Source organism: Hydra vulgaris, chromosome 14 (assembly GCF_038396675.1).
Source record: "Hydra vulgaris chromosome 14, alternate assembly HydraT2T_AEP".
NCBI classification, from domain to species: Eukaryota; Metazoa; Cnidaria; class Hydrozoa; order Anthoathecata; family Hydridae; genus Hydra; species Hydra vulgaris.
The window spans coordinates 41,419,925-41,489,978 of record NC_088933.1 but is presented as its reverse complement, the minus strand read 5'-3'; the positions used below and the strand labels follow the sequence as shown (position 1 = coordinate 41,489,978).

Below are 70,054 nucleotides of genomic sequence, written 5' to 3'. Positions count from 1 at the left end.
AATTTTCTATATATATACACATATCTATACATACATAAATACAAACTTACTCATACAATTTTATGTAAATGCACACAAAAACACATATACATACACATAAACTTAAAAATAGGAACAAATGCATACATTTGTTCATATGTATACTCCTCTGTGTGCATTTATTCATACATATACGAATAAACGCACACACGTAATTTATTTCTTTTCATTTTCATATATTTTTACTTATTTATATGTTTATTATTTCTATATTGTATTCCATTTTGTAACTTTATTATAAACTTATTAATAATAGGTAATATCGACTCAGCTCACAAGTCACAAGTGGTTTGAATTATTTTTAGTTGACATTACCTAAAACTTAAAATTGGTAAATAATATTCCACAAACCAAAGTGTAAAATATGGAGCACCACGAGGATTAAAGTCCTGGGTTTAATACTCTTTAACATTTGTATCAGACCACTATACAAATATTTGAACATATTTAATGTTAAAACTTTTGGATAGTCAGATGATCATCAAAATCTAAGAGCATTCCTTCCTTCATCTCAATACAATGCACTAATCCTGGATATACCAAAATTTCTTCAGTAGATATCTAAATAGATGAATTAACCATTCTTATGTATTAACCAAACGAAAACAAAAATATTAATTGAGACCCTAACTAGTATTCAAAAAGGTATCATTATTAAAGATACTAGTGTTAACAAGGAATAAATTAGATTTGTTGACTCAATAAAAAGTTTAGGCGTAATACTTGACAATGAGTTATCTTTAAAAAGACAAATAAATAAGATTGTTAAAAACTGCCACAATATATTGAGCAAAATATCCAAAATAAAATAATTGATACCGCATAAATATTTGTGCAACATAGTATGTTCAATAATATTTGCACAGCCACATTATTGCAACTCCCTCTACTTTGGAATTGAAAAGACGCAATTACAAAAACTGCAGTCGTTTCAAAATTGAGCAGCAAGAATAGTATTCAAAACTAGAATAAAGAATCATATAAGTGACCAGGAATTTAACAATTTCCATAGGCTGAGAGTTAGAAAAGGAATTTGTTTCAAGGTCCTTTTAATAGCGCACAAATCTATTATTCTGGAAGCACCAACGTCATTATGCAATTTAATTCACTACTCAGTTTCAGAAAAAAACACTAAATATAAAGGGAAAAAAAAATACAGTAATCGTTTTGTTAATCGAGCATTAACACACTATGGTCCTAAACTTCGAAATATACTTCAAAGTATCATCCGTGACGAAAAAACACAACTATTTATAAGGAAAAATTAAAATCTTATTTAATAGTGTATGGTAAACTATTTTACAAGAAAACTCTTGAATGGTAAATTAAAAACTCTTGATTAATAAAATTAAACATTTTACTAATATATCAATTTATTGCACAGCTGAGCAAGATCTTTATCATGTCATTAAATGTAAAAACACTATAACCGTATGGTTTAGTGAGCACTATAACCGTATGGTTTAGTGATGTAATGTCTAGGAACTTATATGTAAAAACACTATAGTCATTGTGAACGCACTAGACTTGGTGATGTCCGTCTAGAAAGTTATATGTTAACACTATAGTTCTGGTGAATACACGAGACTTGGTGATGTCTGTCTAGAAAGTTAAAAGTAAGCAGGCAAAAAATAAGCATGCAAAAAAAATAAATAAGTAAGAAATAAATTAAGTTAGTAAGCAGGAAAATAAGTAAGCAAGTTAACCGCGGTTAAATAAAAAAAAGTAGGCCTATTCATAAGTAAGACAATAAGTAAGTAAGATGAATAAGTAAGGCTATGTAAGACAGTGTCGGGGACACAAAATTTTTTACAAAACAAAAAACAAGTAACTAAGCAAGAAAAATAAGTCAGTTAAAATGTCTGTCTTGGAAGTTATAAGTAAACAGGCAAAAATTAAGCATGCAAAAAAAAATTAAGTAAGAAATAAAAATAAGTTAGTAAGCAGGAAAATAAGTAAGCAAGTTAATACTCATAAGTAAGACAATACTACTCATAAGTAAGACAATAAGTATGTAAGATGATTAAGGAAGGCTAAGGAAGGCAGTGTCGGGGACACAAAATTTTTTTATAAAAAAAAAAAACAAGTCAGTAAGCAGGAAAAATAAGCAAGTTAAAATGAAGAAAAAATACTCAAAAAGTAAAGTAGGTCTACTAAGTAAGATATGCAAGTAAGACAAATAAGGTGTGAAAGTAAGGTAGTGTTGGGAGGCACAAAATATTATTTTAAATAATTATTACAATTGTGTAAAAAAGTAAAGTTAATGAAACGTGTATATAGAAGAAAAAATACAGCGTAAAATTAAATATTTATAATTTTTGTATAAATATATTTTAACAAAATGTACACAATTTATGAAAAAAATGTTAAGAACAAGGTCAATAGCATCTAGGCGAGAAATTAATTTTAGAGTATTTCCTGCCAGTCCTCCACCAGTGAATTTATCAAATTTAGGAATGGGAATGAAAGATCTACAAGTAGTTGTAGATCAATTCTTTATTGCAAGCTTCAAAAAATTCTTTATTGCAAGCGAAAAACAAAGGCAACGTATAAAAGAAATAGACAAAACATCAAAAATGGACGTGCAGGACAGCCGATATATAAATGGGTCTTGACAAAACAACATTAGATAAATGTTTACATAAATTTTATGTTAACAAAATATTTTATCAACAAACCCAAATAATCCTCCATGCAGAACTTGAAGTAAGATAAAAAAAAATAAAGTATTGAATATGTAAAAAAGACTTTATTTGAAATAGAAAAATAAAAAAGCAAGTATATAAATACAAAAGAAAATTAAAGAATAAATTTAGTCGGAAAACGTGTTTTTAAAAAAAAAAAATGAAAAAATGGCGACAATATCATGGAAGGAGGAGATTTAAAAAACGAGGAAGAGTAAACACTCAAAAACACTATAAAAAACGCGGACAAGGCATTTTAGGAAGCGTACTTGGTAGTATACCATTGCTTGGACCACTGTTTAACACTATATTTGAAAAAAATATGTATAAACGCTGTCATCGAATTGGCACTATTCATCATCAGAAACAAAAATGTTCCACTTGTTTTTTAAACGCATTTTTTACTATTGTGCAAAATGACGTAAAAACATTTTCTTTATTGGTAAAGACATGAAACGCGATGTTAAAGGATAATTCAGAAATATCAGAATGAATGTTTCGAATCGCGGAGAATATATTGTTTTATTTTCATATTTAAACGGTCATTTAGTCGAGATGATATGTGGTAATGTAAATGAACGTGATTCGAGTTTAACTTCTTTTTTAGGCGGATTCGAACTTGAATATGTTGTAGCATTAAATATGTACATTGTAAAATATAATGATAAAGTTTTATATGAAGGAAAGAATTTGCCTTTATTATAAGAAAACAAAATTGTATTTTTTTAAAATTAAACAGTGTTTGAATTTTAATTTTTTTTTTTTAAAAATAACGCGACTTTTAAAATTTTTTAATAAATAACGCAACTTTTAAAAAAATAACAAGTTTTAATCATGGATTTCAAAACATGTTTGGCTGAGTTTTACAATAATTTTTCCTCGCCTTCGCCTGTTTCGGATTTTCAACCGTTAGATTCTTCATATAGCACGTTAAAATCTTTAAATAAAAATTTTAAATTGTTTTTCCGAACAGACGCAAGCAATCAAATGAAAATAATACGTTCATCTGATATGGCTATTATTACATTTATAATTCGGCAAAAAGAAAATAAATTTGAAATGGTATATAATGACTTTATTGAAGTGATAAAAGATACATTTCAAATATGGCTACTCGAAAGCGAATGTGAAAAAAAAGCGCTAAAAATAAAAGACATTTTTTGAGACGAAAAATAAAGAAAACTCGGGGACACGGATTAGCCGATTACATAACTCCAAAAAACGTGTCAAATGCTTTGCAAGTCGGTTCTCTTTTGTATACTTTGAAAAAAGCGTGAAAAGGAAAAAAACCAAACACGGTAAATTTAACAAAAGCTGTCAAACCTTATATGCAAGATTACTCTTTTGAAGTAAGATAAAGAAAAAAATTATAATTTGTATTTTATTTTTTATTTAAATAAAATGTATACACAAAAATAAATGTTTTTTTATTTTTTGAAAACTTTGGTTTCTGTTGCGTATAATAAAGACTTTTTTATACAATAATCACAAGTTATGTTAATCTTTGGTAACTTAAATATCTTTTTCTCGTATGTGACATTTAATATATTGTCCTTGATAACGCCAAGACATTTGTTAAATTCTTCCAAAACTGTTTTTCGATTTTCTTTTGCCAAAATACAATATAATTGACCGTAACCACCACACGTATTGAACAATTGTTCTTCGATAGTGTCGCGTAAAGGACATATAGCTTGTCTTTGCATTTTTTTTATAACAAGTTAAGATCTAAAAGCCTTTTTAAATGTTCTTTTGTGATGACGTCATCCCTAGGTCTGTCTAAAAATCTGTCTATTGTTTGTAATCGAGAAAAATTATTCAAGTATATTTGTTTTTTTTCTTCGTTTTGCATTAAATAAATATTTTCTTCATTCATTATAGAAGGTATAGCTAATAAATCCTGCATTGAGATTTTGTTCGATTGTGTTTCATTATTCGTTCTAAGCAAATCGTGACTTTTATAAAATATTGCGTACAGTATTATCAGACAATATTTGTGCTTCATATATATTACGATTAATTGTTTTGTCTTTGGATTTGGCCGACAGCGAGTCTCGCTCCAGTTTTTCTTGTTTTTTGAAATATGAAGGTAACAAGACGTCTTTTTCAAACAGTCATTTCGCTGTTGTATCAAGATAAGGAAAGAATTCTTTTTTTACAAATTTAAAGAATGGAGCCATCTTTAGCAGAATTTGTTCAGAATTATGAAGCTCAGAAATTTCAAAAAAATGACGGTTTAACGAAGTGTCAAGTAAAGGTATGTAAATAGATGAACCATATCTGTAATCAGGTATGTTAAATAAAATTGTTAAAAAATATGCCGCGAAAGCACCACACAAACTACTGTTATTCCATTGATAGCAATTTTTGTTGAAAGATAACATGACATTTTGTTGTCCAGTTTCTGCGCTAAATTTCAAGATGAAATGTGTAAACCAATAAAATTCTTTATTATGAAGTGTCCACTCGTACGGAAAATGTTTTGTGTTTTTTATATAATAATTAATTTCAATTTCGTTATAATTTATATTCAAGGTATTAATTTTTAAATTTGTTTGAACTTCGTCTACAGATTCAATCAAATGTCTGTTATATCATAGATGAAAAGGAATTTGACGAAGAACGCTTTCTGGACCTAAACTGTCAAAGCAAAAAAAATGACCGTCATCCAATTTTATTAGCGCTTGCCAGTGTTGACCATCTTCTTTACTTGTTTTATTGTTATAAATAATAAAAGAACCGTTTTTGTTCATGCGTTTTTGTTAATTCGTCAATGCCATACACACCTTTAAAATAATTCTTATACACGGGTTGAGAAAAATACGAGATTAAAGACTCATTTGAGCACATTATTCTTCAATACTAAAAAACTTGAAATAAATATTGTTACAACAGCATGTAAAATATTAACAAACAAAGTTTTTTTATCCGACGGTTCTTCTTTTATTATTCCGTCAATGCTTCTTTTAACAGTTTGTTTACGCAAAATTACCTCGAGTTTTTTAATTAGTGTTGAAGCAGCTAGCAGCACTTTTGTACTAAACGATCTATAAAACCGTCTGTTTGATCACCTTCTGCTTCAAACTGGCTTTTATTAGGTTGTGATTCCATGACCAAAACTACAAGTTTTGAATGATAATATTTTGCTATACGGTCTTTTGATCCATATAGTCTTTTTTTAATTTTTCAAAATGATTCTGATGGTCAATGCAAAGCTGAGGCTCGTTTAAAAGGTGTTTAAAATTGCTATTATTGAAACATTTTTCAATTGAGCTAGAATCAAGATTTGCTCGTTTGGAGTTTAATATTTTTTGAAGCAGTTCGTTAGAGTATTCATCTTTTGTATGTTCATCATCTGATATAGGAGAATGTGGTGAGGAGTTGCCAGATTTATTAAACTGGCTGTATCTTTTACTCACTTCGTCTAAAGCGCATTCAACGCAGTTGTTGTGAATTCTTTTAACTATACTGTCTACTCTTTCCATTTTTTTAAATTAAAATTTAAACACATTTTACATTTTTATACTTGTAAAAATAATCTTCTAAGAAACAGAGGTTATTTACGATTTACAACTCTTTTTTTTTTTAGATATGGTTTATGGATGTCGAATATATTGAAAATACAGAACGACATATATGGGGGGAAAGATGTCTAAGAGAGTTGTGTTTACGAATGTTTAATGGAAACAAAATTTATCACGTTCAAATTTGGCCATGTGTACCTTTTAATAAATTGAGTTTCAAGGACAAAGTACTTTTAACTTTTGCAATCGTAATATTCACGGATTAACTTATCAACCAAATAATTCCTTTTCTGGCGAATATATCTTTTGTTGTAATACTGACGAATATTTGACTCTTATTTTAAAAAATTATGCAAACAATTTAATATTGTTTAAAGGAGGAGACATTGAAAAAAGTATTCTAAAATCTTTAAATCTCAATTTATATTTCTTTGACTTGAATTATTTAAAATTTCCAAAAGTGCAAAATATGCGTTATTGGTATGGAGAACAAAAATGTGAATATCATTATACTCATTTGACATTTCAAATTTGTCGTTTACATCACTGTCCAAAATATGAAACCAAAATGTTGTTATTATACATGCAAAATTTACTTTATTTTTATATAGATGAAAATTCATCAAACAGTTTTCGAGATTTTTTAAACTTTTTAAAGAATAACAACTGTAAAAATAAGAATACGTGTACATGTTTTGAAAATGTATTTTTTTTAAATGAAATTTTTCCAAATATAATATTTTTAAAAAATAACAAATGTTTCTTTTTATGAGTGAAAGACAATTTTCAACTCTTCCTTGTTTGCAATATTTCTTTCTTTATGCTTCAAGTAATCGCAAAGTTTGTCGTCTTTCTTGTAAAGAATAGCACATATTGTAAAATTTCTTTTGAAAAAATAAAACCAGTTTGCTTGCGGAAACAATTCAATTGGCGAATTGTGGTAAAAATTACATTGATTAATAGCTTTGTAAATTAAAACTTTATCTTGCACTATTTTATATTTTTCAGTTTTTGAAAAATAATCATAAAAGCGAATAGGTGTGTGTATAGTATAATAACCATTGTGAAAGAGTTTGTCATTAAAACTAAAACGGGCATAGTTGGCTTGAAGAGTAAATTTTGAAGGTATGTACTTTTTTCGCAATTCTTCATAATCACGGTAATGGTTATTCAAATAATTGCCATGATTATTAATCAAATAAGGAAACAAAAAGAAATATTTGAGAGAAAGTTTTAATTTGTTTTTCCACGTGTTAAACGAAGCTCGATTAAAGTATTTAAAGTTTGCAATAAATTCATTCAGCTTATCTTTGTACAATTTATATATCGGGTGTGTTAATTCCTTTTTGATAATTTCTAAAAAAGTTTTATTTATTAGAGCGCAAACTTGATACATTTCCCGAGTCCAATTAAGCGTTTGTTCTTCAAATGACATGCATTCTCTAATCGATTTTGCAAACAAGTCCATATTGTTATTATAATCTTTCATTATAAAAACATGATAAAGAACCGAATATTGTTCCTCGGGTAAATTTAATCTAAGATTCCATTTTGTTAAATATTCTCTTATAATATTAAGCCAATCTTTATACGTGTGATCCAAATGATGAAATTCTTGAAGTATAGGATTATTTGGATAAAACAATTGTAACGCTTTCTCTACAGATTGATCAACTTACTTGCTCGTCATTCTTTTAAAACTGACTGTATTTTAACATTTTCAAAGTATTTATACCCATTGAAATTACCTTTTAAGGGAATAAAAAAAACAATGTTTCTGGTAATAAACTGTTGTTTTTCAAGTTTTTATTAACAATACATTTAAATATCTAAAAAAAAAATTAAATAATATTTAAAATTAGGCTTCTTCTTCTTCAGTTTCTTTTTTCAATTTTTTATTGCCAGTTTCTTGAATGGCATTTTCTTTTGCAGCTCTTTTTAAATTTTGATTAAAATTTCGATAACCTTTTTCTTTCAAAATGACGTTTATCATGGGAGGTTTAATTGCGGCCGATCTTTCGTATTCTGAATAATGAAACATTTCATCATCTTTTGCAAGTCGAATTGCAAAATTGGCAAATTTAACTTCTTTATAAATTTTCGTAACGTTGAACGCGTACACATAAGCTTTATTTTGAATAATTTCCAAATCGCTCATTAAATTTTCCAAAAATTTCTTTGTCGCTTTACTTTGCGTATGATGTATAAACGCTTGATAATTGTTTTCGCCGCCTTTTTTATTTAAAAAACTTTTGTCGTCTTTACTCGTTTTTATTTCTCCTTTATACAGAAAATGAATTTTTTCTCTGTTTTTGCATTGTTGCCTGTATTTTTCAGGAAGCAATATCCATTCTTCGTCGTTATGATTAGAATAAACCACTTCGTTTTTTGTAAAATCGAATTAAGCGACAGGTTTTGTCGGGCATTTTGAATATTGCCGAGCAATGACATCTTTCTCTCGTTGAATGTCACAAAGCCACAATGTATTTGCAGCCAAATTGCCAAACTTCAAATAACTTTATTTATATGTATTTTCAAAATCAACGCTAGCCATTTTTTTTGTTGAATGAAAAAAATTTTTAAACGACTTCCTTTTGTATGTTATTTTTTCATTGTTTTTTTTTTTTTTTTTTTTAAACAAATAAAATTCAAGAATAAAAAACAAGAATAAAACAAGTTTTTTTTGAACAATAAGCAACGTACGATTGTTGAACTTTATACTCGATGACGTTTTTTTGTGTACTTTTCGCTTTAAAAAAGAGTATAAGAGGAACTGTTTAGTTTAAAAAAAAAAACAGAGTGAAGTGAGCTTGAAATGTATGTATGCGCTGAAAGTTCAAATGTTTTTTTTAAATGTAATTCTTTAGATACATCATTTTTTTAATGTTTTTTTAGATGTTAGTTTTGATTGAAGATTTGGAAAACCATTCTTTTTATGCTACTTCGGGTAGCGCCGGTCTTGATTTGAGAAGTACGCAAGAAGTTATTCTTGAACCGTTTGAAAAAAAACTTGTTTCGACTGGAGTTTCTTTATTTAAAATGGATAACCATATTCAAGGTTTTATAACTGCAAAATCAGGTCTTGCTTTAAAATATGGATTGGTGGTATTCAACTCGCTTGCCATCATTGATTCTGATTATACTCGAGAGATAAAAGTCATGCTTTTAATAACAGTAAAGAACCTTATAAAGTCGAAAAAAAGTTTTTATTGCTCAAATCACAATTGTACCATTTGTTGGAGCTCAAAAGGTTGAAGTCGAATTTGAAGGTTGTCAATCTTTGTTTCATGTAGCATCAGCCGTTATTGAAAATAAAAGAGTTGGAGGATTTGGATCGACTGGACAATAAATATCATATAAAATTTTTTTTGATTTTTAGAACAAAAAATTTTCAAGCATTCCTTTTTTTTTATTCATTAACTTTTTTGTTTTGAAATTGACAGTTGTTTTTCATTTTTAAATAAAATTTTTTTTTAAAAAAAAGTTGGCAGGTATAAAAAAAAGTAACTGAATGTCAAACACGATATTATTTTGGTATTTTTGTTGGGACGATAATGAAGGAATTTTGGATATTTTAAATACTTCTCAAAATATTAACGTCATGCATAAAGATTATGTTTTTTTTTGAATTTGCGTTATCGAAGAATAAAGTTAAAGTTTTAAAGGCGTTATTTGATTACTTTACCCGTCAGTTTTCAATATTTAACAAGAGTCGAGAAGAAAATAAAACAAAACTTTGTGACAATTTAAAGGAATTGACTTGTAATATGCAAATTTCTGACGAAATAAACGAATGTTTGTTACAATTTTATAAAGAATAAATTTTTTTTAGGATATAAAAAAAATGAAATGCAACAGAAGAAACAACTCTGGCAATGAATGCAGTTTTAATAAAAACGTGGAATGGGCAAAACATAAATGTGAATGTTTGTATATATGGAACCGCGTTTTCGATGAAAATTCAAAACATTATGAACATTTCAAAACAATTAAAAAAATTTTAAAATATGACAAAGACGATTGGGAATCAAAATGGAGCTCTGGTACAATAACAAAAATTTTAATGGAGTTAAAATACGATATTGAGAGCATTGATAAAAAAAATTTATTAAGTTAATTGTACATGGATTGCATTTTCAAAATAATTAAAAAATGTCACAAAGCCATTTTGGAACTGGAAATTTTAATAAATGAAGAAAACAAATTTATTAAAGAGAGGGATGTTGCCATTTCAAAATATTTAGATCTATGTTTTCAATACGACTTTAAAGGAAAAATCTTGCAAGATTTTAATTATGTAACACGCAAAAAAAAACTTTTAGTTCATAAAAAAATAATAAAATCTGTATTTGGATCAATTATGAAACCTTTTTTCTAATTTTTTTTAGAATGTCACAATATAACTTAGTATACAAATCTAAATCTTGGAGAAATCTTGCTTGGTTAAACTTTGAACTGTATGAATCGTTTATCAGTTTGTTCGAGTGTAAAGGCAATGGTGAAGAAGAAAGCGATAGTTGAGAATTATATGTCCGTGTAAAAGGCCATATTCAATCTGAAGTGCAAAAGTACTTTGACCACGACGGAATATCTTTAATAAATATTATTTTAACAAGTCTAAATGATGTTATTGTGGAATATAATCAAAGTATTAAATTAAATGAAGATTTACTCCAAAACTATTCTTTGTATGCTTACGAAAAAATGTTTGCTTTTTTAAAAGAAAATAATATTCCAGAAGAGAAAATTGACGAATTTAAAAACTCGTGTCAAGAATATAGCAAAATGATTGAAAAAAATAGTAAACTCGAGTTTGAAAAATTTGTTAGAAATGATTTGTATTTAATGTATTTTAAAATTATGAACGATATTAATAATATACGATATTATTAATCTTTAATATATGTATCTATAAAAAAAATTTTTTTAGTCAAGTAAAAATAAAAGTTATCAATTGTTCTCTAAACACAAAACAAAGAATATGTTTTGAAAACGAAAAAGGATTTCAAGATTGTGAAAAATTATTAGAAAACGGCTATACTAATAATAATTTTCCATCAAAGTGCAATTTTAATAATACACCTGTCGGTCGCCAATTCATAAAAGATATTAATATGACATGATTGGTTTGTTTGTTTATGTCTTTGACAGTGTCGAAAAATGATCGCTTTAAAACAGTTGGACAGTTTTGTTGAAATGATTTAGAAATTTAATAAAGTTTGTTCTTTAAAATTTATTCAACAGGTGGCTTTGAAATGTTTACAAGAAAATTATAGCACCGACATTTATCAAGTTTCTTTTTCAAATTTTGACGACTGGGTTAAATTATTTACGCTCGAAATGAAATGTTTAAATTTGACAAATGTTGAGATATTAATATTATTACAATACTTTAAAAACTGTTGTCTGTTTTATTATTGTCAAAGTTTTGATGCTTTTTTTTTTATTATAACAATAATAAAAATAAAGAAAAATGGTTGACTGAAATAGATGAAATAATAAAAGATGTTAAAAATATCGAACGGTATGACGATTAACTTTTTTGATTATTTTATTTAGTTATAAAAATAAAGTGTCTTCTCCATATCATGTCGGAAGAAAAATTGAACGACTTTTTGCGACTCTTATACGAACAAAATTGTTTTTGTCCAGCTGCATTAAACGAAATTCGAGTTTCCATGCTGTTGTGTGAAGACAATGAAGACACGTGGCAAAGTTTTTTCATGCACGTTGTTGATTTTAATTAATATCCGCAAAATTTAAGAAGGATTGATTTTCAAACGATAAAAGAAAATTTTGGCAATTATTTTAATGAAAACTTTGACAATTTTTATACGTTTCATAATTAGGAAATGTTTGAAAAATGTAATTTTTTAACCAAGATGAACGATAATATTGCCAATTGGAACGAACAATTAAGTTTATTTGTATATTGTTATTTAGCTTATAATTATTTAAATAATTTTTAATTTTTTTTAGATGATTAACAAACAATTAGTTATTGAAAATGTAAACAATTGTCAAACAAAGGAAGAATTTGAAACTTATAAATAAAAGTCTAAATCCAGAAGAAATAATATTTTTAACAGCTTATTTGTCTTCTATAAATAATAAAAGTTTTTATAACAACGATAAAATCATGTATTTTTTATGGCTTGTAAAATTTTTATTTTTGTTTACATTTTCAGAATAAATTATTTTTAGTCAACTAAAAAAAATGAAACTATCAAGTGAACAAAAATTAGCTTTTAAATGGCTAGATAACGGAGAAAATTTTGTCATAACAGGCGGAGCCGGCTGTGGAAAAAGTTATTTATTAGATGCGATTGCCAAAAGTGAACAAATTTATAAACAAATGACTGTCACGGCAAGTACAGGCATAGCCGCCTATTTATTAAACGGGAGTACCGTTCATTCTTTTGCTGAAATTGGAACTGGCACCAAAAGTGATGACTATTATATTCGGTACATGCATCCAGAAGTACACAAAAGATGGTTACAAACAGATGTCCTTATTATTGACGAAATATTAATGATGAACGCTGAAACTTTTGATTTATTGCACCGATTAGGTTGTAAAGTTAGAAAATGTGAAGACGAATTATTTAAAGGGATCCAAGTCATTGTGTGCGGTGATTTTTATCAATTAATACCCATTGTCGGAATTTATGCTTTTCAGTCTTCCATTTGGAAACAATATATTGTAAAAGTGCTCAATTTATCAACGTGTTTTAGACAGAAAGATGACTTGCAATTTTTTAATGCGCTCAACGAGTTACGTTTAGGTCAAGTGTCTGCCGACTCGATAGAATATTTGACAAAAAAGCATTTTATTGACGAGGATTCAATCAACGACGAATATACGCGTTTGTTTTTTAGAAATTTATCTGTTCAATTTTATAATCATAAGAAAATGAAAGATATTAAACATAAAGAATTAACTTGAAAAAAGATTTAAAAATACAAAGATTAATCAATTTGTTAACGGTTATTATCAACAATTTGTAAAATAATATATTTTTTAGATATAAACAATGAATTTCAAAGAAACTAAAAATGAAGAAACCTTAAAAAATGGAAACATAGAAGTGTTTCAAAATTTTCTTATCGCTTTTAATATTGTGACATTATGTGCCAAAACTATCGATAATGGTTGGTAGTAGGTGTAGTAGTAGTAGTAGTAGTAGTAGTAGTAGTAGTAGTAGTAGTAGTAGTAGATGCTGTAGCCGCCCGAAGACGACGAGTGTGTGTATTAATAACACACTTAGACAGCCGTGTCAGTATTAATTTTATTTAAAAGGAGCCAATTGTCTAATTGTGTTTTAAAACTGTTTACTGATTTTGCATTAACTACATCTTTAGGTAGTTTATTCCATGGTTTTGTTATTCTGTTAGTAAAGAATGAGTGTCTTAAGTTGCACTTTGTTTTTTCGCGTTCAAACCTGACACCGTTTCCTCTAGATATTTGAAAATCATTAGACTTGAAACCGTTCAAAAAGTCCACATTTTCAATCTTATTTAATAACTTATAAGTCTGGATCAAATCTCCACGAAGTCTGCGTTCACATAATGGGCTAAGGCCAAGAATCTCCAGTCTTTCCTCGTATTTCATTTTGCCAGAGTCGGATTGAGTCTCGTAGCCCTGTGTTGAACTTTCTCGAGCAGTTTTATTTCTCCTTTAAGCTGAGGGGACCACACTGGAACCGCGAATTCAATTATTGGGCGAACAAACGTCACGTATAAGACTTTAAGAGTCTGCACATCCAGTTTCACAAATGTGTTTTTAATCATTCCCAGCATTTTATTTGCCTTCGAGCTGCAAGATATAATTTGCTGTCTCCATTTCATGTTTGCTGAGAATAATACGCCTAGATCTTTTTGAATAGTAGTTTGTCCTAGGACATCATTATCCACAGAATAATCGTGTTTTTGATTGTTACTTCCATAATGTATTATTTCGCATTTTTCTTTATTGAATTTCACTAACCACTCTTTAGACCAGTCCCAAGCACTGTTTATATCTCGTTGAAGACTGTTTATTTTCTCTATTGAGTTCACATCGATCATTATTTTAGTGTCATCTGCATAGAACTTGGCTACATTTTGTATTCTATCCGGCAGGTCATTTATGAACAAAACAAACAATATCAGGCCAATTACCGATCCCTGCGGAACTCCGCTGTAGATATTGCGCCAGCTCGAAACAGTATCACCGTTGACTACGCGTTGCTTTCTATGTTTTAAAAATTCCTCTAACCACTTTAGCAGCTTTCCTGTAATTCCATACGCTTTTAATTTTAAAACGAGTCTTTTGTGGGGCACTGTGTCGAAAGCTTTCGCGAAGTCTAAATACCACATCTACCGGATGATTCAGTGCGATATTTTCTGTTAAATAATCCACAGTTTCCATGAGATTTGTCGTGCATGATCTAGATTTAACAAATCCATGTTGACACTTCGATAAAAATTTCTTGTTTGTAAAATGTGCCAAAAGTGAGTCTTTTATTATGCTTTCCAGAATTTTACACGGCACAGAAGTCAGTGATACTGGTCGATAATTATTCGCTTCTAGCTTACTGCTCTTGTTCTTAAAGATTGGGGTAATGTTCGAAAATTTCCATTGCTTAGGTAGTTCGCTCTTATCAATCGAAGACATAAATATCAATGTGAATGGCATTGCTAGTCCTTCAGCGCAATTTTTTAAAATGATAGTACTCAATTGATCAACTCCACAAGATTTTTCAATGGATAATTTGCTTAATCTTGTTTCTACGTCACTGTAATTAATTGCACTCTCGACAAAATCTAAATATTTACCCCGCATCTCGATCCGAATTCTGGTAATACTTGGTCTCCCTCTCTAGTGAAAGAGTTTTGAAAATTTTCGTTTAAAATGTCAACAATCTCACTAGTCGTATTTGTAACATTTCCTTCGACGTTTTTTATCGCTTTAAATGAGCTCTTTACATTTTGCTGATCGTTCACATATTTAAATAGTATCTTCTTGTTTCTAATTGATTTGTAGACCAGTTCGCGTTCGTATTTTTTTCTGGCTTTTCTCGTTTCAATTTTAACTGTTTTACACAATGCTTTGTATTCGTTTACCATACTTTTGTTTTTCCAATTTGTGCAACAGTTTAAATGTCTCATTCGTCTTTTGTTTTTCACAAGTTCTTTTAGCTCATTGTCAATCCAAAAAATTCTTATAAGAGTCCTGTTTTTCGAGCTGTGACACGGTATATATTTTTGACAAGCTTCTTTAACATAAAAAATGAGCGTGTCGTACATCTCCTGGACATTAATTGCATCAAAAATGTTTACCCAGTCTGTATTTGTAAAAAATTTGTTCATTCCTGCGAAGTCAGCTTTTTTAAAATATAATTCCGATTGCTAGCTACAGTTTTTGTCTCATGGTGATTAAGTGCATATTTAAAGCAAATTACAAGATGTCCTTTGCTTATATTCCCTAATTCCGCATTTGTCTCAACTTGAAATAATCTTTGTTCGTTTACTGTGAACAGTAAGTCCGATGTATTCTCGTACGTTGATTCGTTTAGTTGAAAAGTAGGTATCGCGACGTGCTGAATTAGAAATTCGTCGTTTATTATTTCCGAGAAATGATGTTCTATCGAGTGTTCACTGGAATTTATTGCACGAACTGCTCCGTCTGACCATTCAATTTTCGGAAAATTAAAGTCACCCATTATTAAAAGATCTTTAAAACCCCGTTTGTCCACATATTCTCTTGCAGTTCTGAAAACATTTCTGAACAGTTCCATATCTTCCACATCGTTTGGTTGGTACATGCATCCTACCAAATATTTGTCGTTTCCGAAAACTAGTACAGTCCAGATTTGTTCTAAGTCAGTCGTCAATAGCCATTTTTCATTTACTTCATAAGACGTTATTTCGCTATTCACGTAAATACAAACTCCTCCGCCCACGCGGCCATCTTTTCTGTCGCTACGATATAAACAAAAATTTTCCACACACGTAATTGAAGTTTCACTAAACCATGTTTTCGTTACTCCGATTATGTTTGGTTCATTCAGGTGACACAATACTTTAAATTCCTCAAACTTGTTGATTAGTGAAGTGGCATTCAAATATATACAGGATAAATACGATAAATTTTCGCTTTTTTTCGCTTTCATTTTTTTTTTCTCTATAGTTGTTTTTTAAATCGCACAATCTCGTTTCCACGAATCGCATATCGAAAGGGCAAGTTGGCGTCAAGCTTCGAATTTAAGTCGTTTCGTTTCTTCCTCAACTCAAAGTCCTGTAGTCTCTCGGCCTCTGTCAAGTCTGGGCATATATAGACTTCTTTAAAATCTTGCTTTTCTCTTAGCTTTTTTGACGCGAGTAAGAGAGGATTTCTTTCGCCTTTAGATAACTCGAGTAGAATCGGGCCTGGTTTGGCAGCGTTTTTTGATTTGAATCTCCTTAAATGTATCGATTTAACTTTTTTTTTTCCTATTGTTTTTAGTAAGTCTTCAATTGCTTTCTTGTCTTCTTCAATTTTATCTTTGCTTTCCGTTTTGCTCGACTCTTTAATTCCATATATAATGACGTTCTTTTCGCGTTTCTTTCGCTCCTCCTGCTCATTAATTGCTGCATTAACCACAACTAGTTGTTCTATCGGTTTTTTTGCGTTTCGCGACACCACATTAACCCAATCATTTCCAATGTTCACTGTTGAAGTCACAGCATTTGTTGTTTTGTCCTCCAGCGTTTTAACTCTTTTCTCTAATTCCACAATTTAATTATCTTTCACAACAATCGCTGTTTCAAGAACAGATATTCTCTTGATTAGCACTTCTATTTCCGTCTTGGTTACCATTTTTTGTGGTGACGGTATCCAAGCAGCCAATTTTATTTTTATTTTTTACAATATTTGTTGTTAATTGAGATAAGATTTAAATTTTCCCTCGGGAGTATATACTATAGAGTTGATACGGTTGGTTGAATATATTAATATGGGATATTAGATTAAATAAAGCTAAGTTGAAACTAAATTTATAACTTGAGTTTACCAGTTCTGTTAAAAATCACAGCGTGAAAGCAGAAAAGTATACCAAAACCAGTAGACCAGTATTAGTAACCGAAAAATCTGCTCCAAACGGTGAAAACAATATACAAAGTATTTTGTATACATATACCAAAAAACTGAATAACTTTATTAAGCTCCAATAACACGTCCAATCTCTTTAATTACTTTTTTTAATATAATAAATTTATACGTATATAACTCACTAATATTAGCAATTTGATTACAGATATAAGTAAATAGATAGTGATAATTTTTCCGTAATTATATTTATTAATTATTAATAAATTTTGGATTTTGTCAAGACACAAAAATTGCGGACAAAAAATTTAAAAAAAGGTTAAAAATTTATTTCAAAACTTATTTTAATAGAATAATATATTAGAAAATCGTTTACACGCTTAAACGTTGGCGGTCAAACAACGAGCAAAAATTGAAAAGTTTACAAAAATCTTTAAAGCAAGAAAAAAAAAAAAGAAAAAAAAATTTGTAAACTCTGTAAAAATATAAGCGAACTAAAGCGTAAATAAAATCTTAGTCACAACTATTTTTATAATATAATATATAGATAAAAATATATATAATAAAATATAAGTATATAATTATAGGTATACATAAATATAGGTGCGCGAAGTACGACAAAACTGTTATTTTAGACACGAATATAGGCAATATAATATACTATGATTTAAAAGTAGAAAATAATTTATAAGCTAATAAGATAAAGCAATAATAGAGAAGAAATAATGTTAGAAAAATGAGAATATGAGGAAAAGGAAATAAAAAGAATACGAAAAAACATAGATTTATACCCGTTGTGCACAACACTGCTGATTCAACGTTGATCCGGTGATGTTGAGTGGTGATCAACGGCGATCAACGAATTAACACTAATAAACTAACGGTGATAAAATCGCCATTTACAACTGTTGTCAGGACACTGTTGCTTCAACGTCGTTTCAGCGCGAGTAAAACTTTACCAACCACACATTTATACATGCGTGATTGGTAAATTTTAATCATGTCACAAGTTATTGTATGTAAAGGTTAAATTTTGTAATTTGTAATTTTTTTTTTTAATAATATATTATGTTGTATATTTAATTTGTTTTTATCTTTTTTAATTGAAATTTATTTGTTTTTCACCAATTAAACTTAAATATAGTTAAATTGGTTCATTACCCAATTATCATAATATAATGATGCTACATTCTATTGTTAAAAATAATTATTTTGTAGTTTAATTTATTGAACTCACTGCTTTTAAAATTTACTGTAAGGCAAGACAATATATTTAGCTATATAAATGCAATTTATTTATCTCAATTTGATTTTTTATCTTTAATGTTTATAGTTTGGCTCCTTGAAGTATTTGTTATTTTGCTTTTTAATGAAAATATTTTAAATCTATTATGATGTCTTTTAAATTAAACTAAAGTTTTCAAGACAATTTTCTTAATTTTACAGATTGTTTAGTTTTTTCAATTTGAAGGCGTTTTTTTAAAAGGGTATTAGTTAAGGTTTCACAACCTTAAATTGTGGAGAAAAGCCTCTATAAATTAATTATGTAACAGACCGACCATAACCCATATTACTGGTTGCTTTCTGCTAGTTTTAGAATATTCTTATAAGCGTATAATTTTTATTTCATGATAAAATTGTAGCAAATACTTGAAAAATTACCAAGTTTTGTTAAATATACTACTGGTTATGATTAAAAAATCTCGAAGTAGTTATTTTAAGCATTACATGAGAGACTGGCGCAATAAAAATTGTCAGATTAATGATTAATTAGAAGAAGATAAGAATAGAGACAAAAAAGTTCCTTCATCAGGCTCTACTTCAGCAGTTTCTACTGCAGAATTATCAAACATCAAGAAAATTCCAATTGAAACTAACCATCAAAAACTAATTGAAAATATTGTCTGCACTAAGCAAAATTTTAAAAACTGTTATTCCTCTGACTCTGACAGCATAAATAATTTTTCTAGTAATTATACTTTATCCGATGAAGATGACTGTGTTCCCTTTGATATTGATTCCTCAGATAATGAAAAAATATACAACAGTACAACAGATGTAAATGAAAATATTGAAATAGCTAATCAAGATGTAACAACCATATCTTTTCTACGAACGTGGTCTTTAAAACATAACATTAAAACTGCTCCGTTAAATGAGCTTTTAATTTATTTAAATAGTGTTGTACCAAGTTTACCAAAAGATAACAGAACATTAAAGAAAACATTACGCAATATGAATATTATTAAAAAAGCTGGCGGTGATTTCATATATCTAACAGTAGCTAATGCTTTATTATATTATTTAGCATTCTCAAAAGATACACAGAAGTCTTTAGACTTGACAGTCAATATAAATGGAGTGAAGGTATATTCAAGTCAATGCAAATTGTTTCGGCCAATTTTGATCAAAGTTAATAAAAGTTCTCCATATTTGGTTGCTCTGTGGTATGGTGAAATTAAACCTAACAATGTTTCTTGCTACCTTGAGGAGTTTATTGAAGAAATGAAGCATTTGTTAAATAAAGGGTATGAGCATAATAATATTTATTTTCCTGTCTGTTTAACTGCTTTTATATGTGACGCTCCAGCAAGAGCATTTTTAAAGTGTATTCAAGGTCACAGTGGATACAACTCTTGTGAAAGATGTGAAGAGCATGGTTCATTTAAACAAGGTGTAAGGCTGTTAGGCACATCTGCACCACCTAGAACAGATGCAAAGTTTAGTTGTGGTGTTTATGATTTACATCAACACAAACCACTCTCTCCTTTACTTTCTTAAGACTTTTCTATGGTAAGTGGATTTGTATTGGATTACATGCATCTGATATGTTTAGGAGTGGTGAAGAGATTGTTACACAACTGGGTGAGAAGACCATCAACACATAGATTAAACCAAAATGTAATTGATTAAATATCAGCTGAAATGCTTCTTATTGCAGAAATGACCCCTTCAGAATTTCAACGTACTGCAACAAAACTAGATGACTTGTTATATTTTAAGGCTGTAGAGTTTCGTTTCTTTCTCTTGTACTCTGGATTAGTTGTACTAAAAGGTAAGATCTCTGGTAAAGAATACAATTTGTTTCTTGCTTTGTCAATTGCTACGCGTATACTTCTTTCTAATGTTTTCTGTAAACAAAAACGTTATGTAATATTTTCCAAAAAGTTATTTATTTGGTTTACTAATGAGGCTGTTATACTATATGGAGAGACTTTTTCATCTTATAATGTCCATTCTCTAATACACATAGCTGATGATGTTTTAAATCATAATAAGTCTTTAAATGAGCTATCTGCTTATCCATTTGAAAATTAATTAGGATGTTTAAAAAAAGTGGTACACTCAGGGAGATATGTTATATCTCAGACTGTCAAAAGGTTAGAAGAAAAGTCACAACTCCATGAAAATGAGGGGAAAAAAATAGCTTCTTTTTTATTGCAAAGTCTGAGTTCACAATTATAACAAAAAAGCTTTGTGAAGATATGTTCCTTGGAAGGTTAATCAAATTAAAATATTTCTTGCATTATTTTAATGAACCAGACTTGTCGTCTACATACAATATCTTTTTTATATCTACGATTGATAATTATACTGAATCTGTTTTTAAAAAAGAAGCACTTTTTTCCAATGCAATCATTATGCCTTTTTCAAAAGGGGGTTTTGTTTTTATGACTTTAATTCATTGTGACATTTGATACATTAAATAAATGTATATGTAAATTTGTTGTTTTCATTTTTGTTGTTTTAATGTCTTGGAACAATTTTTTACTGTTTGATTGATTCTAACTGTTTGATTGTTTTTAATTGTTTGATTGATTTTAACTGGTTAGTTGATTTAAGTATTTAATTTTGTTTTGAAGTTGTAATTTTAATTATTGGATATATTTTTTTAATTATTGAATATATTTAAAAACCCAATAATGTCAATATTCACATATCAATACTATCAAATACCTTTTTTCTTCTTATTTTAAATTGATTTTTGATTTTAAATATATATTACAAAAAGATTTTTTGTAAATAGATTACAATTCCGACACTGATATTATATTATTCCGACAATTATGGCATTTTCTTAAAGTAAAATGGGTAGAACCACATGCAAATGGGTGGAGTAAAATCCAATACGGCACAGTGCCAACCAACTGGATTGAAAAAGAAGAAGGACAAGAGTTTATTAGTTGGCCTTGCAATACTAAAGATGTAGATGTAAGATACTAAAGATGCCACAGATGTAAGATACTAAAGATGCCACATATTAAACGTTTCCAAAATCCTGGAACTAATTGGTTATTTTTTGTTTTAATACAAAATTTTGGGAGTGCAGGTATTTATAAGGGAATTCAATTCATTATTTATTAAAATAATACTAAATTTAAATGAATTTTATTTATGTGAATTAGTATATTTTTAGAGAGTTACATCAGTTGTGATTCCATTAAAACATGCTCAGAATCTGAATCTGATCACAATCCACAATTAGGAAAAAGAAAGTACAACCAAATTTATTCATTTGCATATCAAAACCAATTCGGTGAGCATTTTTTAAATGTATTTCTTGTATGAAACTTTTTGATTTGAATCAGATTATATTGAATGTTACTGTTATTAGTCAAGAAAACCACAACTAGTACTTGTAGTGTTGAAGTAACTCTTATGTATAGATCAACTTTAAAATTTTCAATTGAATAAATTTAAATATTCAAAAAAAAAAGAAATAACAATAAGTACAACTAAGGTTTTTGTTTCATTTCTAGAAAAAAGATTTGCTAATGCCAGAACATCAAAAAAAAAGAAGTCAATGGATACAGAAACAAGTGAGGATGAATTCTGTTCTTCCAGTACACCATTTCCAAAATTAGACAGTAAAGATTATGTTTATATATTATAAAAATCCAGTTTCACTAAAGTTTTGTTTTCTTTCTGTTCTTTTTTCATACTGATGAATGAAGTTTTCATACTGATGGATTTATTAACAATAAATTACAGATAATGGTTCTTGTGTATCTTCATACAGCAATTCTGCAGCAAATAGTTCCAGTGAAGGGGTCAGTAATGTTGAAATTAATAATAAGGAGTAGTCTTTAGTTGAGTTTCTTTGACTTCTTTTTACAAAAAAAAAATTTATTGGCCGAAATTTTTTTATTTTTGTGATTATCTGCAAACTAACTGATAACTATACTCATTCTTTAGTTAACTTGTGAAAAAGCAATTAATAAAGAAGTTCATAAGAATGCTGGGGAAACAGATAAAGACCATATTTCTGATCAAAGTAAGAAAAAGTTCATTTAATATTTCTTTATGAACAAATCTAGTAATTTTATTCCTGTAATTTTATAACCCTAGTTGTAGCTAGTAAATTAAAATTGTCTAAATTAAATTTATCTTAATTTTTTTAAAGCCTTTAAAAGAACAATGTTAGCAGCAATAGCATGAATAGAAAAAAACTTTAATGACTTAATTCTCATTTAAGCAGAATGATTTAAAATCCTTAGTCAAACCATTACATGTGTCAAAACTAAGTTTTAATGAAATTTTGGATCTGGAAGTTAATCTGTCAGCTTATAGCAGGGTTGCAAAAAAACCGGTTTTTTTGAAAAAAACTAAAAACCATGGGTTTTTTTAAAAAAACCAAAAAAACCATGGTTTTTTTGGTTAAAATTAGGTTTTTATTAAATAATGCCGTATTTAGTTATCTTTTTAAATTAAAAAAAAGTATAATGCATTTTATTTGAGTAAACTATATTCTTTATCAATATTATTGTAATATTTTATTAAAATTATTCAATACATCATTGTTTAATGTTCTATATGTAAATACAAGCTTTGCTGCTTTTTCTACCCGCAATTGATTTCTTAACTTAGAATGAACAAGGCCAAAAGTTGAAAAAATTCTTTCCATTCCAGCACTAGAAGCTGGTGCATTTAATAAACCTTCAATATCCATTATGTTGAAATCACAATTTTTAGAGATTTCCACCATTCTAGTGGTGATACATTTTTTAAAACAGATTCACTATACAAATAGCTTTTATCGAATGGAGCAGATTTGGCTTTTAATTTGAATACTATTAGTAACAAATTCTTGAACTCTTTATCTGCGAAATTCATGGCAGCTTCATTTTCATTTTCAAAAAGATTACATCCAAAATATCAAGGATCTATTGTGTTTGCCAGGAAATGAGCATCATTGACAGTCTGAAGGTATCTAGATTCAATTTTTTTTTTTTTCGTTTGTTAAAAATGATAAACTGTTTATAAAATCTTTAAAAATTTCAACAGTGTCACTTATTTTTGTTTGATCTCTTTGCAACTTATCTAGAGCTACTGCAATTGGTTTTAATATTTTGATAAATCTTCTGTGTTTCGCTTTATCTGTATATCACTTACTTTTTTACCAATCATAGGATCTAAGTCTTTATTTTTTTCAAACATTGTGAAAATGATGCTCCAGTTGTTGACATATTTTTCAAGTGAATCACATACAGAATTCTAGCGAGTTTCAGTAGAAAGTGGCAATTTTGCTCCTCCATTTAATTTATAAATTGCTCCAGCTTTATGATTATTTCTTATATATTTTATTATTTGTGTAACATTTGCTCACATTTTCAATGTAAAGATCATTTGCTAAAAGATTCAGCATATGAGCAGCACACCCAAAAGTTATGATAATATCTCTTATAGATGACAGTACTTGTCTCATTGATTTCATATTAGTTGCATTTTCAGTCACAAAGCTTTTTACTGTGCATCCAAATTTACAAGATATTCAAGATATTCACCAGTATGTGAATGACCAGAAGTGTTGATTGTTTCTACTAAAATGTTAATTTTATCTGTAATTACAGAGATACAAACTATAGGTTCATTATGTACATTACTCCAGCCATCTAAAGACATGGCTACAATTTTACCATTCAATACATTACATTTTTCAATTTTTTCTGCATAAACCCTATCTAATATTTCTCCTCCGATTTGAGTTCTATTAGGTACAGTGTATCCTGGATAAAGCATATTGATAAATTTTTTATTTTTATATATAAAATTCTTTGTGTTCAACTGTTCTGAAGCTAGAGTTTGTACTGTATATAAATCTACCAAGTTGCAGATCAAATAAATCTTTCTCTTTGAGGCTTGTTTGTGTGAAAAACTTATCTATTTTCAAATATTTATCAGCTGACGTTGAATTGAGCTGAGACCTTTTCATTTGTTGTTGTGACGTTGATGGTGAGTTACCTTTAAAATGAAATTGCAGTTTATTGATTTATTCTAAATTAATATGTCTATACATGATAATTCAAATATATATGTTTACAATTTATTGAAAGTTTAAATTTAAAATGGCAATGCAGTAATTTAACTACCTTCAAGAAGTTGTTGATCTTCCATTGACTCCATAATTTCATGGGCTTGTGATTGCTTGCACTTTTTTATATGTTCATGCATCCTTTGAATTTGACCTTTCATTTCTTTTCTACACGCATTACAAACTGCTCTGCACCCCTTTCTTTCCGGAACAGTCACTCGTATATATTTTAACCAAATCATATCACATTTGCGCCCAGTTTTTTGAGACATTTTTTGTGGTATCAATAAATTATGTTAGAACTACTTATAGTTTTGCTAAACATTTAAATATTTATTTCATCAGGAAGTTTTCTTAACGATATATATATGTGTGTGTGTGTGTATATATATATATATATATATATATATATATATATATATATATATATATATATATATATATATATATATATATATATATATATATATATATATATATATATATATACACACACACACACACACATATATATCGTTAAGAAAACTTCCTGATGAAATAAGTTCATCAGGAAGCAATGCTTCTTGATGAACCTAATGAAGGAGAAAAAGCCTGTAGAAGAAAAAGCCTGTAGAAGAAAACAGATAAATAAGTGTTATTACTAATTTATTACTGCTCTGTTCTATAAGAACACTGAGGACTCTATTCTATGAAAAAACAGAAACAAAAATCATGGATTTAAAAAAAATATCTATATTAAAGATTAGTTGTATTTGTTAACATAACCCTGTTTTAGTTTTCTGTTGTAAGTTCAAATCTTTTTAAAAAAGAAAATTAATTTGGTTTAAACCAACATTTTTTTAATTGGTTTAAACCATTTGGTTAAAACCATGCTACCCTGACTAATAGTAAACAAGGATTATGCAGTGAGAAGTTGTACATTATTATTTTTGTTTTTGGCTTAAGTTGTTTTTTACCTTGAATTTTGTGTCGTTTTTAAAGTTAACAACTTTTTTTTCCCAGGTAGAATCAGTATGTAATGTTGGTGGAAAATCTTCCATAGATATGACTTACAATGTCATGAAAAAATTGATGAGCGACGAGGCTTCGTGTCATTTTAACATAAAAGACAGTAATCAGAAAATCTCATTTTGTGAAAAGTGCCCAGTATTATTTTCTGCTATTATTGGTAAGTACATCTTTGAGTTTTTACCTTGTTGTTGTTTTTCCATCGGTTGTCATTAAAATGCTCTTCAGTGGCGGGTTTATTTCGTGCCTTAGGCAGAAGGCTTAATTAGAATTACAAAATGTGTTGTTATACCTTTTATATTGTACAATATAAAAGGTATAACAACACATTTAGTAATTTTAGTATAAAGTTAGAAAATAAACGTTATTTACTTCTTTACTTATTGACTTCAAAAAAAATAATCTAACGTTAGATTATTTTTTTTGAAGTCAATAAGCAAAGTAAAGTAACTAACGTTTACTTTCTAACTTTATACTAAAATTACAGTCCTATATTCAATCCGGGCTTTAGGTAACTGCCTATTTTTGCTTAACACATAATCCACCACAGGCCGTGCTGTGGGGCTCCTATAAACGTTCGGCATAAATCCGGCCGTATTATAATACTTGTTACTTATTTCGGATTCTTACTTATTTCGGGTTGTTACTTTTTTTGATGCATCATTGTTTGTTTATGTTGTGTGTTTTTTTAGATGCTATCAAACTACAAGATAAAACTGCTAAAGATAGCGACATAACAACCGCCATAGGAAAGTGGTTGCGTATGCATGGCACGCTATATAAACGTCAAACGACAGAAAACAATAAAAAAAAAAATAACATCGTTTTATTTGAAAATAAATTTAAAATGCAGATAATATTTTACTTATTAATTAATATTGTTTCTGTTTCTAATTATTTACTAGATAAATAGAAACGGAAAAAATTATTTTGTATCCATAAGTTTTTCATAAGAAAATCCTTGAGGATCTAGAGGACATTAGTATAAGGATACTCTTTTAAGATAAATTACAAATAAAATTTAGTTATTCGTTGGAATAACGCAGCAAGTATAAAACAAATGTATACATTTGTAAACATAAAACTTGTGCATAACAAATGTATATATACATTTTTTATATTATTGTAACAAAATTATATATACATAGTTTTATGAATACATTTGCATACATAAAACTATATATATATAGTTTTGTTACAATAATATAAAAAATGCGCTTCATCGTTTCCTTGTTTCTTAATTATTATTATATAATTAAAACACAAAATAATTAAAACTATATAATTACTTAAATGAGTATTTATATACTTTCATTTACTTTATATTGTATTTATTTTTAATTATAAACGATTAAATTTCATTAACGAAGTGAAATCAACAGTTAAAAACCTTAAAGCACCGTTGCAAATGTAAACAAAACTCCGCAGTCAACTAACGGTTGATCAACACTAATAAAAAGCATTCAACCAACGTTAAATTAACAATAACAAAGCAACAGTGATTCATCGTTGACGGAACAACTGTAAAACACCGTTGCAAATGTTAACAAAACTCTGCACTCAGTCAACGGTAAATCAACACTGCTCGGAAGCACTCAGTCAACGTTGAATCAACAGTGATGTGCACAACGGGTATATATATAAAATCCTGAAACTTACGCTCGAACAAAAACACGTCTTATCGACTCAATGGCTAAAGCGCAAAAATAGGTGCAAAAAAGGTGCAAAAAATAGTGCAAAAAAAATAGTGCAAAAAAAAATAGTGCAAAAAATAGTGCAAAAAATAGGTGCAAAAAAGCGCAAAATTGGTGCAAGTTAATAAAAAGGTGTTACAATTCTCCTGTCTATTTCATTAAGCCGTTAACAGGACTTGTAAATTTACAGTATATTAAAGATAACAATATCCGTTCTATATTTAATATTTTAGACAATGACAGTCAATGGCGCATCATCAGATTATGCAATTTTAAAATCAAAAGTCTAATTCGATTGAGCGAAACTTCAATGTCAAACTTAGGGAATTTTAATTTATCTGGAAAAAGAAAAATTAATGAAGAAGACAATGACGAAAAGAAGTTTTGCAAATATCGAAAAAACAAAATTGCAGATGTATGCCATAAATATTTTTTAAAAAATAAAGACAAAATTGCAAAAATACAGCCTGAATATTATGTAAAAAATAAAGACAAAATTGCAAAAAAACAGCTTGAATATTATGAAATAAAAAAGACAAAACTGCAAAAAACAGCTTGAATATTATGAAAAAAATGAAGATATAATTGCAAAAGCTAGACTTGAATATTATGAAAAAAATAAAGACAAAATTGCAAAAGCTAGACTTGAATATTATGAAAAAAATAAAAAAAAAATTTCATAAAAACGACTTGAATATTATGAAAAAATAAAAGTCCATATTTCAGAAAAATGTCATGAAAAAAAAAAGACAAAACATTGGACGAATGGGAAGGAGAATGGAATCGTCCACATGACGGCAATATTCGTCGTCCGACAACGTGGACAGTTTTTAATTATAATCAGAAAAAAAAATGTTTTTAGATTACAGCGGTTATTTGATTGAGGTCTTTGTTTTTATGCTGCTTTAATGATCGGTTTGTTAATTCGAAAATGGAAAACCAATACCTTAAAAAAATGGAATCTTAAATTATTTGAAAACAACTTGTCGGATTTTAGTTCTGAAGACAAAATATATCGAATTTTATTTGAAAACACCGAAAATGGTCACTTGTATACGGCCTTACGATCTTTAAAAATTAAATGTTACAATATGACATATGAATAACTTTTAGAATTTTGCGAAATATTTTACGAACCTCCTTTTGACAAATTAAATTTTAAAATTTTTAGTTTGAGAAAACACACAAAAAGAGTTCGGCTTTTACATCCTCGATTAAAATCGCAATACAAAAAAAATTTGGAGTTATTACTTGAAATTATCTACGAAAGTGCAAATATAACAAGAGAAGACCAAAATCCCTATAAAGACTTTCTTTCAGAAATAAAACGTCAAAAAGCAAACGAAAGAAAAAATGCTGACAACACCAATAAAATTTGCATAGTTCAAAAACAAGATATGAAGAAGGAATTTGTCACTGCGACAAGTGCGGACAAAAATTTACAGCAAAAATTTCGCATAAAAAAATTTGCAAATGTTTTTACGTTCCTGACAAGTGTATTTATAATGACAAAAGGACTTATTACGAGCCACAAGATCAATTTATTAGAGAGGGTCAAAACTGTTTTCCGTTTTTCATTACTTATGATTGTGAAACGGCTATTTTACAAAGTAATAACATTGCTTCAGATACAATAACGCCGTTATCAGAATTAAGTTATTATTGCCACAGCGTTGTATTCAGTGTGTAAATGAAAGTTTAGCAAGAAAATGTTTGGCTTGGATATTTTAGGAAATATTATCACACAGTGGGTGTTTTATTACGAAAACACAATAGACAGTCTTCAAAAAAATCCTTTAAACGAATTGCCACTTTGTTTTGAAAATGCTATCTCGATTTTACAAAAGACTCATAGAGACAATTTGTGGGAAAAATTAAATAACACAAGAGATACTTGTGAAAATATAGAACAGTTAAAATTAGAGTTGCGAGTCTTTCATATTATTATTTTAACAGATAATTTGGTAAGATTTTTATATCAAATTTTGAAACCTCGCTTTGATTTTTTAAATATTTCAAAGGAAGATAGAAATTTAGTATGGGAAAAAGAAAATCAGTTGTGCAGTATCTGTTGACTCCCGATAGATAAAATATCATATATAGATATATATAACAAACCGCTGACTCTTCAAGAATTTGAAATGCAAAACCATAACAATATTAAAATTTATTTTGACCGCCGTATTCGAGTTGTCAATTTTTTATTTAAAAAAATATCCAAGTTAGAATTGTTTATGACTCCTAAAAAAGTTCAAAATTACTTGATATCGAACAAAGCTGAAAAAATTAAAACTGATCTCTATCAAATATCTTTATGTTTTTATATATGTTGCAAATGGCGGACTTGTTTTCGTTCTTACAGAGTAAAAATCGGATTATTAAGTCAGTCGGTCCGAATAACAGCTTATGATATTATATCTCTTCTTAAACTTTTATGTACGCTCATAATGGATAAAGAAAAAATAATAATATGGTTTGAAGGTGACGAAGTTGATATTATTCATAATTAACCTTATTTTTTAAACAATCTCTTTCAAAAATGTGTGTCTGAATTTTCTGTCCCATCGATATATTTACAGAATAACGAAATTGATCCTGTCACATTTTTATATTTTATTTCAAAACTAAATTTTTCATATTCACAATTGTGGTTTCAATGCATGGTCGATATTGAAAACAACTATGAAACCGAAATTGTATTTGACAACTTACTTCGAATAAAAGATTCGCGAGAAAAACTATTTGCTCGTTGTAATTTGTTCCTTTCTACTTTTGAAGACTATGCCGTTATTGATCATGATCATTTTACTGGTGAAACGTACGGACTCGCGCATGATTTTTGTAACAAGAACTTGGGCAGAACTGATAATTATTTAGCTTCTCCCAGTTTTGCCCATAACGCTTCCTTTGACAACCGGATAATGATCATGGAAGGGTTTTAAAAAATACTCGACATTCCTTTATATAATCATTGCGCTGATTCTGAAACAGAATCTTCTGACGCATTATTAAAATATAGCAACATGGAAAACGTATTTGTTAAGATTTGATTGCTCAATTCTTCGTTAGATCAAGCCAGTAGTATGACTTCAAAAAAAGCTCAGCGTGAAATTATTGTTACAATGACACACTATTTAGAACCGTTTTATCCACAAATTCAAAATTTAATTTCCGATGATGAATACAAATTGCTTTATAAAAAAAAATCTGTTTCCCTATTCACAAATTAATGACGAACTGTTAAACATTGAATAAAAAAGTGTGCCTTCAATAGAACTTTTCGCCCAAAACGATCTAATGAAATCTAAAAATTTGGAAGAGGAAATAAAAAAAATTAAAGATTCATACACGACAGTTTCAAAATTATAGAGTTTTTTAGAAACAAAAAATTTAAAATCGTTATTGCCAATATATACAGTTTTGGAAACTGTCGCGCTTGCTTCTGTTATGATTGATTTTAATGAAAGAACTTTTAAAAATACCAATTTTCGTATATTGCCTCATCTAAGCATGTTTAGTTTTACAAGTAAATTAAACTCTACAAAGAGTTTAATTCAAATACAATACCCTCTAACGGCGCAACATCAACAAATGATTGAAAATAGTGTTCGAGGAGGAATCTCTAACAACGGAGCACAACGATACGCTTTAGACACTGATTATTTTGATTCGAAAATAAAAGAATTGAATTTAAATAAAAATATAAGAGGTTGTTTATTATTTATGGACGAAAACGGACAATATGGAGGAGCTCAATTAAAATCTTTACCTTTTCAGATGAAGTATTTGCTCGGTTATGAGTGTCGTACACTAGGCAATGTGATAAAAAATTATTATCGTTAAAACGTTAAAACGTTTTTTCTACTGGCGCGTTGGTACATTGCAAAATTGCGATGGACCCTGCATATCAAGAAAAAGTAGTTGGTTTTCTCCCATGGTTGAAAAAGATTGTATTCCGTTGGAAAATTATTCTACGACAGAAATAATGGCAAAACGTTACTTGAAAGCAAACGGGCGTTACGGCATCGAAAAAGACAAAACTCTTAAATTATTAATGAAATTAGGTCCGCACGAAACATGCGAATTTTTAGACACCTTAATATGGTTAACAAAATCTTGCGGTTGCAAAATTTTAGAAATTTATAAAGTTTTACCTCTATGGTAATATCCTCTTGCTCGAAACATGGTAAGGCTAAATATAGAACAAAGAAAATAAGCTGTTAAAAATAATGATAAAGTCAAAGACGCCATTTCAAAATTAATGGTAAATGGCCACTACGGTACTTTGTCAAAACAAATAATAACCAAATTAAATGTCAATTTTTAGTTCACGAAGAAAAAGTTTTACAAGATTTAATAAACAATATACATGATCAAGCTATTAAAAGTTTGCTGCCTCTTCATATTCAAAATTTATTATATAATGAAGAAAATTTTAACAATATAGAATCAAATCGTATAAATTGGATATTTTTAAAAAAAAACTTTTAATTGACCAATACGAAACTAAAGATTTTACTTATGACAATTATTTTAGAGTTTTGTTAATCATTTCAAGCACAAATTACAACACAAAAAGCATCTTGATGTTAAATAACAACGAGAAATGGGAGGTTTATTCGATCTAATAAAATCTGACGATGATTCGATAAAATCAAATGCTACAGTGTTCATTCTGTTAACGAAAATATGGAAAATAAGCATAAAAACCGTGCAAAAAGAGTGTCAAATTATAAATTAGTGCCATCTAATTATATAAACGCGTACAATACATATCGAGTAGAAAATATTTTAGAAGTTTACCCGATCAACTTGATAACGAAATTCAACCTATTCAACAAAATAGAATGTCTGTCAATTTTAAAAACATTAGTATAAATCAGCACACCATTGGTTTTCTCAAAAAATTTACTCAAAAAACTACGTTTTTGATGATGGTATACTTACCGAAATTCGAGACTGTCATACCCTCTATCCAATTGTTGATGCAAATCTCAAAGTCTTACCCGAAATTGAAAAATTTTGTAGTGATAAATATATTCAACATTTGCTAAACTTTGAAAAAAATATAATTAAACAAACCGAGCATTATAGTACAATGTCAACGTTTAAAAAAAACATTTTAATTCCAATATTATATATTTTAAAATCGAACATTTAAAATTTTTTTGTTATTATGAAAAATGGAGTGCGCTCTCTGTGAAATTACTGAAAAATTGGCAAACATTTCAAATCTGCAAATTAATGGAGATCTCGCAAAAGGAGAAACAAATTATAAAGTTTTAAAACAAATATTAGAAAATGTATTGAAAGACTCAAAATTATTGACTTTTCTTACCTTTTGGAAAAGTATTCACAAAAAAATTGCAAATAAAAATAGATTATGTGAAACACATGCACGAATGTGTGTGTCGACATCAAAAACCGTTGTTTTAATTTCAAACTATAGTGCAAAACGAATAAAATTTGAACGGCAAATACAACCTTTAAAAAGAGAATTGTCACATCTCAATAATGCTCTCGGTAATAGTTTACTTGCACTACATCTTGTCAACGATGGTATTGTAAGTCAAGAAAGTGACATCTTTGACAGCAAAAACAACGTTATTCGTATAATTGCGAGCACTGTCGAACAAATAAGAATCGGATTGGAAATAATGGTGAATGCCAGTTTTAGAAAAGAAGACGTTAACGACGATATTAAATTGGAGAACAAAAAAAACTTTTATTTGGAAATTATTCTTAGTGTTTACAGTATTCTTTTGAGTTTTGTCAAAAAATAAAATGTATCAAAATAAATATTGTTTGAATATAAATACTTGATTTTTTTTTCAACTTTTTTTTAAAAAAAAAAAAAAATGTTATAAACTCGACAGCATTTTACTGCTTAACAGTACGAGCAAAAATGCAACGAATGTTAACAGACATTTCACGAGGTATAGCGAGCGAATGGAAAAGATGTGCCAGATACTTAAATGTAAGCGAACACGAAATTGAAATGATTGACAATGATCATAATCGAGTAACGGACATAGCTTACGACATGCTCCAAAGATAAATGCGAAAACACAGCAATATAGATATGATCATGTCAGCTTTGGTTGCCATGGGAAGAAACGATTTAAAAAATTCAATTTTAACTCGATACTATAAACTTTTTTTTTCTATATTATAAATTGACTTGAAACAAAAATGATTCAAAAAAAAAAAGTTTTTTTTGTTTAACAAAAAAATGGACAAGGAGACAGAAACTAAAATATCAGACACTCTAAATCAAGGTTCGAAATCGTTAACAGAAATTTTGAAAGAAAAAGGTTTGACAGTTTTCAAATTAGAGGAAAATCCAAGGAGCCAAATTGTCCAAATGAAGCTCCAAAGTTTAACATTTTTTAACCATGCAAAGATGTCTTTCCTGAAAATACAATTATAACTGGACCGACTAATAGCAGAAAAATGACCATGGCTCGCGATTTAATTCACTTAGGAAAATATCCTGATGCAGAAATGGTATTTCTAATTCAAATGAGAGAACCGAGCGAAGCACAGCACAAAATATGGCAAAACATTATAAATTCCCATAAAAATAATTTACAAGCCTATGATATTTTAACAGTCAACGAACCTGAAAAGTTGGACGAAATTGTTCAACGCGTTATGGGTTTTTCCAAAGACAAATTTGGAATTCAAAATAGTGACTACCGTTTATTAAAAACAATATTATTTTTTGACGACATTAGCACTTTTTGTTTAAAGAGTCAACAATATGTAGGCGCGTGCACGAGCGGATCACATCACGGTGTTGGAACGATAACAATTTTTCATTCGGTTCCTTTTAAACAAAGTTCGTCTTGGAATAATTTATTATCGCATTATAAATGCATCATCACCTTTGATGATAACAACGAATTATCAAAGTGTGAATCATTTTCCATCGCGTGGAAAATGAATCACGCAATAAGTGATTTATAAAATAAAGAAATATCTAAACCTCTCGGTCATTTGGCTTTATTTAAAAAAAATTGCTCTTTGCAAGATTGAGAACTAATATTACTAACAGTAAAGAACAAAATGTATTTATTCCGGTCGATATTCAGGGTCAATTAGATTTTGACTATAACGGAATGAGTGTCAATAAAAAAATTATAAGTTTTCAATCGTTTACGTATGCAAAAACTCCAAATTTTAAAAAATATTATTATATAAAATCTTATCAAAATACTTTTCAAGGTGGAGAAAACAAATAAGAAATTGAAAAACCTCGCGAAGAATTGCAAAGGCCAGACGAAGAAGTAAAAAATATAAATATCGAACAACCGATAAAAAGAAGGAAATGGAGTGAAACCGATAAAGCAGCGTATATTTTAAAAGAAATTAAAATAAGAAAACGTTATGGAATTTACGACTCTTCAGACGAATCTTCAGAACGAGAATCTTCAGAATCAGAACGAGATTCTTCTGAATCAGAATGAAATTCAGACAATTGAATGGGACAGCGAAGAATTTTTCAAACTATTACGAAGCGATTACGAACAATGTAACGTCATAAAAAAGAAAAAAACAACAAAACGACAAGACATACGAAAAAAATTAGCTGAACGCGGTAAAAATTATATTCCAAAAATGACAAGTCGAAAAGATCTTGATGAGAACGAAATGAAAATACGGATAAAAAAAATTTTAACTCGATTGAACGCCGTTAAAATGCTCAACTGTGAGTTATTATCTTACAATGAAAGATTAAAAATCAAAAACGCTTTTCAAGATAACGTCGGTCTTTAAAATTAAATTTTTTGAGAAAGAGTCGTTATATCCGTACCCAAAATTTAACAAAAACGAGAAATCGGTTGTGAAAAAAGAAAAAATGAAGGAAAGAAATCAAGCAATATCTGATTTTCTTTCTGATAATTATAACGTTTTAAAAGATTATTTCAACTCTACTCGTTTCAAACTTTTTTACGAAATAATAAATTATTACTCTAATAAATTAATATCATTTGATATCATACAACCTACAAAAACTGTTATCGATTAGTTAAGACAACAATTTGATTCGGATTACAATAAAGAACTTTATTATACTAAAGATAATTTATATTTTCTAAATTATGAGTAGATATAAACGTTATGATTTTTCGTCTCCTTTACTTGCTCTCCGTAAAATTATATCTCAAAATGCTTTTCATACCGACATTTATAAAAAAATAGAGCTTTAGAAGAACATCAAGAAAATAACACATCGAAAAACGCAACAAGTGAACCGCAAGGCGAAAATGATTCAAATATTTCTTCGACATTGAATTTTTACGATTTGTCTCAATCTTATAATTATGCCGACAATATAGATTTAGAAAATAGGTTCCATGGCGAAACTCAATTTCAGCAAAGTATGAATAAAATTTTACCTGTGGAAAATTTACTTAATGGCGACGTAGCGAGCGAATACTTGCAGGTCAAGAAAAATTGAAACTCTATATAAACGTTGGACAAGATCCTTATGCTTTTAGTCAAATTTTATCCCTAAATAGATAAAACGAATTTAATTCGCAAGTCGATCAAAAAAATATAAGCGAGACTTTGCGGTTGATGAGAAATTCGCAAAAATTTTTCAATTTTTCCGATAACAACAACCCGATCAAGTCACAACAAAAACACTCTTTGGTTCAAAACAGTTTAAAGCGACTTCCTCACTCTGCTCTCACCAAAAATAATGAACAAACTCGCTCAAAAATTTACGTCTTGACACTGTTGGATAAATTTTTATTTGCAAACGAAATACCGAAAAAGTCTGAAGTTGTTACATTATTAGCAAACAATCCAGATTTGAAACAGCAAGAACTCCGAAAGTATAATATCATTGATCACTTGATAGATATGTGTCAAAATCAAATAAATTATCAATACAGATCTCATTAAATAACTTTAAAAGTGTACAAACCTAGAACAGAAAGAGCTACTTTGAATAATTTAAAAATTTACATTATATATTTATCGAAAGTTGTAGACGTAGACGAATCGTTGGCAAACATTATACAAAATATAACAAATACTATTTATGAAAAAATAAACGATCCTAAACAATATTTGTTTTATTCAAACGAATTTTTAAACTTGTTAACATTTCCGAACACTATTAGAAAATTGAGATTTGTTGCCGACTATTATCAAATTAAAGATCTTAACTTTGCTAAACTTGAAATTTTGTTCAAAAATACAACTTGCCATTTCGCAATGAAAAAAAATTAACTTTGGAAGTTTCATGCAAAGCTTCATTAGAAAGTGAACTTATACTGTACTAACGTCGGCTTTTTTAGAATCTTATTCGATAAACACTCAAAGTTATTCAGCCGAAAAAGCATTTAATATATTGTCAAAATCAAAATCTTTGGTCAACTCGTGGATTGTAAAATACGCTGAAATGTTTAGAGGTGACGAATATGATATTTTAAAAGAATATATTCATAAAAATCATTATTTGTTACAAAATCAAAATATATACGAACTTTTGATATTTAACTATAATGAAAACGCTGTTAGTAACGCGCCCATTGGAGAAAATATGTTATATCTAACATTTAAAACTTTCTTTTCCGGGGTTCATTCTTTACCGTTTCGAGAAACTGACGAAGTTGTACTGCTTAAAGAAAAAGTTATTCAACACGTGCAAGATTATGAAATGTTTTTGAACGAAATGATCAAAAATTCAAATCAATTTTATGATGTCGAACCCAACATGAAGCAAAAATCTTTATTAGAAATGATGATAATAATGGGTACATTGTGCAATTCTAATCTTGCACGTTTAAAACCCTTATTAATTGTTCATGAAAATTGCTTTGATATATCACTTTACGATGATAGTGTTGAAATATTTATATCCATGTTAAAACAAGACACCGCGTTGCCAAAAAATTTAAACTTGTACATATATCCTAAGTCTGTTCTTCCACAAACGTTTCCATCAGATTCGCTTTTATTTTCAGAATAAAAAAAAGAAGAACCCTTTGAAGAACTGGCAGCTCAATTGACTTACACACCAAAATCAACTTCTAGCGAAAAACACAAAGCGAATTCTAGTGAAAAACACAAAGCAACACAAATTAAAAAAATTAAATGGGAACCAAAATACAAGTTGAGAGATAAAAAACTGAAAAAATGAACGAAAATTTGCGAGACAAAATTGACCATTTAGAAACAAAACAAATTAAAAACTTGTCAAGTCGTTTATTTGGATTAACAAATACAAGTCAAGTTAAAAAGGTTTTGACTCAATGCGACTCTATAAAAAAAAACGGCACAGATTTGAAATTATATGAAGAACTGAATCAACTACTCACCAATTCTATTTTTGCAAAATGGGAAGGCATGATTACCGCATGGTCCCATCAAACATTATTATTTAAAAAAACAGCAAACGCGTTTTTAAAAATACAAGCTCCAAGAAAACCATAGGTTTATGAAACTCACCGTTATTCGTACGAAAATGCGCACGAATATTTTCAAGCTGATTTAGCCGACATGAACAGTTTTAATTTAAATTTTAGTCCCTATTGACCTGAATTTTGTTTGGTTGTTGTAGACGGAGTATCTCGAAAAGTTTATTTAAGAGCGACCAAAAATAAAAGCGCCGAAAAAGTGTTGAACAGTTTTAAAGTTATATTTAAAGATATTGACAGACCCGACAATAAAAATTTTATATATTTGCAAACTGACCAAGGAACAGAGTTTTTTAACAACAAAATGAACGATTGGTGCGAAAAAGAAAATATACATCATTTCAATTCTGAAAATTATAGCAAAGCTTATTTGGCCGAAGCAGCTATCGGAAGATTAAAATTTCTGTATCAAAAATTGGCAAAATTAGGCCAACAAAAAAAACATAATTGGAGTAAATTTCTTGAACAAATGGAACAAAAATTAAACAGACAAGAAAAAGTAGCCACAGGCATTAGCCCTGAGGAATTGGATGTTAATGACGCAAGCGGTATAGCGTTACGCATAATAGATCAATATGCTTTCGACAAAAGACGACAAAACGCATTTAAATCGTTAAACAGAGTAGAAAAAGAATACAAAAACCAAAAATTAACGGTTGGAACAGAATGTTATTTAAGAAAATATAAAAAAGATCGACAAGACACGTTTAGCAAATCTTCAACTCGCGATTGAAGTTATTGGGACTCTAAAAAAGTAATCATTTTAAAAGTATCCAAACGCGCCAACCCGTCAGTAGACGGTCACTTACCGGTTTATATATATAAAGTAGGACGAGTAAACAATTTAAATACGACTTGTAAAGTAAAAAGAGAAGATTTCTTTCCGATCGACAAAAACGATAAAGACATTTATTATAAAAACTTTGACGAATTTATAAACACATTTTACAAACCGTTGAAAAAATCTTTACATAAAAAACTCAAAGTAAAATGAACAACTTGACTTTTGATGATGTTTTGGATTTGAATAAATATACTTGTAGTACTTTTTATTTTAACAAAAATAAAAATAAAAACGAACAAAGTACGCATTTTAATGTTTTAAATGATTTTACTTTACCTTTATTAGCTAACGATTTAGATGAACCTAATTTTAAAAATAACACAGTCGTCCATTTAATGTCAATTGACGTTCCTACAAATCTAACTTGTATAGACGAAAATTTGTCGATATCAGAAAATAGTTTTGGTTCAAGTATGGAATCCAATTCGACTATTAAACAATGGTTAATAGACGTACAAAATGATATGATTTCAAATCCTACTCGAAAAATTCCTTTTTATTTTTTAACAAAAACGATTGTTTTGTATTGTCAATCATTCGACTTTGCCTGGCGATACTTTTCCTTGTTACGACATATTAGATGTGGAAAATATGACCTATAAACATCTTAACAAACTTAATTCCGTGATAGCTGACATTAAACTCTACGGTTCGTTAACAGTAAGTCTTTATCAAGATGATTTTTTCATAAGACGACTTGAACTTTTCAATGCGTCTTTAAACACAAGGCTTACGTTATCGGACTTTTTTTCAAATTATCACAAGAAAAATAAAAATCTTGCAATTTCAAAATATTTAAATTTGAAATATTTGTTTGATTCTAACACGCATCTGCGTTATGTAAATAATAGCGAAAACACAATTATTTTAAAATTTAGTTTGGATAAAGACAATGTTAAGTTGTTATTACAAAGTTACTCTTTCATTAACGTTCCCAAACTATAATTTTTTATGGTATTTTAAAAAGAAAATAAATGAAAATAATCTTTCCGGACTGTATCCTATGCGTTCGACCATCGATCTATCCAAATCCCTGGAACGCGGATTAACTTTTTTTTTTTTTTCAAACAGAACAACAATGCTCAATTTGCAATAGAAGATTTTACAAATTTGTTACAATACGATTACGATGTCACTAAATCAAGATATGACAATTTGTATAATTTTTCTTTATCAACGCAATATAGCAAAAACTTTTTAATCTATGTTAAACATCCCAATGTGGCTGCAGGAGATATAAACAAACTTTCACCTGAAAATGATGTCATTTTAGACAGAACAGAAGAAACTTTTGTTCGCCCTTTTATACATATTATGATTACGCCTAAATATGGAGAGCTGTTACTAAAAATGTGTTAAGTGTAATGGTACCCGACACGAGTGATTCGAATATTTTAAGTGTAGACTTATGATATTTATGTTAATAATTTATTAGGCAGTTCAGAAAGCGTTAAATCGTCCAAAAAGAAACACATTGTTCCTTGGCAAATTGCATTTTTTTAATTAAAAATATTAACAAATACAAACACTATTAAAACTGTTGGCAACGTATTCAATATCGAAACAGAACTCCCTTCTGTACTTATTTCTCTTAACGCGTTGTGGAAAATTTGGAACAATCATGTAAACGCTGATGCAAATGAAAAACAGTCTGTAATAGATTTTGTAGTTTTCCTTTAAGCGGCTTTTATATCTATATCGATAAAGTTCTTTACATAAGCTCCTCAGCGACAGGATTTGAACCTACAGAGCTATTGGGAAGTTTTTTATCAACATTTTTTTCCCAAAACAAACGAGCGAAAATATTATCGATTTAGTTTGCAAGATATACCGCTTTCTTCTTTACCAATACCTTTTTTAACATTGAACAAATTATCTGGCCTGAACGGGAACAAAAAAGGATGGATATTTTTACAGCTGCTCTAAATTATAGTTTACCTAATAATTCACACAATTTAAATTTAAACAGTATTGCATTCAAAGATTTTGTTTACGAAGGAACAGATCCTAAAAGCAATCAAATTTTATTACGAGGTTATGATATTTTAAAAAATCGCTCTTGCATTCCTACTGAAAAATTTAACAACTTTTATTTGTTTTGGTGTCAACCTTCATTTGAGAGACGGTTATTATCGCGAAAAAAATAAGTTTTTCACTCTTAAATGCCCACACTGAAAGAACAGTTGAATTGAAATCAAATTCGTATTCACCTTACCATATTTTAAATCAAAATAATTTACCATTGCGAACACCCGATCTGTCAGCCACACCGTTTCAAGTTTTACCATCAAACTTACCTTTAGATATGTATAATATTGTCACAGCTGGTTTATCTTTAATTGAAAATATAACGCAGAAACTTTTATCGAAATTTTACTCTATTGCGAACAAACAAACCCATTTACTCCCCTTCGATCAAAGTACCACTTTTAACTACGGCCTCTTTTGAAAGATCTGCTACACCCAGTTACAAAACATGGTTAAACGGATCAAAAGTCATATTAAACGTTAAAAACGCAAAAGAATTGACGTTTTATAGCACATCGCTCAACGGTCAGTTTATTTATCAAAAAATTTCGAGTAACGCTCTCATATCGTCTTGGGCAAACAGTTTACCGTTGAAAGATATCATTTTAAAAAGGTATTAACCACTTGCAAACAACGCGATTCCTTACACACTCTTATTACAAAAAGATCAATATAGCTTAACCAACGAGATTAACCCGATTACAATGTCGGTCGATCAAAGTATGGTCGACTTTATGAATCAAGATTTTAAAATTCCAAAAAGAAAATTCTCTTTTTTAAGGTGCGCATTAACACAAATAAGCAACTTTAATAACACTGTTTCAAACTTTCCGAATAGCGCAGATAATTATATTTTTATCAAATGTGATCATGCAACCAACTGCGGCATGTATTTAAACAGAAAATTTGATTCAAATATTGTCTCTTTTTTCAATTTTGCAGACTATAACAACTCTACACAAGTAACAGTTAATATCGATTTTACAAAAAATCGCAAAACCGAAATTCAACGACATTTGCCGAAATTCATAGCGACATTTGAACGAAATTCATAGCGACAACCAAAATTCATAGCGACATTTGACATTGTCGATATCGGCGATTGGAAACAAACAAAGTGGCCTTTTTTAAATTCAAAAAAAGAACCGCGCACCTTTTCCAACATAAGTAGCACAGTTTATTTCAGTCCGACTAAAAATACAAATGGTGCCTATTTACAACTAAAATTTAATCAAACATCATGCCGTTTACAACTCTTGGAACACGTTATAACAAAAATTTGATCGACTGCGATATTGAACTGTCGGTTAATCCAAACAATCAAATTAATCAATTGAAAAATCATATTGCACGTTTGCAAAACCAACTCTTAAATATCCAACAAAAACCGACGTTCAAAATTTAAAATTGGAACTTAATGAAAAATGCAAAATATTAAATAAATAAAATAATTCAGAATCGATCGATCAAATAAAGCAATCCAATCACTCAATATCTTCTGAAACAAAAAAAAACAAAAAAGTTTATCGGAAAAGAAAAATTGAAGAAGTTTCTGAAAATAGCAATTCGTCTGATAGCGACACTGAACACAATAGCAAAAAAATAAAACAAACACTTTTTATAAAACTGGTTTCCCCAGTCACGTTTGTTCTCAATGTTATCAAGAAGTAACTGCAGTTGACAAAATATACGGTTTGTGTAAAAATTGTATAATGCAACAACGAGCTATACTATCCAGCCCACTTTTGCAAAACAGCAACGAAAAAAAAAATTGAACAAAAAGAGTTTATTTGAGCTCGGATATACTCGCGCTTTGAAGGATGTTAAAAATAAAAAACTGCCATTTAAAAAAGACGCACCAGATTCCGACGAAGAATAAACATATTAAAAATATCCTTCTTTCATTTTTCAAAAAAATAATGTCTTTAACAGCAAAATACCAAAGAGGAGGCGACGGAAATCGATATACTCCCAATGTGGACGGACAAATTACTCTTGAAGACGTTTTAGCAAAAGCTGAAAATGAAAATAAATTGCTTCAAGAAGCTACCTTTAGCAATTTAAGCGCCGAATTTAAACAGCAACTCAGTCAAAAATATCCCGGTTTTAAAAGAGGAGAAGCTCAAGACGAAGTAATCTCTGTCGGATATCAAAAGTTTTCTTTTGATATGTCTTCTGATTTTTAGTACTTTAATAACATTTATTTTAAAACTTAACGAATGAACTGTTCCGCAAGACTACTGGTTGGAATTTGATTGTTTTTTATATCAAAATTTGAGCACACTGACTAAATTTGGAACAACCAACGAAGAAAAAGCTTTACTCGACAAAATTTGTATAATGCAAAATTTTATATCCTACTTGATTAAAACAATGAGATTGTATCCCAATTTGCAAATGAACAATTCTGTACCAGCTAATAATGTCAATTATAACCGTTTGTTTGACAGATTTAAAGCAATGTTGGTAAAAAAAAAATATTTTAAAAATTTCAGAGATAACATTATTAACAGAAATATGGGTATTTCAGAAAATATGAAGGGTTTTGCAACATGGGCCGAAACAAAAACATTATGTCAATCTGCTGACGCAGCCACCATTATTAGAGCCAATGATGGAGCAGCCGCAAGTTATCAAACCGCGCTAAAAACTTATAATGCTTTAATGACAAGTGATAAAGGTTACAGATTTAGAGTCCCTCTTCAACTTTTGGACCTTTTTTCAAACTAAAGAATATTTTGGAAAAGCTAAAGAATTTAGGCTTGAATTTTTTATTGAAAACGACATGAAAAGGCTTTATATTTAAATAGCAAACCCGACACGCCTTACACGGTTGTCAGAATGCCACAATTTGAACAAGTTATTACAAACGTAGAAGGAACGACTAAAATTACAATTTACTTGGGCAACATAAAAACTTCTGACTTGGTACCTCACACTATCATTGTTTCATTAATGTCAAAAAAAGAAAATGATCATTTAAGTAAAGCGTGCCTTACACCTGTAGAAATGGCTTGCACTTATATTAAAAAAATTACCCTAAACAATTATAGAAGAACTTTTGTGAATTCACTAAGTGACACTGTTGAAATTGACTAGGGCAACAAATTAGAAGATCAACAATTTTGCTATAGAAGCTATGTTGCTTGGTGCAAAGGAAATTCAGCTTCTACTTTAAATCTCAATAATTTTGCAGACTTTTACACGAAAGACGACGACACGTTTATTAAATTATCAAGCGAATATTATAGTAGAACAGCAAATTTAACAGAGCCTTTAGTCATAGACTGCACAAGCGATTTTGGATATGCAAACGACAAACCTCCAGCAACAATCGCAGGAAACAACGCGTTTTAGATTCATTTTCAATTTATAGACACATTTAAAGGAGTTCTTACTTTGTACCTGCAATACGAATCTGCCATTGTTCAAACTGGAGTTCAACAAAATGAAAACTATAGCTATGCGCCTGCTAAATTTAAATCGTCATAAATTTCAATTCAAACAACTTTACTTTAATTAAAATGACCTTGTATTTAAATTATTCATGTATATATAATATTAATAAAAAAAAACAATATTTGTATTTTTTTTACTTTATAAAAATGACTTGTAGACGTTGTCGAACGAGAAAAGGAGGTCTAAGACATAAATGAACAACAGGGAAAGGATCTTTAACAAAAGTTAGAAACTCAGCCAAACGATTTTTAAAATCTGATATTGGAGGTGACGCTTTAGATTACCTATAAAAACGAAGAAATGGTTAGAAGAGGACGAGGAAGAGTTTATTTACCCCCACTAAAAGGTGCCGGTAGAAGACGTTTAAAAAGAAAAATGCGCGGTAAATTTCTTCCAATTTTAGCTGCTATGTTGGCGCCAACTTTATTATCGTCTATATTGCCTCGATAATAAATTAACATTTGATTTATTTTTACAATGAGAAAAAGAAAACTTTACAAAAGACAGTTTAAAAAGAAAATACGCGGAGGTTCTCTCCCTCTGTTTATGCAAAAATTTATTGTTCGAAAACTTGTACAAAGCTTGTCAATTAATTATCTAATGTGTAAAAATATCACGTAAAAGACGAATCAAACGAATCAAACGAAAAAACAGTTTTGAAAAAAAATTACGAGGAGGATTTTTACTACCATTTTTAATCCACGGAAAACTTATAAAATTGCAGAAAAACGAGAACAAAATGATAAAAAACATTATAACAGACGCTCGTTTCAAAAAAGACGCACTCATCATTTCAAAAAACGGTCACGAGGAAAATTTTTACCCGTTTGACCGCGTTAGGCGCACGACTTTTACCCACATTAGGAGCTTCAATATTACCCACAATTGGAAAAGCAGCTTTAGGCGGATTAGTATCTGGCAGAATATCGTACGGAATTATTCTAATTGGAAAGTAAAAATGAACAAATGTTAAAAATAATATAATTATTTGTTTACAACTGTCTCTTTTTTTCGTTCGTTTTGATATTCGTCAACCAAACAATAACAAACGTGAAAAAGAACAAAAAAAAACATTGCAATACCATTGAAAAATTTCATGAGTAAGCAAGGTATCACTTCCACTATGAATAAACCAGTCAGCCCCAAAGGCACGAATACACAATTAAACGCGAGTTTTAATATTTTAAACATTTTGGATCTTTTAAATTTATCACACAGAGATTTAAAAAACGCGCTATCGTGCGAAACACCGTCCTTATACTTTTCTTTTGAGAATCGAACCTTTTTTGACTATTTCTTTCAACTGTGAAGAAATAATATAAAAACATTTTTTTTTCTTTTTTAACCGGTTAATTTATGGCAAACGACCCTATCGAGATTATAAACCGTTTTTTTTTTTTTAATAAATTCAATAAAATAAACGCGATTTTTTTTATTCTTTTATAAATCACCATGTCACAACATGCACACTGTGACAAGAATGACCCTGTCACGCATGCGTCATTTTCACTTATCACTATGTCACTTGTCACGTGTCACTATGTCACCATGTTACCACGTGTCACCACTTGTCACCATGTCACTTGTCACCATGTCACCTTGTGACGTGTCACTTGTCACCACTTGTCACCTTGTCACCACTTATCACCTTGTCACTTGTCACCATGTCACTTGACACCACCCACTTGTTACACCCCTTGACGCCCCACCTTTTCAACCCATTTAACCTCACCTTTTCGGTCAGTCCACCTCACGTTTTCGATCATGTGAGAACCATTACAACCAATCACGTTCTTAGGGCGCAATTATCATAATAAGCAAAAAAAAAAAAAAAAACTGATTTATACATCTCATCAACCAAGTCGTTATATGAAAAACATAATGATCAAAATACTTTTGGGTAGGTAGTAGGGTTCTATTTAAATATCTCCAGTTTAGCAAAAAAATCATTATTGTAATTTCACAAATACTGTGTTGAGTTTGTTGTCAAAATGTAGAACGTACAAATTTTTTATTGTCAATATAAGTATAAATATATTAAGAAGTGTCTTACCTAATACTTTTTGAAGCCAAAATTTCTCTTTATGATTAGTTTTTTTAAGTTGCTAATTAAACATGTAAAGTTTCTTTTTTTTCCATACCCTATTCCGCATACCATTGGTATGCGCATATGCAATCGTTTGTTGTTAATTGCGGTTTGTGGATCATCGCATAAATACAAATGTACAGAAGCAAAAAATTTTAACAAAATAAAATGAGAAAATTCATATTGTTGACTGATATTAGACATTTCTATAAATCCAATTGGTTCCAAATCATGCTTTTCAAGAATAGGAAGAAACTCATCTGGTAAAATAGAAACTTTTTGATTTTGTAACAAAATAAACGCAATTTTGCAAACACCTAAGAAGTATTGGTTATTAACAAGCATTAATTCATATAAAGTTATGCTTTTTGATCTGTTTTTTTGTTGCATAAAATAATAAAGTATTAAAGTGTGCAACTCGGTTAGTATTTTTACAGAATGAACAAGTAAGTGTATTGTTGTTGAGTATATAGCTTTTAAATAAAGAGGAACAGAAAGTAATGATTTTCCTTCAATCGATGATGATGAAATATAGTTTAAATTTTTTTGTAAAGTTTTACTTAGTAAATTATCTTGTAAGTAGAACTTCATTCCCAGGTTGTTAAAACCCATAATTTGAATGTTTAAAATGTTGCCATCTTCTTTTCCTGCACTTATATATTTAGATACAGCTTGTACTCTTCCAGCAAGAATACATTTAATTTCTTTTGCGCTAAGTATATGCTCCAACATATTTATCAACGGAATATTACTAAACAAACCTAATTTATGGTTTAAAAGTTTTTCGAAGTGAGTAAATTTATTTATACCATCAATTAGTAACTTAATTGACCACTTAAAAGTTATTTTTTGAGCCACTAAAACCCCTGAATATAATTTCATAATAAGTTCGTTTAAGCTCAAAATAGATTGAAAATCAATTGAATTTGTTAGATCAAAATAAAAAACAAAGTCTGTATTTTTCTAGATTAATTCTTTTGCCCATAAAAGAAGACATTTTTTGAGGAAATAATTTTTACCTATTCCGGCAATACCAGAAATCAAAACTAATAAATCATTTGAATCTTGTTCAAATATATCTTCAAACGTCACTGTTTTGTAATTACTTTGTTTTTTTATGAAGTCTCTCCACTCATTAAAGTTGATTTTATCCGCATTCTCATCATTATTTTTAAAACAATCCCCATTGACCATATCAAACTGGTTTTTGTATAGTTTAACAGTGTTGTTTGTTCGGGTTTGTTGGGGATTGGCATCGTAAGTTTCTATATAATGCAATTTCAACTTTTCAATTGAACATAAAATGAAAAAACTTTAAAAAAAAGATAATATCAAAATGTTGAAATAGTTTTATAGTTAATAACTTTATTATTTTTTTTTTTAAAACTCACTTTTTAAACCAAATATTAAGTTTTGTGCTATCCTTTACTGCTGAACTAAATTTACGGTATATTTTCAACAACTTAGAATTTTTTTGGAAAAGAGGCAGTCTAGGACAAGGGTAGAGAGTTTCTCTACAAACGTTTTATTATTTTTATATTTTTGTAATTTTTTTAAATCTCAAGTGTAAGGATTTACCTTTAAACTTACACTCCCCAATAAATTTTTTTTTACATTTTTACTGAAAGGGATATGTTCTGCAATGTAAATAAAAAATTCAGCCATAACACATAAATTTTTTACGAAACTTTGTGAAATGTATCCTGAGATCAGAGTTGAGGAACCATTTGGCAATTTTATGATGCACGTTAAGACAAGTTGCGTGCCTTGTCAACAAACTTATAAACTTATCTCCTTATCTTGCCTTATCAATAATCTTATAAACTTATCTTCAAATAAAATTAGACCAAGTTTAAAAATGGTGACCAATTAAAAAAAGATGTGAAAAGATTTATGAGCGAAGAAAATTTAAAAATTGCCGTAAAGAATGTTTTTGATAAAACGATGAAAGTAAGAAAGGCGTATTTGGTTTCTCTGAAAGTACGTTTGCCTACATAATAAAAATGCTCAGAAATAATAGAATATCAAAAAACGATAACATTTCTACCAAATATTCTGTAAATCAAATATTAGCTAATGTTGAGGAAGCTATGGTAGAAAATTATACGTTAAAGTCATCAAAAATAAGCTATGGGTTAGTTTAAACAATATTTCAGTAGGGTTCAAAAATTAAGATATTTTTCCTTTTTCAAGAAATGCATTTACAAATGAAGAATTTGACTCTTTAGAGGTAACGCACAGCAGCCTTGATGACATCTCTTTTTAATCTCCTAATAATGACATTTGTAAACAAAACTGCGTAGATTTTAGAATTTCAAATGTTTGTAAATATTTCTTTTGAAGCTGCTGAACAGTGAATCACTTAATTTATGTTAATTTATGTAAAAACAAAACTGATGAGCTATCACAAGTTTTTATTGAAAATTTACAGTCCTCGGTACCAGGTCCTTTGTACCAGTTGTATCTCCTAAGATGAGACAATAACCAAAAACACCTAAATGAAAAAAAAAATTAGGAGGCAGAAAAAGAGGAAGGATTTTTAACAGACACACCAGATAGATCACCAAAAATAGAGCCTTTTTTAATTTAAAAAAAATAAAATGTTATTTTGAAAAATGTCATAAAAAATATTCACATATAATCACAGCGTTAATTTTTGCAAAATAAATTTCGAACACGTATAGTTCTGGAATATTTTTACATTTGATTCAGTCTACACAATATACAGTTAAACAATAAGGGTTTATGACTTAATTTGCCGAAAAGTTAATGTTTAATGTGTTATTGTGTATAATATAACCACGCTTGAAATGGGTAAGCCTGACACGCTTGACACACTTTTTATAAAATTACTTATCATGTTTTTAATTTGGCTACATTTTATTTCTTGCTAATTATTAAAATGAACGGTAAATTAAGATATAACTAAAAACATAATATACTTTTTTCAGGTCTATAATAGGCAATAGCCTATTGCTGGTCAAAAAAAAAACATTATATATTGTGCTGATGTACAAATGTGCTATTGCAATTATACTGCAATATTAAGTTATCTAAAGCTTTATTTTCTAATGACTTTACGATTTAAACCGAATTTATACTACTACTAATTTTTCATATGTTTGATACTCGAAATTCGAATACTATTTATTATTATTTGGTAAATAATTAACGCTTAACAATACTTCATGATTTAGCTTAAATAACCTTATTACTGTTTAGTTTAAATCAACGTCCAAGTTTCATGTTTTTATAAGATTTTGTAAGATTTTATAAGAATTTATAATTATACATTTTTATAAAGAGTCTACACAAGTTTTCTTTTTGTTTGTTTGTTTTTTATAAGAAACCAGTTTATAAGAAATTTGAACTGGAAGCCCTAATATTGTACAAAATTTTCAATAAATAACTTATTTGAAACTTTAATGAACATTTCCTAACTTTCCTCCTACATTTCCCATCAACGTTACCCTAACTTAGCATTATTTATAACAAAGAAGCAGCCATGTTGCGCAGTGGTAGCACCATTGTCTCAAAAGCAAAGTATGGTTTAAACCCGACCGGGTTTTTAGATTATTTCTGGCATATATATTCTACTCCACATAAAAGTTTATAAACAAAAACGAGTTGCTGAGAAAAAGCAAATAAAATAGAAAGTACGTTTAAAGAACAATGCTCAGAAATATAAAAAGTAAACGAACATGTTTGCAACATTTAACACGAACTCAATTGTTAATATCAATGTGGCTGATGTTTCAACAACAAAAATAGTTGTGATCTCCTTTCAATTTACAATGTCGCTGAGAGGTTATTGTTTTTACCACCTAATGAGGCAGAGGCATATGATTCAAAATTGAAACGGCGTATAGTTTCGGTGGAAGTACTGTCAATGCAACCTTTTACTCTATCTCTGACATTCAATATAAATTGAACAGTAATCAATGCAAGCTAAGTGAAGAAACTCTAAACGACTATAATTAATTTTTCAAATCGATAGCAGGTTATTTGAAATCATTTTTTAAATCTCCCCCGAAGCAAAGCAACTATGTTCTAAACATTAAAATTAATGAACAGAACTTTTATTTTAGAAGCAATAAACTTTGTTGCTAACTGACCTTTGAAGAAAACACACAAAAATAGTTTGTTCTCTTTGTCTGGCATTTAGGAAAACCTCAACCAATCAACGTCCAAAGGTGGAAATAACATTATGGTTTTCAAGCATATTCATCAAAGGATATTAAAACATGAAAGCAGTGCACCATATGCACCTTGCACAGAGACTAATGTTTTAAAAATCAATGCCATAGATATTATAAGGATTTGTAGGCGCCGATGGCGAAAAGGTAAAAAAGAATTGTTTGATTTTAGAAAGAATCATAAAAACTTTAAAATTTATTAGCAAGCGTGGACAAGCTATAGAGGTGCAGAAGAGTCTAGATACAGTTTGGTTAATTACGGTGTAGATCATTAATATTTTTTGAAGATTCTTTTGCTTGTTGGCTAATTTTATCTGTTGTTGGAAGGAAATGTTAAAGAGGTGGTTTTAAAAAGCAAATCCTGGTATGATTTGGCAGGCAACAGAAGAGGTCGTGGCAACTTGGTCACATTTCTGTCCAAAATAACTGTTAATAAAATCATTGATGCAATAACAACATCTTTAACAAGCATGGTAGTGGAATAGATTAGAGAAGCTTCAAAGGTCAGCCTGTAACAAGATTTACTGTTTCTGAAATTTACGTTCTGGTCATTAATTTTAAAGTTCAGATCATAATTGCTTTGCTTCGGATAAAATTTAAAAAAGGTTTCAAAAAATATGCTAGCCATTTTAAAAAATAACTATAGTTGTTTTGAGTTTCTTCACTTGGCTTGCATTGGCTACTGTTATATTAAATGTTAGTGTTAGGATAAGAGGTTGCATTGACAGCATTGCTATCAAAACTATTTGTTGTTTTAATTTTAGAATCATAAGCCTCTCCCTCGTTAGATGATATTAATAATACCGCATCAGCGGCCTCGCAAATTATTTTATTGTTTAAATTGATACCGCACAAGATATACATATACAGAATCAGTATTTTATTGTGATCCGGTATGTAACAAAAACTGAACATGAACGTGGAATATCAATTGTCAATTGCATATCAACAACTGGAAAAAAAATGTGTGATTTTGGTTTGCGGCGTTTTTGAAAAGGTAGGCTTTAATATAAAGAAGGTCAATGCAATGGATTTAATACCTGGTTAATGCCCAGTTCGCCCGGGTCAGATTTATGTATCGTGTTGACATTTTTAACAGATGTTGAGTACTTTTACAAGAATCAAGTTTATGAGTCAATTTTTGGTACGAAATTATTAAACTGAAATACATATATGTAATCAATGAAATCCGTTGGCGGGTGAAAGACAGACTTTACACTAAGATATTCAGAAATTTGTTCATCAATACCTCCGATCAAGAAAAATAAGTTGTTGATTTTTTGTACATTGACATCTAACAATTTAATTTAATTTAACGGCGCAATTGTTTTTGAAAGTGTTTTAGCACACAACGCCATTATCTGAATATTTACAAAAAACTGAATGGATATACTACCAGCTAATAAGATGGTTCAAGTCAATGAATTAAACAAAGTAGATAGAAATTTTGATTCCATTTTTTGAGCAGCAACAAGTTTCTCAGATCTTGCAAATAGTTAACTAAGAAATATTTCAACATTTAAGTTCAGGCTGGTTTGCAAGAGAAAAGAATTTACGCCAACCTACTACTTGAAAGTGAGAAAAATAAATGCAGCACCTCAGTGAGTTGCTCGGAAAATTTGATGCTAGTGTAACAAAAAACGAGCTTCTAACGGAGTTATTGGTCTTTGTGTAAAAATGAAAAACTTTAGAAATAACTATTGAAAACAAATATAATTTGCTATTTGAAACGCAAGTATGTGGCTCTTTCTCGAGAAACATCAAACAATCAAAGTTCGTAGAGTTTGAAACTGTTTTTACGATCCCAGCAATAGGCAAACAGCCACAGAAACAAATGCAAATCTTGCATTTCTGTGTTTACTATTGTTTGTTGTTACTTTGTTTTCCTGAAGTTCAACTTGCATAGTATTGTGTATTCAAATTTATTTCCGACTTACAAATTTGTGTTAACATTATCCTCATCACAATAGTTTGGGAAAGGTCGTAATCGAAATTAAAGGTTATTCACGAAAATGAAATATATTTTAAACAGATTAAGAAATTCAATGAAACCAGTCAAGTTTACAATCATTTATGCTGATGTCTTGTGAAAAGGACCATCTTCCAAGAATTAATAATAATGCAATCATTGATGTTTTGGCATTGACTAGTCAAACAATGAAAAAGTTGTTATACTAGACAATAATGAATACCAATTGTGTCTACTGTTTCTATACTTCAACTCGCAGCAGTGTTTTACAAATATTTATTTTTATTAATTTTAGGCTGGGAAGTTTAAGACGTCTTTTTTACGCATAATATAGCAATAAATACTTAAGAAGACTTCAGAAAATAAAAAGGTCCTTTACTTATAATATAAGTAAGTTTAGAAAAATAAGGGCGCAAATAAAGGTTGCTGTCCTCCTAGCGCTCCTGTATATATATATCAGCAACTTCAATATCAGGAAGGAAAATAAATAAATCACGTATAAAAATGTTAAACAACAGAGGTTCATATACCATATCAGTCTAACATCTAACTCCATATACCATATCAGTCTAACATCTAAATTCATCATTTATTCTTACTCTTACGTTTTCTATTTATCAGGTAAAAATACATAAACATTGTACCGTTTCAACTAAATCATAGGCATCTAGTTTAACAATTAGTAACGCATGGGATATGCAATCAAGGCTTTAGAGAGATCAGTTAGTAAAGCGCCAAAACATCCGTTGTGATCTAAGGCTTTTCTCCGTTTTCGGTCATTCCAATCAATCACTCTTGAGCACTATAACCTTTACAAAAGTTGTATTGATGTCAAGATAAAATTGTTTCCAAGAATATAGTCCTCATGTCTAAATAAAATTGTTTCAAAGAAGCTAATCCTCATACAAATATCTTTCATATACTTTAGATAGATTTGATAGAATACTGATTGACCGGTTTGTAAGAGATAAATCTACAAAAGTCAAGAAGTGAGTCTATTCTCTATAATAGAAGAATAAATATCAAAAGAGCTAGAACAGCTTGGAAATTTTATCTTTCATTATTTAACTTAGGTATTTTCTGAAACATCACTCAAGGAAATTCTCAAGATCAAAAATATCGACTTTAATAAAACAGAATTTTCATATCATCACGCTATCATGCTGTTTCAGTAATCCCCTGTTTACCATTCTTGTAACTTTTATTGAGCTGCTCGTAGTTTTTTCAAACACAAATTTTGAAGGAAATTGTGGTTCTTCCAGTTTCTTTTCATTAAAGCGTCTTTCTAACTGACTGTAGATCCCATTCTCATTGCTGTTATATCTTAACAGTATCTGTTATATCAATAGTATATGCTTTTCCGTCTGGTTGATGTAGTGCTTATAACAAGTAATTACTGTTTTTATGGTTGATGACTTTGAAGATCTAACTAATTTGGTAGCAATTTTAGTTTTGTTGTAGTTCTTGCTGGTACTTGTGGACTGTTCTTCTAAATCTGTTCTTTTGATTTTCTGCCTCGGACTCGAAAGTTAATGTTTTTGCTATTGCCGCTATTGTTGTTAAAGTAGGCATCTAGTACATTGTTTTACTTTTAAATGAATGGATAATTTTTAAACAAGCAGTCTTTCCAGTTGTATACCTGACCTGTTATTTGTCTTCAATTTGAAGATGATACAACCTTTTGTCCTCACAGCAGAGTCATTAATCATCTTTTTGTCTGTAATGTCAAAAGCTTCATTCCATGAATAGTATTTTCTTTGTTTTACACATTTATTTTACGCCTTCATAGCTTTATCCATTTTCTTGTACAACTTGAATTATTAAATATTGCAAACCTAATTTTTTTTCCCATAAAGGCAAAAAGGCATCTGTGGTCTTTTGAATTTGCACATGGTTTGCAACGCTGCAATTCCTATGGTTCTTCAATCTTAAATAGAGCTTTTAGCATTTGTAGCTTTTTTTCAGCTGGAACTTCTTTATCCCCCCTAAGTACAAAAAACAAAGTTGGAGAAATTAGTATCAGGTATGGCGTCCCATGCTCACAGGCAGGGCCATATTAAGGCGGAGGATGAGAAGGCTATAGCCACAGCCACACAACATAAAATGAGCCTACCGAATAAAAGATTAAATAATTATAAAGCAGAGACACACTCCGGGAAAAAATATCGACAAATAAAAAAAACTTGCGTAAAATACCCAAAAAAACGAAAACTACCAAATTATCAACAATTGGATATTTAAACTCGCGGTCTCATATACAACATAATGCTACTAAATATATATTACAAAATGTTTAATTATCGAACATCTACGCACAGTGAAAATGTTTTTATCTATTGGATGTTTAACTATAGGAAACCAAGACACTGCAACAACATATTTTACTTTGTTTCACAAAGTATCTTTTTCTCGTTTTCATTTTGTATATATCCGATTCAATAATAAAAAAAAAACTAGTGCAGACTGTTCGCTCGTTATATTATTTATATAATGATTTCTTTTTATTAAAAGAAAAAATTTGTAATCATAAAAAAATAAAAAAGTGGAAGGAAGAAAGTCAAGTTAAAAAAAGAAGTAGAAAAACGTTACAAAAAGTTCTGTCAGTAACTAAAAAGATTGCGGAACCCTATTAACCCCAAAACATTATTAAGCTCGAATCGAATATTGAACTTGGTACAAGTAGCTCAATTGTAACTGAAACATGTCAAACTGATGATCACAATTAAGCAGCAGTTATAAAGACATTAGAACAATGAACATTAATTATGAACAAGAACTTCAAGATGAACCAGTTCTATTAGAAGATCAAGCAGAAGAGGTTAAAGTAGAGCTGCAAAGTGATAAACTTGCAGATGTAGATACAAATGTTTTCCGATGATGTTGGAATGTTAAAAGTTACTGATGCTTAGCGCGATTACTTCTGTTTCAAAGAAAATACTAATTGTCAACAAATGGAAAACAATTTTAGCACGCTAGAAGTTATATTTCCAGGAAATACGTTTAAACAACGTAGTTTAAAAACTTTTTTTTTTTGAGAGCAATTAAACGGTGAAAAGCGTGATTGATTTTGTTATTCTCCAAAAAGTGGTAAGATATTCTGTGCTAATTGTAAACTATTCGCAAAAATCAAAGAAATGTCATTGTTAAAAACAAGAGGTAATTACAGTTGGAAGAATGCAGTCAGGGATTTAAGTCTCCATTAAGTCAGTACTTTGCACAGAAATAGTATTAAAAAAGTTAATTATATAAAAACTGCAGGGAAGCAAATAGATAAAAGTCTTGTAGAAATGAACATATCTGAAAGGAATTATTCGCGTTAACTTTGTAAATGGATTTTAAGTGTAATAAAATTCTTGTTGGCAAGACGTCTTGCTTTTTGCGGAAATGAGGAGGTTATTGGATTTGGGAACAATGGAATTTATTTAGGATGTTGGGAGCAATTTGCGGAGTGTGATTTTTTAGAACACATTCAACAACGCCGTAAAAAAGCCACATATCATATTTGTCATCAACAATTTGTGATGAATTTATTTTAATTATAAGTGGTCAGTTAATGAAGCAGGTCATACAAGAAACAAAAGATGCAAGTTGCTGTTTTTTCTTTGTAGACTCAACACCAGATGTTTTGCATTCAGACTAATTAACCTAATTCGATATGTAATAGCAGGCCGACCAGTTGAACGTTATAAAATTTATTACCACTTATTATCATACTGGTCAGAACTTAGCAAAACTTTTACTTGCATATTAGAAGAGAGCGGCATAAGCATTAAAAACTGTAGAGGAAAATCATATGATAATCCATCAAGTATGAGTGGAAAATACAATGGTATGCAAGCCTAGATTTGCAAAAAAAAGCAACAATAACTTAGCTGAACATATTCCATGTTGTAGAAATTCTCTAAATCTTGTAGATTACAATTCTGTCGACTGCTGTCTAGTCGCAAATTATTTTTTTGATTTCGTATAGAAACTATTTATCTTTTTCTGTGTTTCAACACATGTATAGAATTTACTTTTAACTGGCTTACAGCTTTACGAATACCTATATTGAAACGACTTTCGAATTTACATTGTTTTACTCACCACGATACAGTTGTTGCACTGCAGAAAAGATATATTAAAAATCAACAAATTTTTGTCATGTCTGAATCAACAACTCAAAAGACTCATACGCGATTGTAAGCATTAGGACTTAATGCAAGTATGAATAAGTTTGACGCTGGACTAATGGTCCAGGTATGGTCAATGCTTTTAAAAAGATTTGAAAAAACAAGCAAATATATTCAAGATTCAAAACTAGATTTGAATACGGCTTCAAAAATATTGCAACCCTTAAAAACGTTTTTTCAAGAGCTTTGTTCTTAATTTAGTGAAATAGAACATTAAGGTAAAATTCTGTATCAAAACAATTCATATCAACAAGTCCATACAAGAAAAATTAAGCAAAACAGAAAATGAAATTATTATGATACAGAAGCAGATGGCGCTGACGCTGAGTTGACGTCTTCGGAAAAGTTCAAAGTTCATACATTTTTTTTAATTACAATCTATATTTATTTATTCCAAAACAAGCTATTATCAACCTTGAATCGGAGAATCTTTATATACAGTGTTAATAATAATTTGCTTTTTTGTCTCAAGCTAATGCTTTAAATTCTTATGAATTGCGAGCCAAAGCCGCGCATTTATTGGAAATATATCTTAAAGACCTTTGTTCAAACGGTTTAACAAAAAAAATTATGTCAACTGAAAGCAAAATTTATAAAAGGAAAAGTAAAAAATTGCAGATGTTCATATATATTGATAAGCAAAGGCACTTTGCTGCTTTGCTAAATGTTTATTTGCACATCTCATGTATTGTAGTTTTATAGTAAACAATAACAACGGAGAACTTTCATTCTCTCAATTTAAGCTTATAAAAAACAATTTAAGATCAACCATGGGTCAAAAACGCTCTGTCACTGTTATGCAGAGAAAAAAGACTACTTCAAAAGCTTGATTTTGATTCTGTAATTGGAAAATTTGCCATAAAAAATTTAAAAAATTTAACGTCTAATAGTTAAATATTTTAGTAAATGAACAAATCTTCAAATTCACAAAAACTGCAATATCATTGTAAAGTTATTTGTAATTTATTACACAAATTTATTATTAATTTAAATTTTTACAATTTTTCATTAAATTAAAAACTACTCATTACAGTAAGTATTTTGAAAACAATGTTAACTGGATTGAATTATAACAATTATAAAACATTTTTTATCTTTTTCTCCGCACTACTGCTACAAATTTTGTAATTTATAATAATAGGCCCCAGGCCCACATCAAGTCTGCAGCCTTAGGCCCACTTGGCCCTAATTCGGCTCTACTCACAAGCAAAGCATTTCTAATCTTTTTGATGACCTTTCCTATAGCATAGGCTGTCTGGATAGCTTTCAAATCAAAGTAGAGCGCCGTAGCGCAGTGGTTAGAACGCTTGCCTCAAAAGCTAGAAATTCGTGGATCAACGCCGACTGGGCAAGTTTTGTAAAATTGGTAAGGAAGGAGAAGGTATGATCTTCCTTTTAAATGCTCTTCCGCGTTTCTCTGTGATAAGGCTGTAAAGACTTCTTGGTGCAACTAAAATTAAAAAAATAGAAATAATGAAAGTCATTGTAGGGAGTCTGGAATCCATAAAAATATATTTACATTCGTGGAGCATAGCAAACTGAATTAAACAAACTTGCGTCATTCTTTTCTAGCGCCTCTTTTTCTTTTAAAATATTAATGATATCTTTGTTCATATGAAGAGTAAAGATGTAGAGACCATGTGCTAAACACTTTGCCTCATGGCAGGTGCCAGGTTGATGAAACTTAATATCTTGTTTTTCTGCTCTAAGGATAGAGAAGGGTAGTTTACAGACTGCTCCATAATCGTTCCTAGAAAATACTATATCAGTAGTTGCATTTATCAAAAATGTTTTAGTTTTCTCTGAACCAGGAAAAGCGAGCAAAGCTTATCTTTACATCATCTCATTGCCACTCCTACTTTCGTATATATTTTTCATCATTAACTTTCTCGCAGATTTCAGGCCACTTCTTCTTGAGCTTAACATAAACAGACCTTCTTAGACCTTTAGTTTTCTCACTAGTGAGAGCACCATATAATGAGATGCATATTTTTTATATGTCTGACTCTTAAACATTATTCACAACATTGGAATTTTTAAAATGTCTGTAAGAATTTAGTACTGCTTCGTTGACTCTACCTTTATTATTTGCATTTGGCTCACAATATATACCAATGATCTACCCCCTACATCCATAATATTCCTAAAGATTAATAACTTGTTCTGCTTGGTAAAGTACCTTTGAAAAAAGACAACAAACAATGCCTAAAAAATGGTCTTTCATGAAGTCATTATCTGGGGAGCTCACTAAAAGTGAAAGTCGCCAATATTTTGAATAATAATAACCCCTTGGTTAATTTGGTCCAACATTTTAGTATCAAAATGAAATTTTATTGGCCGGCTTTTACTTTAAATTTACTCAAAACCTCGTTTGCGTTCTATGTATTTATTTTATTTTTTTGCTTCAAGATCATGGTTTATCTTCATTTTTACACCTTTGGCCTCAAAAACTTATCTTAAATTTGCCAAATGAGATTATACACCATCATTAAACCTTGTTGCTGGAATGTCAGTACATCTAAGGAATTTGTCAACATTCACTGCTAGATTTCTCGTATCTCCAGATTTGTAACTAGATGATACCCAATTAAAAAATTTTCTTCCTCTTAAAATAATTATTTACTTTTCAACAAAATACTTTTTTAAATACAATTTTTGTTAATCCTAGATACCAAGCAGGAGTTTTTACAACCTGTACAAACACCATTGTTACAAACAAGAATCTTGATTTCAAACAAGAATCCTGATTTCAACTTGTAACCAATAATACCCAAATTTTTCTTGCAAACATAGCATACATTTTTGGAAATGTTATTATAAGCAGGGGCAGATTTTAGAATAGACCATTGTAAATTAAAACTTTTCTTTTATCTTTTAAATCCCAAATATATTTTGACAGCATGGTCTATTTTGACACAACACCCAAAAAAAATGTTAAAAAAAATGTTTAGTAAACAAAAACAGGCTATGAGGATAATTACAAACGTAGACCGTTTCTCTCACACTCAAACATTATTTAATAAACTTAATATTCTAGATGTATATAAACTAAACCTTTACCATATTCTTATCTTCATGTTTAAACTTGATAAAAAAATATCACCAATGTTATTTAATTCACTTTTTGAAAAAATAAACCACATATACCCTACCAGATTTTCAAAAAACAATTACATTCAATCCAAAACACATTATTCAGCAACCAAATTCTCAATTGCTAACCGAGGTCCTAAGCTGTGGAATACAATATTAAATAATGAGCTGAAATCTAATTATTCTTTAAACCAGTTTAAAACAAAACTTAAGCAATTACTGATGATACATGAAAATGAATTAAAGTTCTTCTAAAAAGCTTTTTAAACTAGCAAACAAAAACAAAAATTAACCTACTAATTACTCTTTAATATTATATTTAATATTCAAAACAATAGTCTGCTATTGTAAATGTATTTCTTATCTTATAAGTTTTAAATTTACAAACGATTTTTTTAAGTTTTATTATTTGAAATACTAATTACTAAAAATATTGTAAAATTTTATAATTTCAATTTTTATTAAAAAAAGTTATTGTAAACTCTTTTTGTAAAATTAATACTTATATATCATCTTATTTTACTAATCAGTTCTTAAATATAAATACTCTTTGAATTACTAAATATTTTAAACGTTATATATTTTATTTTTTGCATTTTGTTAAAACATTTTATTTGATGAATATGCATTTTTTTGGGGGGGCTTAATGATAAGATAAATTTTGTCTTCTTCAAGCCCCAGTCATGTAAATATTTGTTTTTATAAATTACGAGTGTAAATTATTTTCAATCGGCAAATACAATACTAACACAAAAAAAAAAAAAAAAAAAAAAAAAAAAAAAAAAAAAAAAGAGACTATGCTGTCAAAATAGATATAGGATTTAAAAGAAAAAGATAAAAATTTTAGTTTACAATGGTCTATTTTAAAATCTGCCCCTGCCTATAATAATATTTCCAAAAAATGTATGCTATGTTTGCAAGAAAAGTTTGAAATAATTACTCATTTAAATCAGGAAAATTTATAAAATAAAAAATCTGAATTAATTTCTAAATGTTGAAACGAAAACAAATACCTCTTAAAAAATTATAAAAACAAATGACCAAATTAAATTATCCCCATTCTAAAGAAATGTATTTAATAATTACTTTCTGTAACTTCCCGTAAACCAAAAAAATATTTTTATTTTTAGTTATAATAATTTATAAGTTCCTGTAAATAATTTTTTTCTATAAATTGAATATTTTTTGAGATTAAGTAACTCTTCCTGATGATCCAGCAATTGTGAAACTTAAAGTTGAAGAAAAAAATTAGATAAGTATATATATATATAAATATATATATATAAATATATATATATTTATATATATATATATATATATATATATATATATATATATATATATATATATATATATATATATATATATATATATATATATTTATTTATTTATATACACCCCTTGTCGGCGTTTACGGGGACATGTTTTTTTTATTCCTGTAACTTTTTTTTTTTACTCTTTTCCTTCTATTTTTATCATATTAGTATAATCTTTTAAGTTTTTCTTCTATTTTTATTTTATTTCTTATTATATTCTATACATATTTAAATTTATTATTTTATTATAAAAATATATTTTTTATATTTATTGCTCGAATTTTCATTTCCTTTTAATACATTATATTTCACTTTTATTTTCATCTATTTACTAAAACGAATAATTACAGTAATATTACCATATTTAAACCTTGCCGTAACCCTATGCCTAAGCCTGATCTTGTTGCTGACCCAAACTCTAAATCAATGCAGCAGCACTCCCTTGCGAGTCAGGCTCTCTATAAGAGCTGCTTACGGGACATTTTTGTTACAAATAAACGATGCTTATGGAAAAAAAAATAACGGGTACACAAAAGTGTCCCAAAAAAAGTGTATGTATGTATGCATATACACCTATACACAGACTATGTATATATATATATACATATATATATATATATATATATATATATATATATATATATATATATATATATATATATATATATATATATATACACACATATATATATATATATATATATATATATATATATATATATATATATATATATATATATATATATATATATATATATATATATACTTCTTCATAACCTTCCTTTTTTTCATATTATAGATAAAAACAATACACAATACAAACAATACTTTTTTCATATTATAAAAAAAAACATCACAAATAGCTCTCACAAATAGCTAACATTATTCCAGATAAGAAAGAATTTTTAGTTTGGTTTTAAATTAGTGTTACTTACAAAAAGTTTGAATCTCATTTAAAACATCCATCTAGTATAATTCTCTTAGAGACTTTTCTATAATTGCCATATAATTATTCTCGTGTTTTTTAACAAGATCGTTGCTAAGGTTCTCCTTTTTCACTTTTTCACTGACTTTATCTAAATCATGATAATTTACAACAGCAACATTTATTCCAGTGTGCATTGCAAATTCTTTCTATTCCGATGATAAGTTTTCAGATAAAATGGTTTTTAACTTTGGATCCATTCTTAAAAAAAGTAAAAATATCGATGTTGAAGTTTTTAAACAAAAATTTTTACAAAATTTACGTGATCACTTATGAAAAATCATTTAAGAAAAATAATCGATGAAATAATACGATAGTTTTGTTTTAAGTATTGCCGACGTTGCAATTGGATTCGTAAAAAACAAAGGCTGGATTTGATTTTAAAAAGAGCCAACTTTTTGTTTGTAAATAACTTTTCGTCTAAATTAAAGGAATTTCGGTATTGCATTTTGAGTACAAATATATAGAGTTTCACATATATTTTGAACATGTATCAAAAAATCTGTATGAAAATAATAAAACTGTAATGTAAATAAAACGAAAAGAAAAATAATAATATATACATTAAAGACCTTAAAATTTAAAATTCTGTCGGCTAGATATTTCAAATATGATCATACTTTATCGTTTGCCATATTATTTAACATAAATTTGTTTGGAGATAATCATTTTTAATAAGGTGCTAAGTCGCACATACAAAAAGTTACAGGAATGAAAAAACAAGCAACATCAATAATAAAAGGCTTAAAGAATGCAAAGTTTACGGCTCGATACACGCTGATCAAAATCTTATTTGCTAATGCTAGAACTTTATCTATAACATATGAGAATATCAAAAGCTAATGTATGTAGTCAAGGTTAATAAAACTAATATATTGTATAATGTTAAAATGGCTAATACGATTTCAAGATCTTTATCACCTTTAAAAAATTATGATTTGGTATAAAAGAATGGTCTGCTCAGTTTTATTTTCAGTACATAGATAAGATATTTAGTCGTTTAAAACTTGACTGTTTGCAGCTAATAAATGCCAATAACACACGTCAATATTTTCAATCAACATTCAAATAGGGTTTTTGTCTTTAAATTTTTTAGTTTGATAGAAACTATTAAAAAAAGTAGGGGGAAAAATATTTTATTTTAAATAAGGTAAGTTAAAAAACTGTTATTTTAAATGCTGTAAAGTTTATTACAAAACTTACCGGATATGATTGTATATTATTTTTTCATTAAATCTAAAATTTTTAAATCAAATTGAAGTTTAGATTTGATTTAACTTGTGTAACTTGAACATAAAACAAAAAATACAATGATAATAATTAAAGCAATAAAAACAACTTATACAGCTTGCAAAATTAACCTCGGCTGTCGCCATTTGCCGAGGTTTTTTGCCAAGGGCTTTGTAGTATTTTGATAAATTGTCTCAGCAAAAAAGTGTCGCGGTAATTTATCAAAAGAAGCCCATCTGTAAAGCGCAACTTATCGCATTTTGCAGTTTGACTCCTCATTTTTTTTTTTCTATAGACATTAACTAATATAAAGTTGGTAAAAAAGTTTATTAATAACCTCTAAAATGGAGGGTAACATTCTAATAAAAAAACAATAAAAGAAATCATTTATAAAACAAAATATAGTATTGTGCAACAAAAAGCATTTTTTATTTAATTTAATTTATAAAACTATAAGAAAATAATTTATTAAAAACGCAAAATTTTTATTCAATTTTAAAAATGTTGCCGGAGTAACACCGAGGTATATGGTACTTTTAAAGTCAAGTCCTCGGCATTTGTTTGCCAAGCCAAAAAAGCTGAATTTTGTACGCTGTTATAAAATAATTGCAGTTTTAAACAACATAACTCAGTGTTAAATTAAGATGAGGCAAGGGTAAACTATCGCTAGAGGGCCCAGCACATATGGGGGCCCGGTTGAATATATATATATATATATATATCTTTTTAAAAGAAACTCTGAAAATAAAATTGACTTAAAATTGAAAATAAAATGACTTGCTGCAAAATGAAAAGCAATATTTTACAATTTTTTGAATAACTGGTATTATTTGAATGTGGAATTATTTTAATAGTAGCAGAAATACAACTTTATTTTGCGATGAGAGTAAAGGTTTTAGTTTTACACTATTTATAAAGGCTTTTTAATCTAATTAACAAAATCTACTAACTTTTTAGTTTTCTTAAGTTAGTCGAGTAATGTTTTTAGTGTCGTTTTAGCTAAATTAGTCTATTGATCTTTTAGTTTGCTAAACTTAGTCGACTAAATTTTTAGTCTGACAGAAAATAGTCAATAAGTTTTTTAAATGGCTAAACTTAGTCTACTTACTTTTTAGTTTGACTTAAATAAGCTGACTAAATTTTAATGTAGTTAAAAAAAGAGATCTCCTTAATTATTTTTGAGTTTTATTAACTAAAAAGTTCAAAACATGATTGCATTAATTAAAATTAAAATTCGAAGTTATATCGTTAAATAAAAATACTCTTACAAATTTATTAAATATTAACCAATACGATTGTTGAAATTCTTTTGAGAAAAAAACAAAAAAAAAAACATGTTGTATGAAACAAGATAAAAATATACCAAAGTAGAAACTTATAACAATTGTTGACATTTCTGTCTGTGTAAAGTAAATAATGCAAATAAATAAATACAATACAAATCGCTGTGCGGCCTTCAGATAATTTAGTTTTGTGAAGTTCATAATTTTGATAGTGTTATTGTTATTATGAGATAAAATTTTTTCGGATTTGATCTAATGTAGTGTCTTACATTCACGTATGGTTCCGAGTTCATAAATAGTTAATCGTGACTTATTCTAATTCAAATAAGTATATCGAAGTTCCACATCCTAATATTTATACTTTTTCTGGCTAGATTTTTAAAACGCTTTAATTGTATTGTGCTTCTACTTTATGCTTTATAAAAATTTTAAATCAAAAGATTCGAATGGTCTGCTCAAATACTATCGTTTACCAAGATCAGAAAGTGTATAAAAAACCTATATGAAGTTGTTTAAAACAATTTTTATAAAAAGAGAGATTTAATACAAACAATTTGCCAGAAATACAAACAATTTACCAGAAATACAAACACTCTGCCTGACATTATTTCAGTTAAATAAAAAGAAACAAGATGCAAAAAAAATTGACTAACTAAAATAAAACTTAAATCAATCATAAAAACAAAGCGATATGAAGAAACAAAAATAAAATTCAGCAAGAGAAAATTATAATTATAAAATTATAAAAGGAACCCTTTATATATACAAATTCAAAAATAAAATTTTCAAAATGTTAAAATTGATTTTATCTAGAAAAAATTACAATGGCAAAAAACTTTAAGTTTTTCATAAATTTTCTTAATGATTTTAACATAACAAAACCAGATTGTCAAATTTGACTTTTAAAATAGCAAAATAAGATTGCAAAACTTGATTTCAAGATAATTTCAGTTTTTCATTTTCTTTTAATCATATATTGAATTTACTGTTTCTTCAACAATTACTTATAAGGTAATACTTTGTTTCATTTAAAAATATTTGATGTATTGCATCTGTACACTCAATCTGTCGCTGGAATTGAACATAAATTTGAAGAAAATTTCCTATTTGTTGTTCATGGCCCAACACAATTAACACAATCTTGAATTTTCTAGTCTAACAAACTTCTTGATAGATCTAGTTTATCAGGGCTACAACCATATTTATTGTTGATTAGGCTAATAAAGTATAGGTATTTTTCAACTTTTGCTTTAGAAAGAAGTTTTCAAATAATTTACCTTTTTAAATATTTTCTAAATGGCTAAGGCCTGGTTTAAAAAACATTCTAAAAAACATTCCAATATAACATAGCTTTAAAAGTTTTCCAAAAAAACCAAGTAAATTAGATAGTCAAGCAGCTGTAACTTTATGTTTTCTGTAATTATGCTACTTTTTTGTATTTTGTTCTATGCTTATGTAATTAATACCATATCATTTTGGAGCCATGCGGTTACTAAGGTCAATATTCATAATGTCAGTATTAAAAAGTTATCTATTAATGAGAAATATGCTATGCCTTTTAAACCATCATATGTTCTTTGTACATCAGTATTTTCAGTCTCATTTCGAATGAAATTAGTGACAATTTTGGTATTATTTTTAAAAGTGTTAGAAGAAGTTTCTTCAAGTATTATTATAATTTGAATCTTCCGTGACTTTATTAATATGGAAGTCAATATTTTCAAATGTGAAGTATAATTGGATAAAATAATGAGGTATTGAAACAAATATAATCTGATAAACAAAGGCAGTTCTTTGTGAGTATTTATAACATAAATGTTGACAGACAAATGATTCGCGTTCAAATTTCAATTTCATTTGTACAAAATAAACACGTTAAAACTAAACAGCCATTTCTTAAAAGTGTTATTTCAATTTTTAAACAATGATACATCTGTTTAAATATAGTTTAGTTCTGGATATGCTGATATAGCAATTGTCATCTTTTTTATTTAGGACTCAGTTAATTTTAAAAAATAATTACACTTTGTAACTGTTCTGTGCAAGAAAGAGCCTAAATCTTTTCTTTTATAGTTTTCATTGTATTTAGTATTTTATCATTATTGGGTTTTAAAAAACACAAAAGTGAAAGTAAGAAATCACCAAAGTGAAAGTAAACCCAGTACACAACCTCCTAGAACTAACAGGACAACTTCAATGTTATATTTTAGGAATGAATCAATCAAAAAGTAAAACAACTGATCTCAAATAGTCAATATATAATTTTATACTCATAGATTTCATGCATGTAACATTTAACCAGGTAACTATTTTATTTTGCAACTTTGTAGCATTTTTTATGTTTTTTCAGGAAGACGCAGTTCCCTTCCTTTTTATGGTCACAATATCTCTAAACGATATCTTCACTAATTTTCTTATCGTAAAACATCTTGTTTGATGACCTTTCAGCTGTAATTTTCGGTATTTTAAGAGATACTTCATTTAAAACACATGTTTGCTATTTAATAACAATATTCAATAGCCTATCAGGCTTCCTTTTTTTCTTTTAGCTTTAAAAAACGTAAATACATTTGCATTTTCTTTCGCAATTACTCAAAAGTATCTTTTTAACCATTTAGGTTTTTAATTATGTTGAATTAAGAACTAATAGTGCCAGCGACAGTTTTGTTTAGTTGATTCTTTTTAATAACAAAGTAACTATCTTTACTTTTTTCCCTACATCAAATTAATTTTGAGACCAGGCCTCTGAAATGAATTTGGGTAATGGAGTAACTTTTTCTAAGTCTAACAAGTGCATTAAAATAATTATTTAACTTAAAAATCCAAAACAAAACAAACTGTATAATATATTTATAAACTAAGAAAACTTTAACAATTTATTTCAGCAGTTAGAAATCTTTTACATATATTATTACTTTTTTGCTATGAATATATAAGTAATTCAAAATATTTCAAAGTTTCTTACGCTAAAGGAAGATCTTAAACCCTCCCCCCCTAACCAACACTGATGACAGCGCACTAAACTACAAAGCTACCAATGATATGCGTTTAGGAGAAAAATAAACCTAAATATAAATCTCTTATCAGCTCACGCTAAATAAAGTGTGCATGGTAACTTTTTTGCTCTTAAACTACGAATTATTTTACCTAAAAATATTAATGAAAGTAAGGAATAGGTATATCAATCAATCTGTTGATATATTTTCACTTTATTAACTGCGTATATATATATATATATATGTATATATATATATATATATATATATATATATATATATATATATATATATATATATATATATATATATATACATATATATATATATATATGTATATATATATATATATATATATATATATATATATATATATATATATATATATATATATATATATATATATATATATAAATTTATATTTTTATGTATATATATTTATATATATATATATCTATATTTATATATATATATATATATTTATATATATATATATATATATTTATATATATATATATAAATGTATATTTTTATATGTATATATATATATTAATATATATACAGGCCCGTACGAAGGGAGGGGGATGCGTAGGTTGAGTTCGCACCCTCCCCCCCATTTTTGAAACGTCCACATTTTATATAATTTTAAATTTTTATAGGAACAATTGCACTTTTAACTGCATACAGCATACGTTTTTTTTTTCATATTGATTAGATTTTTCTATTCTATTGTACTATACACTTTAGACGTCGCTAAGTCTTGTCGTTATGAACACTCTTATGTCTTCATTAACGTTCGTATGATTTTACTTGACAACAATTTTGTTTTTAGTTTCGCGTTTGCTTATTACCGCAACCAGGTGCTATCGTAGATTAGTTAATTTGTTTGCTTTAAGTTCTCTTTTTATATTACACTTTTAATATTATACGTTTCGATTACCACATCAATTATTTTTCATCGAATATGGTAAAATGTCGTATTTTATTTATTCCGTATATATTCATTGTTTATTATTGCAAATATTGTTTATTATTATGTATGTTATTGTTGGACACAATGATAACTGATATTTTATGTTGCTTTATTTTGTTTTTTTCGTTGTTGTGTATGATATATATATATATAAAATATATATATATATATATATATATATATATATATATATATATATATATGTATATATATATATAGATTTGCAAACCACCTTAAATCATTTAATGCAATCAGGTATAGAAACTATACAGAACATTCCAAAGAAATCTGGAAATACAAAGACGCAGATAACATGCCTATAATTAAGTGGAACGTAATTAAAAGATGCCAATCTTATAATCCATCTACAAAAAAGTGTAACCTTTGCATTAGTGAAAAATATTTTATTATGAATTTTGATAGTGGTTTACTACTTAATAAAAAAAGTTAATTGGTTTCTGTTGGTAGGCATAGGAAAAAGTTTTTACTTTCTAACTTTGATTCTAACGATTAGCAAATATCGGCTAAATTTGTATATTTTATAACGGTTTTTATTTTATATTTGTATAATATGGCTAATGATTGCCGAATGGCATGAAACTTCAAGTTCCATTATAAAGTTGTATTTTCTCATTTAAAATATTTTAATATATATATATATATATATATATATATACATATTTATATATATATATATATATATATATATATATATATATATATATATATATATATATATATATATAATATAATATATATATATATATATATATATATATATATATATATATATATATATATATATATATATATATATATATATATATATATATATATATAAATCCTGCATTTCCACATTTTTTCTAAAATTACTGGTTTTGCACAAATTTTTATCTGATAATATATTTTTATTTTTATATTTACATTGCTATTGTTAGTATATGATATATTTATAATTTCATATTTTAAAAATTTACATAGCTATTATTATGAGAAATTGACCATACTCAGTCACACTTCATATACTATGAGGCGCAAAGAGCAAAATGAAAGAAAACGAATATCAGCAGCTAAAACTTGTTAATCTCTAGATGGATGGTGTACAAAAAACGAACTGAAAATCTTAATCAATCTCTTAATGAAAATGCACCAAATTCTAATACCGCAATTTCTAAACAACATGTTTCTATTGATAGTCCTCCCGCTAAAATATCTCGTTATACCAAACAATCAGATTCTGAAACTCTTGCTTTCACCAATGATTTTGGTAAAATATTGAATGCTACAATGAATTATGAAGAATTGAGTATGGCAATGAGGACACTCGATGATAGTCAAAAGCTTTTTCTTTTGAATAATTACTTCAAGCCACCTATAGAATACATTTTTCCGTCACAATTTCTTCACAGATGTCAGCATCAGTTCAAGACAAGATACTTGACGGATTACAAATGGATGGTCTACAGTCCATTATTGAATGGCGCATACTGTATCCATTGTTCGGTAATGATTCCTATCTCCAAAAGACAGAATTTCGGAATGTTCGTAAATAAACCATTTACCGCGTTTCATAAGTTAGACGAGAAGGCAATCAAACGAAAACAATGACTTTATCAGAGACCTTTTGTAATTCAATCAAGAAGCCAAATGAAGACATTGATA

General features: G+C 28.5%; 3 protein-coding genes across 4 annotated transcripts; all 3 read left to right on the top strand.

The window, feature by feature from the left end:
- Positions 1 to 12,464: 12,464 nt before the first annotated feature.
- On the top strand, positions 12,465 to 13,193 carry LOC136091134 (uncharacterized). The gene has a single exon (XM_065818117.1). It carries the CDS (start codon positions 12,465 to 12,467, stop codon positions 13,191 to 13,193), a length of 729 nt encoding a protein of 242 aa, XP_065674189.1.
- A 7,065-nt stretch (positions 13,194 to 20,258) lies between these two features.
- On the top strand, positions 20,259 to 20,633 carry LOC136091133 (uncharacterized). Its single transcript, XM_065818116.1, has one exon. The coding sequence runs from the start codon at positions 20,259 to 20,261 to the stop codon at positions 20,631 to 20,633; it is 375 nt and encodes a 124-aa protein (XP_065674188.1).
- A 706-nt stretch (positions 20,634 to 21,339) lies between these two features.
- LOC136090783 (uncharacterized) lies at positions 21,340 to 22,717 on the top strand. Of its 2 annotated transcripts, none has more exons than XM_065817722.1 (5): positions 21,340 to 21,645; positions 21,733 to 21,852; positions 22,076 to 22,183; positions 22,308 to 22,366; positions 22,512 to 22,717. In XM_065817722.1, exons 1-5 carry the CDS (start codon positions 21,567 to 21,569, stop codon positions 22,608 to 22,610), a joined length of 465 nt encoding a protein of 154 aa, XP_065673794.1. In that variant the 5' UTR covers positions 21,340 to 21,566; the 3' UTR covers positions 22,611 to 22,717. The 2 variants fall into 2 exon arrangements, with proteins under 2 accessions (XP_065673794.1, XP_065673795.1); XM_065817723.1 differs by having other exon boundaries at positions 22,076 to 22,135; positions 22,512 to 22,716.
- Positions 22,718 to 70,054: the final 47,337 nt, after the last annotated feature.

Coding starts and splice junctions, on each gene's coding strand:
- LOC136091134 (XM_065818117.1), top strand. CDS start 12,465: ATGAAACTATCAAGTGAACAAAAATTAGCTTTTAAATGGCTAGATAAC.
- LOC136091133 (XM_065818116.1), top strand. CDS start 20,259: ATGACCCCTTCAGAATTTCAACGTACTGCAACAAAACTAGATGACTTG.
- LOC136090783 (XM_065817722.1), top strand. CDS start 21,567: ATGCCACATATTAAACGTTTCCAAAATCCTGGAACTAATTGGTTATTT. Junction 21,646..21,732: donor ACAAAATTTTGGGAGTGCAG/GTATTTATAAGG, acceptor GTATATTTTTAG/AGAGTTACATCAGTTGTGAT. Junction 22,184..22,307: donor ACCATTTCCAAAATTAGACA/GTAAAGATTATG, acceptor AATAAATTACAG/ATAATGGTTCTTGTGTATCT.